This window comes from Gigantopelta aegis, chromosome 9 (assembly GCF_016097555.1).
Source record: "Gigantopelta aegis isolate Gae_Host chromosome 9, Gae_host_genome, whole genome shotgun sequence".
In the NCBI taxonomy this organism is placed as follows: domain Eukaryota; kingdom Metazoa; phylum Mollusca; class Gastropoda; order Neomphalida; family Peltospiridae; genus Gigantopelta; species Gigantopelta aegis.
In genome coordinates, this window is record NC_054707.1 from 22,731,540 (window position 1) to 22,792,487 (window position 60,948).

General features: G+C 38.4%; 1 protein-coding gene across 8 annotated transcripts; it reads left to right on the top strand.

Annotated features, from left to right (window-relative positions):
- The first annotated feature begins 28,858 nt into the window (after positions 1-28,858).
- LOC121381121 lies at positions 28,859-60,410 on the top strand. Of its 8 annotated transcripts, none has more exons than XM_041510244.1 (3): positions 28,859-28,913; positions 57,308-57,585; positions 59,351-60,410. In XM_041510244.1, the coding sequence occupies exons 1-3, from the start codon at positions 28,898-28,900 to the stop codon at positions 59,954-59,956; spliced, it is 900 nt and encodes a 299-aa protein (XP_041366178.1). In that variant the 5' UTR covers positions 28,859-28,897; the 3' UTR covers positions 59,957-60,410. The 8 variants fall into 8 exon arrangements, with proteins under 8 accessions (XP_041366178.1, XP_041366179.1, XP_041366182.1 ...); XM_041510245.1 differs by having other exon boundaries at positions 59,354-60,410; XM_041510248.1 differs by lacking the exon at positions 28,859-28,913 and adding an exon at positions 39,184-40,242.
- Positions 60,411-60,948: the final 538 nt, after the last annotated feature.

Here is a 60,948-nt window from a genome sequence, read left to right on the forward strand (position 1 = left end):
TCGCCAAGAAGAAAGCAGACTTGAAGATTGTCAAACTGCAGACGTTAATGGCGGAGATACGGGTAAGTATCCCTCTGGGATTTACTTTAATCCAGCTGTGACGAACAAAACCGTTTAATTTCCATTGTTTGGTCAGACAGATAACCATCAAAATGCAACTTGTCTGGCACATTGACTATGTTTGAAATAACGCATTGATCATGAGGTTTGGGGGGTGGGGGGGGGGGGGGGGGGGGGGGGGGGGGGCGGTAATCACTTTTAAATTTGCACTATTATCTATTTGGAAGTAAAGGTGTTCCATTTGTTTTGCATTTATTGTTTTATTTCTTATTTAAAAAATGTACAAAAGTGGGGGCGAAACGTAGCCCAGTGGTAAAGCGCTCGCTTGATGCGCGGTCGGTTTGGGATCGATCCCCGTCGGTGGGCCCATTGGGCTATTTCTCGTTTCAGCCAATGCACCACGACTGGTACATCAAAGGCCGTGGTATGTGCTATCCTGTCTATGGGATGATGCATATAAACGATCCCTTGCTGCTAATCGAAAAGAGTAGCCCATGAAGGGACGACAGCGGGTTTCCTCCCTCAATATCTGTGTGGTTCTTAACCATATGTCCGACGCCATATAACCGTAAATAAAATGTGTTGAGTGCGTCGTTAAACAAAACATTCTCAGTCACAACCTTCGTGTACTAACCAACTACTGATACTATACAAGTGTTGTTGTTGTTGTTTATGATGTTGTTAATGTTGTTGTTGTTTATGATGTTGTTAATGTTGTTGTTGTTCTTGAGGTTGTTAATGTTGTTGTTGTTTATGATGTTGTTAATGTTGTTGTTGTTCTTGAGGTTATTGTTGTTCTTGAGGTTGTTAATGTTCTTGTTGTTCTTGAGGTTGTTAATGTTATTGTTGTTCTTGAGGTTGTTAATGTTGTTGTTGTTCTTGAGGTTAATGTTCTTGTTGTTCTTGAGGTTGTTAATGTTATTGTTGTTCTTGAGGTTGTTAATGTTGTTGTTGTTCTTGAGGTTGTTAATGTTGTTGTTGTTCTTGAGGTTGTTAATGTTGTTGTTTATGATGTTGTTAATGTTGTTGTTGTTCTTGAGGTTGTTAATGTTGTTGTTGTTCTTGAGGTTGTTAATGTTGTTGTTGTTTATGATGTTGTTAATGTTGTTGTTGTTCTTGATGTTGTTAATGTTGTTGTTCTTGAGGTTGTTAATGTTGTTGTTTATGATGTTGTTAATGTTGTTGTTGTTCTTGAGGTTGTTAATGTTGTTGTTGTTCTTGAGGTTGTTAATGTTGTTGTTGTTTATGATGTTGTTAATGTTGTTGTTGTTCTTGATGTTGTTAATGTTGTTGTTGTTCTTGAGGTTGTTAATGTTGTTGTTGTTCTTGAGGTTGTTAATGTTGTTGTTGTTGTTTATGATGTTGTTAATGTTGTTGTTGTTGTTCTTGATGTTGTTAATGTTGTTGTTGTTGTTCTTGAGGTTGTTAATGTTGTTGTTGTTCTTGAGGTTGTTAATGTTGTTGTTGTTGTTTATGATGTTGTTAATGTTGTTGTTGTTCTTGAGATTGTTAATGTTGTTGTTGTTCTTGAGGTTGTTAATGTTGTTGTTGTTCTTGAGGTTGTTAATGTTGTTGTTGTTTATGAGGTTGTTAATGTTGTTGTTGTTCTTGAGGTTGTTAATGTTGTTGTTGTTCTTGAGGTTGTTAATGTTGTTGTTGAGGTTGTTAATGTTGTTGTTGTTCTTGATGTTGTTAATGTTGTTGTTGTTCTTGATGTTGTTAATGTTGTTGTTGTTCTTGAGGTTGTTAATGTTGTTGTTGATGTTGAGGTTGTTAATATTGTTGTTCTTGTTCTTGAGGTTGTTAATGTTGTTGTTGTTCTTGAGGTTGTTAATGTTGTTGTTGAGGTTGTTAATATTGTTGTTGTTCTTGATGTTGTTAATGTTTTTGTTCTTGAGGTTGTTAATGTTGTTGTTGTTCTTGAGATTGTTAATGTTGTTGTTGTTTATGATGTTGTTAATGTTGTTGTTGTTCTTGAGGTTGTTAATGTTGTTGTTGTTTATGATGTTGTTAATGTTGTTGTTGTTTTTGAGGTTGTTAATGTTGTTGTTGTTTATGAGGTTGTTAATGTTGTTGTTGTTCTTGAGGTTGTTAATGTTGTTGTTGTTCTTGAGGTTGTTAATGTTGTTGTTTATGATGTTGTTAATGTTGTTGTTGTTTATGATGTTGTTAATGTTGTTGTTGTTCTTGAGGTTGTTAATGTTGTTGTTGTTCTTGAGGTTGTTAATGTTGTTGTTGTTTATGATGTTGTTAATGTTATTGTTGTTCTTGAGGTTGTTAATGTTGTTGTTCTTGAGGTTGTTAATGTTGTTGTTGTTCTTGATGTTGTTAATGTTGTTGTTGTTCTTGAGGTTGTTAATGTTGTTGTTGTTCTTGATGTTGTTAATGTTGTTGTTGTTCTTGAGGTTGTTAATGTTGTTGAGGTTGAGGTTGTTAATATTGTTGTTCTTGTTCTTGAGGTTGTTAATGTTGTTGTTGTTCTTGAGGTTGTTAATGTTGTTGTTGAGGTTGTTAATGTTGTTGTTGTTGAGGTTGTTAATGTTGTTGTTGAGGTTGTTAATGTTGTTGTTCTTGATGTTGTTAATGTTGTTGTTGTTCTTGAGGTTGTTAATGTTGTTGTTGTTCTTGAGGTTGTTAATATTGTTGTTCTTGTTCTTGAGGTTGTTGTTGTTCTTGAGGTTGTTAATGTTGTTGTTGTTGAGGTTGTTAATGTTGTTGTTGTTGTTGTTCTTGATGTTGTTAATGTTGTTGTTATTCTTGAGGTTGTTAATGTTGTTCTTGTTCTTGAGGTTGTTAATGTTGTTGTTCTTCTTGCTGCTGTTTCATGTTCTTCCTATGATTTCAGAAAGATGTCCAACTGCTGGTAACTCTGTGTCGAACCCGCGACATTCCAGAGCCTGATATTTCTGCGTGTGTTTGTGAGTATGCAGTAAGAAAGAAAGGAATATTTGTTTAACAACCCCCTAGTATGTATAGCTAGCAGATATTGGGGGTGGCGGTCCAATACATTATTTTAAAAAAAACACTGCCACCAACCATAGTGTTACCTTTATATGTATAAACGACCCAGGTTTAAAGTTTGTTTTATTTAACGACACCACTAGAGCACATTGATTCATTAATCATCGGCTTTTGGACGTCAAACATTGGTAATTCTGACATGTAGTCATTAGAGGAAACACGCTACATGTTTTCATAATGCAGCAAGGGATCTTTTATATGCACTTTCCCACAGACAGGGTAGTACATACCACAGCCAGTTGTGGTGCACTGGTTAGAACGAGAAAAAAATATTCAGTTGAATGGATCTACCGAGGTGGCTTAAGATTACGACCGATGAATGCCTTCACAAGGTCATGATGTAAAGTAAAGTAACCTCTGTTAGACGATTATGCCATGTCTGTCTGTGGTTATCGTGACTGGCGTGTTTACAACAGTCTTATTTTACGCAACACGAGACGGGACGCAACTCAGTGGTAAAATGTTAGCCTGATTCGGAGTCTGTCTGGGATCGATTTGCAGTCTGTCTGGGATCGATTCCAGTCGGTGGGCCCATTGGGCTATTAAATTTCTCGTTCCAGCCAGTGCACCACGACTGCTATATCAAAGGCCGTGGTATGTACTATTCTGTATGTGGTATGGTGCATATAAAATATCCCTTGCTACTAATGAAAATATTCAGCAGGTTTCCTCTCCAAGACTATATTTCAAAATTACTAAATTACTAGTGGTGTCGTTAAACGAAAAAACTTTAACTCTTCTTTTCACAACAAACCGTAAACCGTGTTGTTGTGTCGCCTGTCTATCGAGTGTCGAGTTGCAAGCGGCCGTCAGCTCCAAATGGGTTCCACCTTAAAGGACGGCGTCCCGTTAACGATGATGCCACGTTGATAGAGTGTCGTTTCACACCATTTGCAGGATCTAATTAACTGAAATTGGATGGATTCACCGCTGCACCTTGGGGCTAAAGACTGTTCAATACAAATGATAGCTAACCATGTCATGTCATGTCATGTCATAGGGTTTTACGTGCACATTCAGAGCAAGCTGTTAAAAAACATATTAGTTAATAGTTAACCGCGCTCGACGTGTTTTTTTATATCAGAAGCTGCCAATTCCGACTGATACTTTCAGTCTTGTAACGGATGACAACGTTGACAAATTTGATGTTTGCATAAGTTAAATATCGCAAACATTGCTTGGGAAATGTAAGGGTTGGGATGTATTCATTAAACTATTCACCATTATATTAGGAGCAGCCGTAGTAATAGTAGAAGTAATAGCGGTTGTGGTGGTTGTGGTGGTGGTGGTGGTGGTGGTAGTGGTAGTAGTAGTAGAGTAGTAGTAGTGGTAGTAGTACAAGTGATAATGGTTGGGATGATGGTTGTGATGATGGTAGTAGTAATAGTTGTAGTAGTTGTAGTAGTAGTAGCAACTAGGATTTCTTCATTACGTCACTGCATTTTAATAAGATTTCACCATTACGTCAAAGCATTTTAATAAAATTTCATCATTACGTATTACTAAGAATTCATCATTGCGTTTAATAACATTTCTTCATTACGTCACTGCATTTTAATAGGACTTCATCATTACGTATGACTAGGACTTCATCATTACGTATTACTGTGTATTACATTATGTTTATATTATGTAATCACTGTTATATTGTTTTTGCATCTCCTGCACTATATGCAGCCGTCGTCTTTATTTATATTTTGTATTTATATACTGATGAGCTGTAAAGCTCAAAGTTAATAAAGAATTGAAAAGAATTGAATTGAATTAGTGTATTAACAGGACTTCATCATTACGTATTAACAGTACTTCATCTTTACGTATTAACAGTACTTCATCATTACGTATTAACAGTACCTCATCTTTACGTATTAACAGGACTTCATCATTACGTATTACTAGGACCTCATCATTACGTTTCAGATGGGAAGGGTCGACATGGCGTCACCGTGGCTGCGATGTCTTCGTTTGCATCCCTGATGATGATCAGCGCCCTGGGCAAGGACCCATACTACGAGGACGAGATATACGGACAGCTCCTCCAGGAGGCGCTCAAGGACGATGACGTCAACGAGAGCGAGGTCAAGGAGGAAACCAGCAACGAGGAACTGGACGAGCCCGAGAGCTCCGGCTTTAAGAAGAAAGAATCGAAGAAGCGGAAGTCGAAAAAGACTCGCTGCAAGCGATCGCATACAGTACCACGACGCAGCAACAGCCTGGAGCAGACTAACGACATTGATAAAATATTCTATGTTAATGACGGATACCTGAATCCCCTGGCCAATTCTATCGAGCCAGGAGGCGAGCCTAGACGAGCCAGTAGAGGAGCTTTGCGAAGCAAGGGTGGTAGCTCTGCCAATCGTAACTGTGTGGTGCGTTTCAACTCTTTATCTTTGCCTTCTGACGAGCCCGTGATATGTAAAAGATTAGTGACCAAGTTGTGATTTAGCAAAGTTATTAACCATTTTAGTTAAAGAAAATTATTCTTGGCATGTGATGCATCATCTCTGTTAAAGTTTATTTTCAACTGATGGATATCTATAGTTCTATCAATCCTCCATGAACATTGTTTATTTCTTTTTATAATTTCAGTTTGTTTTGATGTAAGAAAAAAAGTAAAAGGGTTTTGGAAATAACATAAAAGCACTATTTTTGTGTGCAGTTTAGAAAATAATCACCACAGATATAAATAACTTGCGGTACATACTATAGTAACAAAAAACGATGTTCCTTGGGAGGGGAGTACTATAGTGTGGTCAAATTTGTTTCAATGATGCCTCTCTTCGGAATCCATCGATATTAAGATGTTGCTTTAATATCCAGCCAAATGAAATAAGTGATTTAACTTGTATGTATATATACTAGTCTTTAAATATTTCAGAACAAAATATAATATTAATACATTTGGCTGTTGATTAGCGGTATATAGGAAAGATAAAAAAATAATTTTTACAGTTGAGGCAAGTTTTACTGAAATTCTTATAAGAAACCTGTCTCTCTCCAGGGTTCACATCAGGGTTGCCTTTAATTTAATCGTATTTTTGATTCCTTGTTCCAATGCATTACGTCACTGCATTTTAATATATATATATATATATATATATATATATATATATATATATATATATATATATATATAGATAGATAGATATATATAGATATATATAGATATAGTTTATTGCAATAGGCCTACTGGCCTTAAGCATTCATAACATACATACATATAAAATAAAATAAAATATGATTTCATAATTACGTATTACTAGGATTTCATCATTACGTATTACTAGAACTTCATCATTACGTATTAACAGGACTTCATAATTTGTATTGCCTGTTCCAATACATTACGTCACTGCATTTTAATAAGTTTGCATCATTACGTATTACTAGAACTTCATCATTACGTACCGGCCTCGGTGGAGTAGTGGTTAGGCCATCTGTCTACAGGCTGGTAGCTACTGGGTTCGGATCCCAGACGAGGCATGGGATTTTTAATCCAGATACCGACTCCAAACCCTGAGTGAGTGCTTCGCAAGGCTCAATGGGTAGGTGTAAACCACTTGCACCGACCAGTGATCCATAACTGGTTCAACAAAGGCCATGGTTTGTGCTATCCTGCCCGTGGGAAGCGCAAATAAAAGATCCCTTGCTGCCTGTCGTAAAAGAGTAGCTTATGTGGCGACAGCGGGTTTCCTCTAAAAAAACAGTGTCAGAATGACCATATGTTTGACGTCCAATAGCCGATGATAAGATAAAAAAAATCAATGTGCTCTAGTGGCGTTGTTAAATAAAACAAACTTTACTTCTGTTTTTTCATCATTACGTATTAACTGGACTTCATCATTTTTGATTGCCTATTCCAATATAGTATATCGAAATGTATATAAAAGAAATTTAAAAAATCATTACCTTTGCCGTCCTAGTGTTGTTTTAACGGTTATCACTGTAGTTCTCGCTTAATCTACTATACAATGTGTGAGGTATTTGAGCTAAGGTAACTCAAGGAAAAGTAGGAGGAATACTTTTGTTTGTTTTAGTAGCAATTTTCTTTTATTTCAGTAGATTTTCACATGCTAATACAGTATTGTAGGTTATAGTTATTTTAAATAGCATGATACACGAAGTACACTGAAGCTACATCCATAATGTACTCTAGACTGTTACTAATGGCAAGCTGATGCGATAAATACATATATTGCCCGCTACAATATTAAATAAGTCATTAAATTCAGCTGTGTGATATGTACATAAGTTTAACTTTGAATTAATATTATTTAAAAAGCAATGTATTAAGGGGCATACCCTAGTTTCAACCCGTGAACATTAACACTAAGTTTAGTTAATCTACAAACCTGTAACACATTTGGATAAACCTACAAGTGGGTGAAACATGAGTCTGTGAATTTGAAATGTGAAATACTCTCTAAATATAGACTAAAACTCGACTCCATAACTGTTACTTCTAAGACGCACGTGCGTTTTTAAAAATATGATAAATGCATTTTGTGATATTAGAAACACCAGGATGACCACAAACACTTCGAATCTACGGAAATTGATAATCCAAACAATAAAATGTAAGTAAAGTATGATTTATGTTATCAAAAACGGTTATATTAGTAAAATAATATGCATTAGTGTTTAAAAACTAGGGTATGTCTCTTTATAGATAGTAAAAGACTGTTATAATTTTTGTATTTATCACTGTTATGTTAAAGCAGTACATAACCGTTGGCTACGACTGGTATCCACAAAGAGACATTTCCCCCGGACCAAACCGCTGGTCAATGCCAGGGGTAGAAGCCGGAGGAGACATGCCTAAACTTTGGAAGGGCATAGGCATCTAAATCAAGTTTCAAGTTACACAGAACAATAATACACGTGTTTATACATCCACGGATCTGTAACAATGTCAGTCGTAAGTCCATTAACACATATTCCGTGTGTTAGTAACTATAGATCGACTGGCAATTAAAATATAATATATACATTATAATTTATACCGAACACCGGCCTCGGTGGCGCAGTGGTTAAGCCATCGGACTACAGGCTGGTAGGTACAGGCTTCGCAGCCCGGTACCGGCTCCAAACCAGAGCGAGTTCTTTAGGGCTCAGTGGGTAGGTGTAAGACCACTGCACCCTCTTCTCTATCACTAACCACTAACCAACTAACAACTAACCTACTGTCCTGGACAGACAGCCCAAATAGCTGAATTGTGTGCCCAGGGCAGCGTGTTTGAACCTTAATTGGATATAAGCACGAAAATATGTTGAAATGAATGAAAGATCACATTTTTAGTAATTATAGATCGACTAGCAATTAAAATATAATATACTAGTATACATTATACCCAACAGATCACATTTAATGCTTGCAATAATTATTGTTTTCGTACATGTTTTGTAGTCATTGTGCACATACTAAAATATTGTTTGTCAGATTTAGATTTGTTTTAACTTGTAGTCTTATTTATTATTTTTTCAAACTTTAGTTTATTGTTTGTTTTATTTTATTTTGTAGACCTTTGAAGTTACCACTCAAGTCACTTATCTGTGATGCGACAATGCAGGAAAGACTGAGGAGTCTTGTGCGATGTTGTTTTCTTTCTTTTTTACGACAAAATACTTGTGTATTGCTTGTGACTAGCGTTCTCGTGCTGTGTTAGTCCATTTTAAATTTATAAACAGTGAGTATGGACCGTTTTACGTTTTCATCAGGTTGGGAAGTCAATACTTTTAAATAGTTTCAAATTGTGGGGAAATGTTAGAAGAAAAAAAAGAAACTTTATTTGTTTTCATCGTCAGAGTGTCATGAGAATGGAATGGTAGTCCTCAATGTTGTCAGGACTCAAAGACATCCAAATGGCGACAACGTAACTCAAGAAAGACAATTTTGGTCACGATCACCATGTCATCTTTGTCAACTGAAGCAGTGATATGTGTACTAGTTTTATCATTAGTCGATTGTCAGCCTAGTGACAGTATTTACAATCTTGGGAATGGTGACGAAGGATTGTATCTCACGTTTGTGTGTGTGGTGTATCTGATTTTACAGGAATCACCGTGTATGATTTATCATTCCATTCAGCGCTGAAACCACAAACTGCGACAGTGAAATGAAAGGAGTATGTGTTTAGCGACACGGCAGAACATTCCAAACTACGGTTCTTTGGTATCATAATATGATTCTTTCGACACATGAACAGGCACGGCGGTGTGGGGGAGCATTTGGGGGGGGGGCTCTAGCCCATCCAATAATTCTGAATCAAAGATATTATTGGTAGTAAATCTTAAAGCCGAGATGAAGTTTATTTTTAGAATGCAGGAAATTGCATTTCAGGACATCTAGTTTTCAAACTTTTACGGGGGAGCATACCCCCTGAATCCCCTAGAAACCTTGCTTTGCGCCCTCAATCTCAGTCAGGATATTTCTACCACAAGGGCAGGGACCGTTATCAAGGATCAATAAGTATTTATAAATATTTCAAAAGCTTCCGGTTCCAATGCCAAGCCTGCCATTGTGTCAAAGCTCTGACAGTCTTTTCGACTCTAAATATGTGACTGGAAAGATCAATATTATTATAGAGCCGGTTCAAAGCTTATCTAATTACACACTGAACTCCTTGGAAGTACAATGGAAACAAACATGTCCGTATGACCACCATTGTTAAACGGTCACCTACCTGTCTTAAGAGACCACTTTATTATTTTCTCAAATCCTCTATCGCAGCAACAACTGACCAGTATTAAAGGGACATTCCTGAGTTTGCTGCAATTTTTAAGATGTTATCGACTAACAGAGACTTTTTAACGATTGTAATTACACATCAAATACATTTTTGTGCATAAAATATTAATGGCTGTATATTAAGCGTGTTTCTGATCGTTCTAATATGTGTACAAGGTTAAATTTAATTTTATTTCCTAAAATATTATTTTTTCGTACGTTTGAAGACAAAATCCAGTTTGGGCTTCTTACAAATATTAAGACGACCAGAAACACATTGAATATACAGACACTGATATTCTAAACAAGAAAATATATTTATTATGTAAGTTTAATCGTAGAAGTATTTTATTAGTCGGAAACATCTTACAATGCAGAAAACTCAGGAATATCCCTTTAAGCATTCAACTGTCTCAAATCTACTTCGCCATCAGAGTAATTTGAGAAATATTTCTGTAAAATACTTGCAATTTCTTGCTTAAGATATTATTCTATGCAGTTCCGAGTGCGCCCTCTGACGTCCCTCACGAACGCTGTGGAATGAGTCTTTGGCGCGCGCGCGCTACAAAGTTGCAGTCCTCTTACAGACGAAGTTGGAACCATATATTGTGGTTAAACTCGGCTCCACTTTTTTTCTTCTTCACAAGGGCATATTATAGTTACTAGGCCTACTGACTGCAATTAAATACCATTTTATATGCTTATCACTATGTAATATATGCCTATGGTAGTATGGAAGGGGTGGTAGTGTACGTGGTTCGTGTATTGTTGTCACTATATAAGCCAATGGTAGATGTTTTTCTATGAATCGGTTTAGAGTTAATCGCATTGATGGACATGTATAACACTAACATAAATAAACAGGTGGGGGGGGGGGGGGTTAAATCGCTAAACTGGGGAATGATTCGCCAGTACTTAACAAGAATAAATATTCAATAAGAATTAACAGCTTAAAAAACATTGTGCGTTAGACGTTTATTGTTAGATTGTATTATACCGTCCAGTGAGACGAAAGCTGATTAAGTGTGTTTGACTACAGTGTAGCCACAAGTAGAGTTTGGTATTCTGTGTTCTTCTTTCTGGTAATTATTGTATTATTATTACGGAACTTGGGATTCCCAACTTGTACATATTCTGGCACATAAACCGAATTACATGACATGTGCAGTCCGTTTTCGTCAAAAGGGAACCGATAAATTGGCTTATAACTCTATAATAAATAAGGGGGCGGGAAGTAACCCAGTGGTAAAGCTTTCGCTTGGTGCGCGGTCGGTCTAGGATCGATCCCCGTCGGTGGACCCATTGGGCTATTTCTCGTTCCAGCCAGCGCTCCACAACTGGTGTATCAAAGGCCGTGATATGTACTATCCTGTCTGTGAGATGGTGCATATAAAAGGTCCCTTGTTGCTAATCGAAAAGAGTAGCCCATGAAATGGCGACAGCGGGTTTCCTCTCTCAATACTTGTGTGGTCTGACGCCATATAGCCGTAAATAAAATGTGTTGAGTGCGTCGTTAAATAAAACATTTTCTTCCTTCCTATAATAAATAAAGTTAAAATGCATCAAAAATATATAAATGTATTACGTTTTAAACGAATACAAATATCTTTTCTCTTTTTTGTGGAAAATCAATTTATTGCAAGTAAAACAGTTTCTTTACAAATTGCCATTAAATTGCACAGGTTAAATCTTATTTTTGATACAGGTAAAGCACGTGCATTTCTACCTTTAGGGTCTTTGTACTGCATTACCGATTACCTGCCTCTTCTGGCATTTCGGTCTCACCCCTGTATTAAAAATTAGATTTAATCTATATAATTTTATGTTAATTTGTTAAGAAACTGTTTAATTTACACATACTATTTTTGTTACATTTTTTTATTTGATTTGGTATGAGTTTAAAACTCAGTAATATGTTTTAATATAAGTTTTAACATTCGTTATACAGTTATATGTCAATTCATCGATTCCCGTTTTGCCGCAAACGGATTTTTTTGATTTTTTTTAAATAGCTAATTTGGTTGTGATACAAGGTGAAACTTGTCTCTATGACAGACCCGTAGCAAGCCCAAAACTACTGGTAAGGCCTACTTTGATTCCACTACGTGTAGAGGGTGTTTGATGATGCTCTCACTCATATTGTTCAATCATTACTTTTGCTGCATTCTGTAGCATTTTGAAACAAAAATATATCAATTTGGATGAATGTTATTACAAGCAGGATTATTAACCACAACCATGCAGTATGTCTGGTTTTGGTTTTGGTTTTTGGTTTTTGGTTTTTAAATAATAATAAAAATCAGGCAAAATATTGGTCAGGCAGAAGCGACAGGTAACACCACCCTCCTCCACCCCCACCCCTCTCCAACCAATAACAGAACAGAACAGAACAGAACTTTATTACACCCAGGCCGTTAGGTAACGGAATATGGGGAAACATGAACAAATATATAATATAATATGTGACAAGACAGGACGCCGAGCGTGCTATACTTATGTTATATAATAACAAGTATGTAATTGGTTCCCTCCCATTCTACATACACCCATTTTGCCTACAACTCAGTATGCCTACACTCAGTTTGCCTACAGTATGAAAAAATGACACCCCCAGTTAATAATTGGACAGTCCCTAATATCTTGTGTCTGAAACCAATATAAAAACATTGTATTACATAAACAATTAAGATTATAATGAACATAAGTAATGTAATTGGGGCTTAGTAGCGCAAAGGTGATTTCATGCTCTTTATGGTGAGTATTAGTCCAATGATCCAATTTTAATAGTTTAATTGTTTTTGTTGTGTAATGTTATTTTTATACATAGGGACCACACATGGAATGTTCCACTTTTAACTGGGGATGTCATCTTTTCATATTGAGTGTAGGCAAAGTGAGTTGTAGGCAACCTGAGTGTAGGCAAAGTGGGTTGTAGGCAAAATGGGAGGACACCATGTAATTACAGTATTAGTACTTGGGGTTTCTGTTTGGTGGGTACCTGTGGCGGAAGCCTGGCCGGTCTTACCCCTTCCCACGGCCTCGCATGGATATGATTTACACTGATCACAGCCATTGCTTTTCAAGTTTAGACCAACGCTGGATGATCATGATAAATATCTGCAGATTTTGAAATCATTCTTTAAATATTTATTCTAATTCACTCTGCATATAACGCGAGCAAAATTTAATTGGCTAATCAAATTCGTTTGCGACAGTAAAACTAACATGTACTGACACATTACACAAACATACAAATGTCACATGGACATGCACTTACCATGTATATACCAACCAAAGTCCACGTTTATATCCAACTTGTAAAATACGTTTTTCACAATTTGAAGAATTGTAACCTGTACACAGAGCACAGATATTGATGACGTAAAACGCATTTCCGGTATCTACATTACACCTTCTCGTACACGTTGGGAACTTCAACAATTATATTATTTCATAGTTTTATACTTAGACATTTAGTGCTTGAATATTTCAATAACTGGCTCTAGATAAATAGTAAAGTTAAATATTGTATATGTTTCTTGAAAGAATATGGTGTGAATGTAGTAAATATCTTTACCAGATGATGATATTATTTTTTATTAATATATTAATATGATAGAGCTACGACACTGGAGTGGTGTCAGTTAAAAACAGCATTGTTTTATTATATAGAAATTTGTATATAACGATATATTGAATTATTTATAACAAAAATCGATTATTACACGTTTTGGTTGTGGTGGGGTTTTATTCAGTATACAATAAAACCTTCTTTCTTTCTTTCTTTTTTTTTTTTTTTTTTTTTTGCTTTTTATCAATTGAATCTGTCGTTTTATCGTCTCCATCGAAAACCAGTGTTCTTCAACCCCAGTAAGCGGCTTGTATACCCGCCAAGCTGAGAATTTGCGCCGCCAAGCTGAAGATTTTCGCAGACGGGTCCGCCAAGCTGATAAAAAAATGCCGCCACGTCGAAAATCAGTCCGCTATGACGAAAAAAACTTTCGTCAGTTCTATTCACCTATCGCTATATTTAGCCTGTACTTGGACTTGGAGTATATAATAATAATATTCTAATTCAACACATTTGTAAGAACGAATCTGATTGGATCCCTGCTGAAAATTTCAGGTGGTAAAATCACCGATATACCGGTCGCAAAATGTCCACGTGTCGAACAAAATTAAAACCGGGCCTCCCCAATATCCAGCAGTGATGTGATGTGATGTCATAGGGTTTTACGTGCACATTCAGAACAAGCTGTTGTAGAGCACGCCTGTCGTGGGCACAAGAGCCGGCCTTGGCCGGCTCCTCCGTCCATGACAGGAAACAGCAGTGATAAAGCGGCACATCTCAGCGGTGCAACGTAGATTGCCTCTCAACAGCTTGGCTACTCTAATCCAATCAGGAAGCGGTAATTTTTGACCGACAGCCGCCCGTCACTTCATCATTGGCATCATATTATGATTTTAGTAAATCTTAGTCCTTGCGAGTAATTGACATGGGTCCGGGCAAATTTCATGCAGGGGAATTGTCTATTGCTGGCTGTTGGCATATTCAAAACCATAAATCGAGAATAATATTTTATGCAATGAAAGACGGCAAAATACTATCCCCAGATGCCAGAAAATCGCATCTATATCAGCTTTTATTTTTAAACATTTCCGGGTGAGATTAGCTCACTGGCCGCACACATTTAGGCCTATGATCATATAGGCCCTACTACTTCAGGGTGGCCGGTGCCGGTGCGGCAGATCATGAGATAGATTATGGTTAACTTTATTTAAATCAACTATTAAATGCCAGAAAAAAAGCACCTTTTGTGACTTAAGATTTACAAAATTTTCCGGTGCGAGAGAGGACGAACCCCTCACGAGCTCACACCCCCCCAACCCCCCCACCCCCCCCCCCCCCCACCCTCGTGGACTTCGGCCACTCGTCTGTGTAAGGCCTCACATGTCCGCCAACCTGGTAGCATAAAAGTTGGAGAACACTGGAAAACTATTATAATTCAACGCATTAGTATCATAGATACATTCTGAATTGAATGTTCTGTTTTTCATTTAACTTGTATTGGTGTGTAGGGGAGAGAGTATTCAGTATATATACATACCACAGTGATAGGTGGATATTCGCACAAGCGTGATTGCTGTATGGTAATGCGACGACTGTAATTATGCATTAAAATTCATTTAATAAATAAATCAAACGAGAATAAAGCTTGTGTTTTGTCCATAATTAGTGCGGGTAACCAGCTTATAACAGAAAGCTCAACATATGAAGGAAGGAAATGTTTTATTTAACGACGCACTCAACACATTTTATTTACGGTTATATGGCGTCAGACATATGGTTAAGGACCATACAGATATTGAGAGAGGAATCCCGCTGTCGCCACTTCATGGGCTACTCTTTTCGATTAACAGCAAGGGATCTTTTATATGCACCATCCCACAGACAGGGTAGTACATACCACGGCCTTTGATATACTAGTCGTGGTGTACTGGTTGGAACGAGAAATAGCCCAATGGGCCCACCGACGGGGATCGATCCCAGACCGACCGCGCATCAAGCGAGCGCTTTACCACTGGGCTACGTCCCGCCCCTCAATATCTGAACAAAATGTGGTTGCTACATGTGTACAAGCGGGTTACATGTCCAGATGCTAACAAAAGTTATTAAAGTTTATTTTGTTTAACGACACCACTAGAGCACATTGATTTATTAATCATCGGCTATTGGATGTCAAACACTTGGTAATTTGACACATAGTCTTACAGAGGAAACCCGCTACATTTTGTCATTAGTAGCAAGGGATCTTTTATATGCACCATCCCAGAGACAGGATAGCACATACCAGTTATGGTGCACTGGCTGGAACAAAAGATAGCCCAATGGGCCCACTGACGGGCATCAAGTGAACGCTTAACCACTGGGCTATGTCCCGCCCCAGATGCTAATATGCCACCTTATATGCATATAGGTTATCATGTGTAGAGTAAAACAGTTGGCTGGGGATTTTTTTTTTTTTTTTTTTTCTCTTTTTTTTTTTTGGTGGGGGGGGGGGGGCGGGGGGTGTTATGGGGTGGTAATTTCGTTGGGGATCTTTTTTTTTTTTTTTTTTTTAGGGGAATGGGGGTGGGGATACTCTATGGCATTCACGGCATTCCAGTAAAATATCTCAAACCCACCCCCTCCCCACCCCTGTCTCTCTCTCTCTCTCTCTCTCTCTCTCTCTCTCTCTCTCTCTCTCTCTCTCTCTCTCTCTCTCTCTCTCTCTCTCTCTCTCTCTCTCTCTCTCTCTCTCTCTTAAGTTTTTGAATCAAGGGCAATAACTGTGATATTCCGAAACAATATTATCTGTCACGTCTTTCTCCCTTGGTGCTACAAAATAATCTTGACCTGGTTTTATATCGGGAATAATGCATATTACATTCAACTACATAAAATGCTACTCTCAAATGAAATTGTTTATTACTCCTACCAGAAAAACCACCCAACCAAACACACACACACACACCCAGCACCCCTCAACCCCCCTCCCCCCAAGCTTAATCAGAAACTAGCTTATAGTATTTACTTCAAATATGAATTAAAGTCCAACAAAATGAAGACCCAAATGCATACATTTCATTTCAAGTTGTTTTCGTACTTATATCCAAGTAAGGATCAAGCACGCTGTCCTGGGCACACAACTCAGCTATCTGGTCTGACTGACCAGGACAGTGGAGAGTAGGATGTAGTGGCGTTGCACCTACCCAATGAGTCGTTAAACCTCGCTCTGGGTGAGAGCCGGTACCAGGCTGCGAACCCTTGTACCTACCAGCATTATGTCCGATGGCTTAACCACGACACCGCCAAGGCCGGTAATGCATACAAACAAATCAGGGCCACGTTCCATAAAGCGATCTTAGCGCTAATATCACCTTATGTTTGACACCCAATAGCCGATGTATTTTTCGTGCTGGGGTGTCGTTAAACATTCACTCATTCACTCACTCACTCACTCACTCACTCACTCACTCACTCACTCACTCACTCATTCATTCATTCATTCATTCATTCATTCATTCATTCATCCATCCATTCATTCATTCATTCATTCATTACCTTAAATGCATATGGTAGTTACGCACTTAAAAGAGCGTTCTTATTATGCGATTAGTCACACCAACTTAAACTTGGCCCTACAAAAATCGTAACGTATAAGACTAAAGTCGTTCCAAGTTCTCACAGTACGATTCGGTCTCATGCGACAAGTCGGTGTGACTAGTCGCATAATGAGAACGTTCATTACGGTGATCTTATAGCTTCTTTTTCTTCTCGTCGTGGCAGGCCATCGGTCTACAGGCTGGTAGGTACTGGGTTCGGATCCCAGTCGAGGCATGGGATTTTTAATCTAGATACCGACTCCAAATCCTGAGTGAGTGCTCCGCAAGGCTCAATGGGTAGGTGTAAACCACTTGCACCGACCAGTGATTCATAACTGGTTCAACAAAGGCCATGGTTTGTGCTATCCTGCCTGTGGGAAGCGCAAATAAAGATCCCTTGCTGCCTGTCGTAAAAAGAGTAGCCTATGTGGCGACAGCGGGTTTTCTCTAAAAACAGTGTCAGAATGACCATATGTTTGACGTCCAGTAGCCGATGATAAGATAAAAAATCAATGTGCTCTAGTGGCGTTGTTAAATAAAACAAACTTTTTACTTTTTCTTCTTTAACTTATTGTCGTGCTTGTATTCAATTAAGGTTCAAACACGCACACACCTCGTCCATCTGAGATGTTTGCCCAGGACAGTGGGTTAGTTGTTAGTGGTTAGTGAGAGAGAGAGAAGAGGGTATAGTGGTCTTACACCTACCCACTGAGTCGTTAAAACTCGCTCTGGGTGGTAGCCGGTACCGGGCTGCGAACCGAGGCCGGTGATCTTAGAGCTAAGATCGTTTCGTGGAATGGGGACTAGGTAAGTAACTCCGGTCAGGACTACGATTCCTACGGTGATATGTCTCCTCTTCCCAGGAACCGAGGTAGGACCTTGTTTTAACGGCACGCACATGCATGAGTGTTAAGCTAACAAGAAGATATATCTTTGGTGTAGCAGTGGGTTTTTTTTATAAACAATAATGAAATTAACGGTAATTGCATAACTTGTGTTATGATGTATGCTAATATATTATTTTAAAACATTTTTGTTAAACACAACATACAAATTGTATCCTACAATCACTTTACATATTGGTAAGATATGACGACAAGATAATTTTTTATATTTTCGGTCATTGGCTAAAAATATTGTTGGGGTTTTTTTTTTTACGAAACTACTTTTACTCTAGTTGTGATCAACAAAGCAATGTTGAACTTTGACCCTACAATGTAAACTTTGCTGCAATTTTTAAGATGTTATCGGCTAACAGAGATTTTTTTTTTAACGATTGTAATTACATATCAAATATATTTTTGTGCATAAAATATTAGTGGCTGTATATTAAACGTGTTTCTGATCGTTCTAATATTTGTACTAGGTTGAATTTCATTTTATTTGCTAAAATATTATTTTTTCGTACGTACGAAATTATTTGAAGACAAAATCCAGTTTGGGCTTCTTACAAATATTAAGACGACCAGAAACACACTGAATATACAGACACTGATATTCTAAACAAGAAAATATATTTAATATGTAAGTTTAATCGTAGAAATATTTTATTAGTCAGGAATGTCCCTTTAAAATGCAATAATAATAAATAACTAATAATTACAAGATATTTAGTATTACAAAATATATTATTTGAATAAAAACTATTTTGTTTTGGTGTATAGATATTCTAAGCGACAATGTTATAGAAGGCAATCAATACGCGTGGACCTACTACTCTGTAAAAAGGTAAAGTCGTGAAATAAAACGTTTCATTTTAGTTAATTGTTTTATCATGTATGATTGCAGGATAAATGAAATAACTGGTTAGTGTTGAAATGTCGGCTTTATCCTGATCAGGTCGGCGGATCCTCGCGGCTCTTGTACAAAACCGGATAAAGCCGATATCTTAAGACAGTAACCAATTATGATATAGCATATAATAGCTAGCATATCCAGTGCACTCAAAGTATTAGATATTTTTCAGATCACAAACTTTTAGAATATGATAAGCTTGCAAATTAGATGTAAATTAATCGAGGTCACGACACTACGTTTATTGACATTTAAGCAAACGTACTACGGTGACACAAGGGGGGTTACGGACATACACGTGTGTAGCTAGATAAATAGATGGGTACATAGACAGACACACAGACAAACAGACAGACAGAAACATATGCACCCGAACCCAAACCCAAACACACACACACACACACACACACACACACACACACTCACACATACATACACTATTATGAATTTGACGAAATAATACTACTAATAAAATGATTTACAAATTCAGCAGACACGTATGTGTTTAACCTTTACCATAGTTTCTTATCTTTGACCCCTCTTGTCCACCGACCACATGTCGTTTTATCACGGTAACAATATTACAGACGGGAGTAGAACGTCCAGGTGGGTTCTGGCCGACATCGATCACACCTGAACCTGTGAGTGTCCGTTTGGTTTCACCTGGATTATACAAACAGGTAAGTACAAAGTATTCAACGTTGTAATGGGAATATTAACTAGCAGACTTGTTATCAACAATATGCCTGAGAGCTCATCATCAGCCATTGGCTAATACACACAACATTTCGGTTGGTCAATCCCAAAACTGTTTATTATACTTTTTGCTTATTGTGTTCTGCTATTAGTCAAGGGGTATTTGGCATCCAGTGGACTATAATTCATTAGAAGATCTTATACTTTGCGAATTTTGGTAGTATTTATGATTTGTTTTTAAGTCATATATCAGTACAGTAACCTGTTTAACCCTGTTCCCCACTTTGGGAGAGACAATCTTAAATTTATTATTTGTTTGTTTTGTTTAACGACACCACTAGAGCACAATGATTTATTAATCATCGGCTATTGAATGTTAAACATTTGGTCATCTTGACAGTCATAGAAATGAAACCCGCTACATTGTTCCATTAGTAGCAAGGGATCTTTTATATGCGCCATCCCACAGACAGGATAGCACATACCACGCCCTTTGATATACCAGTCGTGGTGCACTGGCTGGAACGAGAAATAGCCCAAATGGGCCCACCGGCGGGGATCGATCCCAAACCGACCGCGCATCAAGCGAGCGCTTTACCACTAGGCTACGTCTCGCCTCAGACAGTCTTAAAGTCACAGACACATACCTACATGTCTGTGTGTGTGTGTGTGTGTGTGTGTGTGTGTGTCTGTGTGTGTGTGTGTGTGTGTGTCTGTGTGTGTGTGTGTGTGTGTGTGTCTGTGTGTGTGTGTGTGTGTGTCTGTGTGTGTCTGTGTGTGTGTCTGTGTGTGTGTGTGTGTGTGTGTGTGTGTGCCCAGGACAGCATGCTTGAACCTTAATTATATATAAATTGGAAATGAAATGAAATTACTATCACGTTTTGAACCTACAATCACATGGAATATGACATTTAAAAAATCAATGTAATAAAGAAAGAAATGTTTTCTTTAACGACGCACTCAACTCATTTTATTTACGGTTATATGGCGTCAGACATATGGTTAAAGACCACACATATTTTGAGAGGAAACCCGCTGTCGCCACTACATGGGCTACTCTTTCCGATTAGCAGCAAGGGATCTTTTATTTGCGCTTCCCAAAGGCATGATAGCACAAACCATGGTCTTTGTTGAACCAGTTATGGATCACCGGTCGGTGCAAGTGGTTTACACCTACCCATTGAGCCTTGCGGAGCACTCACTCAGGGTTTGGAGTCGGTATCTGGATTAAAAATCCCATGCCTCGACTGGGATCCGAACCTAGTACCTACCAGCCTGCAGACCGATGGCCTAACCACGACGCCACCGAGGCCGGTTCAATTTAATAAAGGCTGACCATTAAAACGTTTGAGTTCAGCCCCCCACCCCTCACCCCGAGAATCTCACCTTTTTTACTTTTCTTTTTTTTACTCCAGAAAATAGCATAATTTGTATAGTGTTTCATTTGTTTATAAAAAGTAGTGCCCCCCCCCCCACCCGGCCCCCACCCCCACCCCCCTTAGGATTTTGATCAGGGTACGGCCCTGTTTTTCTGTTAGGTACCCGTGTCCAAGTTACAGCGCATTACACACGAATGTGTTACTAACGTAATAACAAAAGCAAATAACATCCAAAGACTTGGGTATTTAAATATTACATATTATCATCAAGCAAAACTTAGAAAAAGCATATTATCAATTTTTTATTATTTTTCCGAAACTGGACTGTGTTAATTAAGGTACTACAGCTGGTTGGGGCCCATTTTGTAATAAAAGAAACGACCCATTCTGTAATAAACATAGGTACCCATTCTGCAATAAGGAAACGACTCATTTTGTAATAATAAAAAAAAAAGTGCCCATTTTGTAATAACAATTACCCATTCCGTAATAAAAACTTTATAACGTTGGAATATGACCTAGGTATTAAATATATATTTTCAAATTTAAATAGTTTTAAACATTCGGTGACAGAGGGTCTACCTGTGGTGCGAGACGTCTACGGTCGATCCCACTAAGTAGATCTTACGTAGACCAATTGATATTCCCTGTTCCATCCAGTGATCCACTACTGACATGTCACAAACTAGGTATGTACTGTGGTTATTGGCCAATGCGGATGTGGCAATATCTTCAGTAGTCCAGGGCGACCAACCTAATAGAAATATTTTTCAGGAATTTTCTGGTACATGTATAATATAAAAATATAAAAATAATTTAAACAGCGCCATATCTGACATATTTAAACAATAACAACAACCAAAGAGATTGTCACGGGGATCCTTTAATACCCGTAACTGAATAAAACACGATTATCCAAATATCTCTCCTAACTGTATATCTATTAGATCTCTCTGTATCGGGCAGGCTACTTACTACCCGAGTGGCCCGGCTCTAGGAGTGATCAGAGATAAGATCTGATATAAATATATATATATGTAGCACGTTTAGTTCACTAGAAAACACAACAAAACACAATACACTTAGGAAATCTGTATTAACTCTAACGCTGACAAATGTACTTGTCGCAGTAGTTAATTAACAACAACAATATAATAACAACCCAGAGCTAATCACTTAATTAGTTAATCACTAGGTGTCTAGTTTACACAATAGTCTAATCACTTCACCGTGATACAACACACACACGTGTGATAATTGAGAAACGCTGCCAGGGGAACTTAATTAATCAAGGAATTATAACTCTATTCCTAACTGGTTAATTTTTAATTAACCCTTAAATACTCATTCAGTAACCTTGTAATACAGAATTAATACTGGTACATATCACAATAAAGACAATAACCTACAGTTTACCTAGGTCCTCTAGGATGACTGGCTAAGCTTTATCTTATCAAATACTCGTATAAATATATTAGAACAGTGAAGCCTACACTTTACTTCGTCAGATTACCGGAGACACTGTCTAAAGAATATTGGTATAATACAGTATTAAAATATTTAAGGTCACATCAATCACATCAAGGTTATACAACAGAGCAGAAATATGTATTTACCAAGTCCGGTCTGAACTAATATAAGTCGTTCAGTTGGACAAACTTGGGACCAATGTTATTTTTAAATAGGTACATTGCCACATTTGCACTATTTCATCAGTAGAGTTGAACTAATTTGTGGTTAACTGAATCGGGGACGAAACGTCTGGTACCCACATTAAGATTGGCTATCGTTCTGCATTACGCTTACTTTACTATTAGAGTAGCCCTTTTCGCGGCAAAATCTAACAATGGTTTGTAAAAATTAAAAAAAAATTATAGTTTAACTTACTTGAATAAAACAAGATCGGTAGGTATATTAATTAATTAATATTAATGTCATGAATGTCACAGATTACTGGTAGCCAAATAGTATTTAGTGAAATGTTGCACGTGAAAGCATACGAAAAGAACTTAAGAAAAGAATTGTGCAAATTTGTGGATCCGTTTGAGGTTTTTACACACCGTGGCGAAGTTGCATGCATCGCCATAGAACCGATGTCTGTCCCGTAGTAATTACTATTTGATATTTGAAATATCTCTAAAATGAATACATAAACTACATAACAAGTAAGACAAATTTCATACATAGCTTCTGTTTACTCGATTGTCAAAAACATTTTCATTGGTCGGCTGTTGACAAATACAGCCAATAGACAAACGAATAACACGAAACAGTCGATAATATCAAGTCCAGGTGGCAATGGAGAATGCAGAATGATAAACTCAGTTTAATAAACTCGGGATTTAAAAATATAGAAAATTTAAAATATATTCAGAAATGGTAGCTTCCAAAAAAAATAATGATAGCGAATTTGAAAAAAATTCCGGATATTTGGCATTAATTCCGGAATTCCGGATATGGGTTAAAAACTCCGGATTTTTTAGTCAGATGCTTCCATAATTTCACACAAAGACTACTAGTCTTTGTATGAAATTATGGAAGTATCTGACTAAAAATATGTGACATTTATAATTCGGCAATTATCGTAATTACAACGTCTTTATTTCAAAAAAAAATTTTATATTAATGTATGTTAATCTACTTTCCACTTTCCATTGAAACACCTTGGCAATATAAAAAATTTAAAGTTGTGTGATATTCTGTGTGTTATGTGACACTATTGAATCTCTCATTAGCTATTCAATGTCAGACGTTAAGATAGTTTAGACGGTTTACAACAATCAATCATTGAATCTCTCTCTGTGTATGTCTTTCTGTCTGTCTGTCTGTGTGTGTGTGTCTCTCTCTCTCTCTCTCTCTCTCTCTCTCTCTCTCTCTCTCTCTCTCTCTCTCTCTCTCTCTCTCTCTCTCTCTCTCTCTATCTATCTATCTTTATCTATATATTATATATACCTCTCTCTATCTATATATCTTTATATATATCTTATATATATATATATATATATATATATATATATATATATATATATATATATATATATATATATATATATATATATACGTGTGTGTACATATACATACATACAGACAGACAGACAGACATACACAGACAGACACAGACATACAGACATACACACATACAGACATACATAGACAGACGGACGGACAGACAGACAGACATATATAATTTGCATGAGCGGGAGTGTTATACGGAATTTATGAAACGAAGGATATAAAACAATTCCCAAACGAATTTCATACATTTCGACTGGCACTTCTGTGAATGTTATAATTTATTTATTATCCACAAACTATGATTTTGAACAACCGTTAAATAGGATTGTAATCGCTTCACAATCGACCTTAATAACATCCAGTGATGTCAAATACAGTGACGTGGATTGATGTCAATTTCCGAAACCGCGACTATTTGAACCTGTTATATTTCGACTTGTGACGGCAGTAGTGTGCAATAACAGTTTTCAAGGTATTGTTATGGCCTAGGCAATAAAGATTACGTAGGAAAACTACATGTATGTAACCGTTTATTGTAGACCATATACGTAATATATATATACATGTATACATACATACATATATATATACATATATATATATATATATATATATATATATATATATATATATATATATACACACACACACACACACACACATACACACACACACGCTATGTTGGTGGTGATGTTTTATATTTTATATATATACATATATACACATACATACATACATACATGCATACATACATTCATATATATATATACACACACACAGTAGAATCTCGTTGTGTGGAACTCGGAAAGGTCGAATACACTGCAACGCTCGCACCTAAAAAGAAGTCCGAGTTACACTTGCACGTTACTGACCATTACTCCAAAATAGCCTTTGTTTTAATATTCTGAGATGTCGCTGAACACATATTCTTTCCTTTTATTAATTTCTACTTATTTTCGTGCTTATATCTATTTAAAGTTTAAGCACGCTGTCACACACCTCGGCTATCTGGGATATTTGTCTAATGGATTAATGATTAGTTGTTAGTGACAGAGAAGTCGGAGTAGTGGTCTTACACCTACCCACTGAGTCGTTAAAACTCACTCTGGGTGCGAGCCGATACCGAGCTACGAACCCAGAACCTACCAGACTTAACCACAACATCGTCGAATGCGTTTTCCGTTAATAACTTTAATTCTGGTTTATTATTGTAAAATACAGCCATCAAAAAAGCCTGATAAAATAAAGGAAGTTCCGTTTATCTCTCACGCCCAAGCACTGAATCTGCGATAACGTTTGTAACTTAATCTATGTTAAGGGTGTTCGACCACGAGTGACAGCCACAATAACAACGTGTTTGTCCTGCCCAACAACACAGGCTTCTGCAGCAACCAGAGTACTCACATAATTTTTAATTTGTTTTATTTTATTTTTTTCCGTCTCATCGGACAGGCAATTATTTTGTTTTACACTCGTACAATAGTTTGAGTAGAGTATATATCAACAACAAAATATTTTTCAAACCGATTCTACCTGCTGAATTGGTTATTTTTAACAAAACACTGGTGTCAAACACTATTTATGGATGTAATCATTATCTGCTATTAAAGTTACATTCTCTGGTTACCATATTATAACACCATGTACAAATATGAAATACAAGCTCAAATGCACTTTTAAAAAAGTCGTGTGTGTTCGCTATGAACGGATATCATCAAACGTATACGCTTGATTCGTCGCCTGTGCCGCCATAGCTCGGCAAAGCACAAACGACAGCCTGTTGTCAGTTTTAGTTAACATGTGCGTTTGCCGATTTTAAATTGTAGGGTTCGTCTCAAAAAATTAAAAGAGAAATCTTGCGCTGTACAAAGAACGTTCGGCTGAGGATACGGTACTAGTCTTTAGGTAAAACCGGTTTGATCTTGACAACGTATTATCGACAGTCGTACCTTCCTATTTCAGAATTGATATTTTATAAAGTGTTAGTAGAACTTTCAAAGTTTAGTTTGTATACTAGTAACACATTAATCATGTATATATTTTTTAAATAAAATATACTAAAGTAGACAATGAAAGTTTTCACTTCTTAATTTTACGTGTTAAAATCGACAAATTCAAATAAATATTATTTCGTTTGGAAAGGGTAAAGTTAGGGTGGGGGGGGGGGTTGTTTAACGACATCAAAGATAAAGCATATTGATTTAATAATCATCCGACCCCATACAACCGTAAATAAAATGTGATGAGTGCGTCGTTAAATAAACATATCCTATCCTTCCTTCCATCTGCCCCTGCGTGTGCTGTAACCTCACCGTGGTGCAGGGGTGTAACATTCTCTTTGAGAATGGCCAATACAGCACAAAATTGAAGTTTTGAGTAGAATTCAGTATCCGTAAAATACTGTGATATTTGTATTTTTGCAGTTCTTTACACTGTTTTTGTTTAAGTCTTAAATTTTTATATTGATGTTGATCATCACTTTATTTATTTGCATTACCATAGTTTGACACCCAATAGCCGATGTATTTTTCGTGCTGGGGTGTCGTTAAACATTCATTCATTCATTCATTCATTCATTCATTCCATCTGCTGTTGGATGTCTAACATTTGGTAATTTTGACATATGCAGGGGGAGGGTATTGGAGGTCGAAACCCTTACTTGCCCAAGCTTAGAAAAAATTGAAATGTATTTTTTGGGGGAGCATGGCCCCATATAAACTTCGCTCAACACAGTCTATAACCCCAACCCCGCTGAAATCCCTGCACACGCGCCTTGGAAACCCGCTACATTTTTTTTTAGCAAGGGATCGTTTATATGTACCATCCCACAGACAGGATATCACATACCATGGTCTTTTATATACCCGCCGATGGGGATCGATTCTAGACTGACCGCGCATTTCCAAAAAACACCTTTTTAGGTCTAAGTAATGAATAAAAATAAGATATAGTCTTGAAAAATGTTACGTAAATCGAACACAGTACCCTCTTCCTCTACCCCTAGAGCGTTACGTAATTAGTAACACCCCCTTACATGTAACGCGTATGCCAACAGCTGGCCACTGTCAAAATTTCAAGGCAAATTCCTCACCCACCGACCACTGGAAAGGCGTTGTGCCATACTTCTAAGGATATAAATATGTTTTGGAGATATGAGACGACCCCTCAATCAAGACAGTTAAATTTGTTCAAAAATTGCGAAATTCCACGTGATCTCTTGTTGGGGAATTCTATACTTGTGATAAGCCAATGAAAACCGAGATCGGTACGAGCCCGTCAAAAGTGTCCCACTTTCAAAATACTGGCTTTGTTTTTGACCTGGATAAGCCAGCGTAGTGAAACCAATGCGGAGTAATTGGATTTTCTGTTCTATATGCTTAAATAATAAACATATTCCGGATACAGTCGCTTTAAAATATTACACTGATGAATGTGTAACTTAAGATGTATTATCATGATTATTATAACGAAGCTACTTCTCGTATCACTTCATGTCCTTTTTTAAATTCTAAAACGTTTTACATTGCTCTTTTAGTAGATATCGTAAGTCGACCTTTTTGTTTCTTTTTTAAAACATTTTGGTATAATTATAATGTGAACGTAAAGGATTCCAACTTGTTTCCTGAATATAAATAACAACAACAAGTCCTTAGTTGGTTAGATGATGTTATTTCAACTCGCAACAAGTCCAGGAAATATAGTGAAAGACCCATCTCAAATGGCAAACGTTTTAATTTCAATTGTATTCAACTCAGCATCTAATACATAACCGGCCTCGGCGGCGCAGTGGTTAAGCCATCGGACATAAGGCTGGTAGGTACAGGGTTCGGAGCCTGGTACCGACTCCCTCCCAGAGCGAGTTTTAACGACTCATTGGGTAGGTGTAAGGCCACTACACCCTCTTTTCTCTCACTAACCACTAACAATTAACAACCAACCCACTGTCCTGGACAGACAGACCAGATAGCTGAAGTGTGTGCCCAGGATACCGTGTTTGAACCTTAATTGGATATAAGCACGAAAATAATTTGAAATGAATGAATGAATGAATCTAATACAAAATAGGCGGCGGGATTTAGGTCAGTCGGTTGAGTGCTCGTTTGAGGTTCTTGCGTCGCAGGATCGAACCACCTCGGTGGATCCATTCAACTGTTTGGATATTTTTTCTCGTTCCAACCAGTGCACCATAACTGGCCAAAGGCCGTAGTATGTGCTTTCCTGTCTGTGGGAAAAGTGCATTTAAAAGATCCCTTGCTGCGTTAGGAAACATGTAGCGGGTTTCCTCTGATGACTACGTGTCAGAATTACCACATCCAATAGCCGATGATTAATTAATCAATGTGCTAAAATGTATTAAAGCGTATTATTATAGATGACCTAGTGTGTTTAAGCTAATTCAACTACTAACTACTGAAAACATTAAATAGCTCAATAACCTTGGGAAATATTTAATTCGGGAAAATAATTTAAGAAATAGAGGATATTAAACGAGTTACCAGTTATTATCAAATTTATGTCCCGAGTGAAATAATTTTCTGTTTTCACGAGCTTTAGCGAGTGACAAATGAAAATTATTTCACGAGGGACATAAATTTGATAATAACTGGAACCGAGTTTGTTATTCTATTTATTACTTCAGCTATTTTTTTCCTTCTTCTAAAAACCTTTATTTTCCACGCACATGCACGAAGGCCAACCTGTATAGAAATGATGTAAACCACTAAATACGCACTGTTCTGACAATTACTATAACGTTGTAATTTAATCACATTCATAGATAATTAAAAAAACACACAAGTTCTCTTTATTCTGCTTCAAACTCTATAATGAATTGCATTAAAATGACATTTTGTTATTAATTTAACACCAAAAACAGAGACCCGTAAACGCAAACTCTTTAAACTACATGACGTCATTTTGGGTTTGTCAAATCGTAATGACGTCATATTTAGTACCGACAAAGTCATTGGTTTGTAAGCGTCAAATTGTCTAATAGTATTGTTTGTTAAACCAATGCAGAATATTTCTCACTGAGAAAATATTGAAAATATTTTCCGTTATGAGTGACCGCTGGGGTAATAATTTGATTTAATCTAGTTTTATATTGTATAGTTATATTTGTATTGTGTGTTTAACCGAGACGTAGGCGAAAGTTTCCGTTACCATACCGTAACTATTGTCCGAACCAAATTGTTAACAACTACGAAAAATTACTCTCCTACCTTTAATTGCCGTTAGATTTCCTCCAAAGTTTGTCCAGACACAAATCTTGAAAAAACCATTACAATGACACAGATTCCACATACCAGATGATAACCATGTCACCTGTATCGACTTCGCTGAGAGCGCATAGGGAAAAAAGCATGTAATTTTGTATCAACTGCCATTTTGACTTTTTATGGAATATTCTTCAAGAGGGGTGAAAGGATAGGACTTAATCTAACAACGTCATAACATGTTATGATATAAAAGCAAACGTGATGACGTCTTATTATTATTTTTTATTATTATTATTATTTTAATGATACCACTAGAGATCATCGATTTCATAGTAATTGTGTCACATACTTTGGAGGCTTTGACCCCTCTTGAAGAGTATTCCATAAACAAGCAACATGGCAGACGGCAGAAAACTGCATGTATTTTTCCCTATGCAATCTCAGCAAAGACAATATTGGCGACATCGTTGCAGTCTCGTGTGTGGAATCTGTATATTTGTAGTGGGTTTTTTGCGATTTGTGTCTGGACAAACTTTGGAGGAAATCTAACGGCAATTAAACGTAGGAGTGTAATTTTTTGTAGTTGTTAACAATTTGGTTCGGACAATAATTGTATATATACTTGCAATTATTTTGTACGTTGATGAGTTGTAAAATTTAAAGGGACACTAAGGCATGTTTTGTTCTATTATAGCCGTTTTGGATAACTGAAATCATACTTTACTTAGATTTTATGGTTTAGATTATCAATTTCCGTACATTCGAAGTGTTTTGGTCATCCTGGTGTTTTTAATATCACAAAATGCATTTCTCATATTTTTAAAAACGCACGTGCGTTTGAGAAATAACAGTTATGGAGTCGAGTTTTAATCTATTTTTAGAGGGTATTTGACCATTTCAAAGTCACGGACTCATGTTTCACTCAATTGTAACTTTATCCAAATGTGTTACAGGTTTGTAGATTAATTAAACTTAGTGTTAATTTCCACAGGTTGAAACTAGGGTCTGTCTCTTTAAGGCAATAAATAAACTTGTAACTGGCTCACTGTGGCAACGTCAGATTAAGAATTAACTGTTATTATGTCTCGTTGTCGTCTCCAGTCATCAACCTTAATTGGGCCTCTCTGTGGCGTCAGGTAGTTACCGAACCAGGGACGCTAATTAATCCGACTTAAAATTAAAGACATACGTTACGTAACTCCTTTAATCTTAATATTGAACCAGTTAAAACACGCGTTATTGGAACAACGTCTACAAGACAAGACAAGACAAGGGTCACGCTGTCTGAACTGAACTGAACTGAACTGAATTTTATTTACACTCTGGCCGTAATTCAACTACATATGAGGTACATTGTAAAAATATAATTAAATAAATAAATAATGACAAGATGGCACATTCGTCATAATAATGTACATCAGATAAAACAAGTGTGATATAAAAATATCACAATCATGTTTGGTCCCACAGCAATTTAATTAAAATCAGCTCCACTATTACATGTGGATCTAACACCAGCCAGTTGGAGCTCATGTCCACCAATCAAAACCTTACTTGCAGAATCCTGCCAGTGATTTAAAAATAATTTGAAAACATTCCGAATTATCCTGAGGGTATACGTAATGTTTCGTGTGAATTACGAATGCCTTAAAACATGTTTTATTTTATAAAATAAATAATTTGTAATGTAAAACTGAACACTAATTGTTTTTTTGTTGTTGTTTTTTTAGAAATAAATAACTAATTTTTAATGTAAAATTGAACACTGATAACCCACCCTGTACGTATTGGTATGGTTCGCTGTACTGCGGCCACTAAAATAGACTCGCCCGATATTTTTAGAATTTGTATGCTCCCAAATATCGTTATAAAAGGCGAAGTGTGATTGGTCAATATTTAAATTATTATTTACAGACGAAATGTTACCTGGACATTGGGGACTACGCAGTGTTGTTAGTTTTAAATCACTGGCAGGATTCTGTAAGTGAGGTTTTGATTGGTGCACATGAGCTCCAACTGGCTGGTGTTAGATCCACATGTAATAGTGGAGCTAATTTTAATTAGATTGGTCCCACAGGTTCGGGCCGGAAGAATTTGTAGTTTACCGGATTGAATGTCCAGCAGGAATGGCATCCAGTTTTGACCCCAATACGGTAAAAGAAAATACAGCTTCTTGCATTGTCAGGTGTCGACATTGTGGCATGTTCTTCAAACTAATTACAATGTAGAGCGAACAAAATGACAAACATCGTTAGTAATCAACCTGTAGTGAATCCTATAAAGCACATTTCGGTAGTTTGTATACATGCATGAAACATTTCCCGTGAACAAGATGGGTTGCATTTTACTGAAACAACGTTTCGAAATTATCTGTGATCAAAGCTTTCTAATTTAATACGACACTAGTAAACAATTAACAAAAGTTTTACTGACCCTTAATTAATTGTGTTGTGTATATATATAAAACAACCATGTGCTGGTATATTACGCACGCTTACCTATATCTCGTCAATAAATAATGAAAATACAAATACCCGGAGATCGAAGTCGGTGTAGTGAACTTACACCTTCCCAATGATTTAATGGTTAGTTGTTATTGAGAGAAGTCGGTGTAGTGACCATACACCTTCCCAATGATTTAATGGTTAGTTGTTAGTGAGAGAAGTCGGACGTAGTGGCCTTACACCTTCCCAATGATTTAATGGTTAGTTGTTAGTGAGGGAAGTCGGTGTGGTGACCATATACCTTCCTAATGATTTAATGGTTAGTTGTTAGTGACAGAAGTCGGTGTAGTAGCCATACACCTTCCCAATGATTTAATGGTTAGTTGTTAGTGAGAGAAGTCGGTGTAGTAGCCATACACCTTCCCAATGATTTAATGGTTAGTGAGAGAGAAGTCGGTGTAGTGACCATACACCTTCCCAATGATTTAATGGTTAGTGGTTAGTGAGAGAAGTCGGTGTAGTAGCCATACACCTTCTTAATGATTTAATGGTTAGTTGTTAGTGAGAGAGAAGTCGGTGAAGTGACCTTACACCTGCCCAATGATTTAATGGTTAGTTGTTAGTGAGAGAAGTCGGCGTAGTGACCTTACACCTGCCCAATGATTTAATGGTTAGTTGTTAGTGAGAGAAGTCGGCGTAGCGACCTTACACCTTCCCAATGATTTAATGGTTAGTTGTTAGTGAGATAAGTCGATGTAGTGACCTTACACCTTCCCAATGATTTCATGGTTAGTTGTTAGTGAGATAAGTCGATGTAGTGACCTTACACGTTCCCAATGATTTCATGGTTAGTTGTTAGTGAGAGAAGTCGGTGTAGTGACCATATACCTTCCCAATGATTTAATGGTTAGTTGTTAGTGAGAGAGAAGTCGGCGTAGTGACCATACACCTTCCCAATGATTTAATGGTTAGTGGTTAGTGAGAGAGAAGTCGGTGTAGTGACAATACACCTTCCCAATTATTTAATGGTTAGTGGTTAGTGAGAGAAGTCGGTGTAGTAGCCATACACCTTCTCAATGATTTAATGGTTAGTTGTTAGTGAGAGAGATGTCGGTGTAGTGACCTTACACCTTCCCAATGATTTAATGGTTAGTTGTTAGTGAGAGAGATGTCGGTGTAGTGACCTTACACCTTCCCAATGATTTAATGGTTAGTGGTTAGTGAGAGAGAAGTCGGTGTAGTGACCATACACCTTCCCAATTATTTAATGGTTAGTGGTTAGTGAGAGAAGTCGGTGTAGTGACCATACACCTTCCCAATGATTTAATGGTTAGTGGTTAGTGAGAAAAGTCGGTGTAGTAGCCATACACCTTCTCAATGATTTAATGGTTAGTGGTTAGTGAGAGAGAAGTCGGTGTAGTGACCATACACCTTCCCAATTATTTAATGGTTAGTGGTTAGTGAGAGAAGTCGGTGTAGTGACCATACACCTTCCCAATGATTTAATGGTTAGTTGTTAGTGAGAGAGAAGTCGGCGTAGTGAACTTACACCTTCCCAATGATTTAATGGTTAGTGGTTAGTGAGAGAGAAGTCGGTGTAGTGACCATACACCTTCCCAATGATTTAATGGTTAGTGAGAGAAGTCGGTGTAGTAGCCATACACCTTCTTAATGATTTAATGGTTAGTTGTTAGTGAGAGAGAAGTCGGTGAAGTGACCTTACACCTTCCCAATGATTTCATGGTTAGTTGTTAGTGAGAGAAGTCGGCGTAGCGACCTTACACCTTCCCAATGATTTAATGGTTAGTTGTTAGTGAGATAAGTCGATGTAGTGACCTTACACCTTCCCAATGACTTCATGGTTAGTTGTTAGTGAGACAAGTCGATGTAGTGACCTTACACGTTCCCAATGATTTCATGGTTAGTTGTTAGTGAGAGAAGTCGGTGTAGTGACCATATACCTTCCCAATGATTTAATGGTTAGTTGTTAGTGAGAGAGAAGTCGGCGTAGTGACCATACACCTTCCCAATGATTTAATGGTTAGTGGTTAGTGAGAGAGAAGTCGGTGTAGTGACAATACACCTTCCCAATTATTTAATGGTTAGTGGTTAGTGAGAGAAGTCGGTGTAGTAGCCATACACCTTCTCAATGATTTAATGGTTAGTTGTTAGTGAGAGAGATGTCGGTGTAGTGACCTTACACCTTCCCAATGATTTAATGGTTAGTTGTTAGTGAGAGAGATGTCGGTGTAGTGACCTTACACCTTCCCAATGATTTAATGGTTAGTGGTTAGTGAGAGAGAAGTCGGTGTAGTGACCATACACCTTCCCAATTATTTAATGGTTAGTGGTTAGTGAGAGAAGTCGGTGTAGTGACCATACACCTTCCCAATGATTTAATGGTTAGTTGTTAGTGAGAGAGAAGTCGGTGTAGTGACCTTACACCTTCCCAATTATTTAATGGTTAGTGGTTAGTGAGAGAAGTCGGTGTAGTGACCATACACCTTCCCAATGATTTTATGTTTAGTTGTTAGTGAGAGAGAAGTCGGTGTAGTGATCTTACACCTTCCCAATGATTTAATGGTTAGTTGTTAGTGAGAGAAGTCGGCGTAGTGAACTTACACCTGCCCAATGATTTAATGGTTAGTTGTTAGTGAGAGAGAAGTCGGCGTAGTGAACTTACACCTTCCCAATGATTTAATGGTTAGTTGTTAGTGAGAGAAGTCGGCGTAGTGAACTTACACCTGCCCAATGATTTAATGGTTAGTTGTTAGTGAGAGAAGTCGGCGTAGTGAACTTACACCTGCCCAATGATTTAATGGTTAGTTGTTAGTGAGAGAAGTCGGCGTAGTGAACTTACACCTGCCCAATGATTTAATGGTTAGTTGTTAGTGAGAGAGAAGTCTGTGTAGTGATCTTACACATTCCCAATGATTTAATGGTTAGTTGTTAGTGAGAGAAGTCGGCGTAGTGAACTTACACCTGCCCAATGATTTAATGGTTAGTTGTTAGTGAGAGAGAAGTCTGTGTAGTGATCTTACACCTTCCCAATGATTTAATGGTTAGTTGTTAGTGAGAGAGGTCGGCGTAGTGAACTTACACCTGCCCAATGATTTAATGGTTAGTTGTTAGTGAGAGAAGTCGGCGTAGTGAACTTACACCTGCCCAATGATTTAATGGTTAGTTGTTAGTGAGAGAGAAGTCGGTGTAGTGATCTTACACCTTCCCAATGATTTAATGGTTAGTTGTTAGTGAGAGAAGTCGGCGTAGTGAACTTACACCTGCCCAATGATTTAATGGTTAGTTGTTAGTGAGAGAGAAGTCTGTGTAGTGATCTTACACCTTCCCAATGATTTAATGGTTAGTGGTTAGTGAGAGAAGTCGGTGTAGTAGCCATACACCTTCTCAATGATTTAATGGTTAGTTGTTAGTGAGAGAGATGTCGGTGTAGTGACCTTACACCTTCCCAATGATTTAATGGTTAGTTGTTAGTGAGAGAAGTCGGTGTAGTAGCCATACACCTTCTCAATGATTTAATGGTTAGTTGTTAGTGAGAGAGATGTCGGTGTAGTGACCTTACACCTTCCCAATGATTTAATGGTTAGTTGTTAGTGAGAGAAGTCGGTGTAGTAGCCATACACCTTCTCAATGATTTAATGGTTAGTTGTTAGTGAGAGAGATGTCGGTGTAGTGACCTTACACCTTCCCAATGATTTAATGGTTAGTTGTTAGTGAGAGAAGTCGGTGTAGTGACCATACACCTTCCCAATTATTTAATGGTTAGTGGTTAGTGAGAGAAGTCGGTGTAGTGACCATACACCTTCCCAATGATTTAATGGTTAGTTGTTAGTGAGAGAGAAGTCGGTGTAGTGACCTTACACCTTCCCAATTATTTAATGGTTAGTGGTTAGTGAGAGAAGTCGGTGTAGTGACCATACACCTTCCCAATGATTTAATGGTTAGTTGTTAGTGAGAGAAGTCGGTGTAGTGACCATACACCTTCCCAATTATTTAATGGTTAGTGGTTAGTGAGAGAAGTCGGTGTAGTGACCATACACCTTCCCAATGATTTAATGGTTAGTTGTTAGTGAGAGAGAAGTCGGTGTAGTGACCATACACCTTCCCAATGATTTAATGGTTAGTTGTTAGTGAGAGAGAAGTCGGTGTAGTGACCATACACCTTCCCAATTATTTAATGGTTAGTTGTTAGTGAGAGAAGTCGGTGAAGTGATCTTACACCTTCCCAATGATTTCATGGTTAGTTGTTAGTGAGAGAGGTCGGTGTAGCGTCCGATTAAGCTACAGCTTTAACGTGTCATGGCCACTGGTAATTAATGTTTGGATCATTTAATATCTTACATTTTCAGTGCAATCAAAGTATGTGATATTTTTAAGATCACATACTTTAAGAATTTGATAACTTTGCAAATTAGATGTAAATTAATCGAGGTCACGGCACTAGGTTTATTGACATTTAAGCAAACGTACTTTTGTGACACTCCATAATTGACGTATGCATTCAGTCATCGAATAAAAACATTTCAATAGCAATTTGACACTGAAAGCTGTCCAGCGTTCAGAAAACAAAAAAACGTTAAGCCCTAGTTTGTTTTGATGTAATGACATCCAAAATGATGTCATTCGAGTTTGACGTCATTTCCATTCACCGCGCCACATATTCTTACGTCATTTGAATATCTAGTAATGGCGGACTGGAATTAAAGTTGCGTGCACAGTTCGCCATTATACATTAGACGAACAGAGAAGTTTGAAAGTAAACACAAGTAAGTGCAGTATGATCGCTCTGCATAAGCGCATTCCTCGTGGAACCACTTTCTCGTTCCAGCCAGTGCACCACGACTGGTATATCAAAGGATGTGGTATGTGCTATCCTGTCTGTGGGATGTTGCATATGAAAGATCCGTTGCTACTGATGGAAAAAAAATGTAGCGAGTTTCCTCTCTAAGACTATAATGTCAAAATAACCAAATGTTTGACATCCAATAGCTGATATCCAGCCAGTGCACCACGACTAGGTATACCAAAGGGCGTGGTATGTAGTACCCTGTCTGTGTGATGGTGCATATAAAAGATCCCTTGCTGCTAATCGAAAAGAGTAGCCCATGAAGTGGCGACAGCGAGTTTCCTCACTCAATATCTATGTGGTCCTTAATCATACGTCCTACGCCATATAACCGTAAATAAAATGTGTTGAGTGCGTTGTTAAATAAACCATTTCCTTTCCTTCCAATAGCCGATAATTAATAAATGAATGTGCTCTAGTGGTGTCGTTAAACAAAACAAACTTTTTTTCCTGCTGGAACCACCTTCCAGTAATGAACCTGAATGCACAAAACGTTCTAATTGCATTGTTCGCAGCATGACAGATAATCTCGTTCCAATAGTGTGACGTCACAGATGTGGATTAAGCCGAGATAATCATATATACCGTACATGTTATTTCCGAATACGAATGCGTGAGACTTTTTGGCGCTTGCAATATATTACCTCTTATTTATCTCCCTCTCTGTCAGGCTGTCTGATCCCGCCCCCAGCCATTCCAGCCCCCCCCCCCCCCCCCCCACCCCCCCCCCCCCCACCCCCCACCCCCCCCCCCCCAACCCCACCCACCACCACGATGGTAAAGGAACATCTAGTGGAACAAACATCTCGAGTAACGTATTCTGCATTTGTAAACGGATGTATAGCGTAATATGACATTTATATATTACTTATGCTATATGACTAAGTAGGTTAATTGTACGCCAGTGATAACTATGGAACACGGAGTTTCAGAGCGTGAGGCCGTTACTAAGCAACACACAGGCTACATATTATTTTGTATAGGCTATTCGTTTCTTATTGGACAAGGAAAGGAAAGGAATGTTTGTTGAACGACACTTCGGCACAATTAAAAACTACAGATATATGGTGTCTAACGTGTAGCTATTTGGACACTTGATCACGAAAGAGAAAATGTAACCATTACAGGCTAGTCCCACCGAAAACCAGACAGCGGTCTTTTAAGTCTGTGCGCATTTTCCTATAGACCTGGGCCCGATTTCACAAAACATCGTAAGCCTAGTTTTGCACGTAAACGTAAATCTACGACTAAACCACAATTCTTATTATTATTATTATAGTACAACAAATATAGTTAGAAATACATATATTTCATTTTCTTTTGTCTTTAAAATGCTCCATCTTCCATAATGATGCAATTTTCTGCGTGAAATAGACGTTAAACACGTGTAAACGCACGACCGGTATAACTGCTAGTAGCAGACGTAAACTTACGATTTTTAGTGAAATAGGCCCCAGATGTACTAGTTGTGGTGCACTGGGTTTCGTTTGTTGCTTTTTTGTTCTTTCTTTCTTTTTTCTTTTTCCTTCTTCTTTTTCGTTTTTTTTTTGTTTTTGTTTTGTTTGAGGTTTGTTTGGGTTTTGGTGTTGTGTTGTGGGGGTTTTGTGGGGGTTTTATTTGTTTTTAAGTGCCCTTTTTAACGATTGTTTTTCATTTTTAATTTCATCACCCACAATATACAGCACTGTCTTGACAATACGTCTTTGAGCATCTTCATTTCAAAGGAGCATCCGAATCAACTACAGATTTCGTCTACTTCTGGAGGTCGACTCATTGCCATTGGCCTTCGACAACGTCATAGCCCAGTGGTAAAGCGGTGGGCCCATTGGGCTATTTCTCGTTCCAGCCAGTGCACCACGACTGGTATATCAAAGACCGTGGTATGTGCTATCCTGTCTCAGGGATGGTGCATATAAAAGATCCCTTGCTACTAGCGGGCTTCCTCTCTAAGACTGTCAAAATGACCAAATGGTTGACATCCAATAGCCGATGATTAATACATCAATGTGCTCTAGTGGTGTCGTTAAACAAAACAAACTTTAACAAACGTTTTAACTGTTTACAATTTTATGACACTCCCCTCCCCTTACAAAATCCTGGATCCGACCCTGGTAGTCCTACACCTCTACGCCGAGGCATTAAACCTTAATATGAGCGGGGGCCATTATCGGAATGTGAACCCAGTACTTAAAAGTCGATGCATCAGCCCATTGTTATTAAGAACGGGTTCCCCTGTCTTTTCAGGGGGGGGGGGGGGGGAGGTGCGTAGCCCAGTGGTAAAGCGTTCGGTGGACCTATTGGGTTATTTCTCGTTCCAGCCAGTGCTCCACAATTGGCGTAACAAAGGTCGTGGAATGTACTATCCTGTCTGTGGGTTTGTGCATATAAAATATCCCTTGCTGCTAATCGAAAAGAGTAGTCAGTGTGTGTCAGAAGGGCGTGCTTCAACCTTAATTGGATATAAGTACGAAAATACCTACAAATGAATTAAAATGGCATTTAAATGTCCGCAAATGTGTTTTGAAAAAAAGGGCACTTTATCCGTAACATTTAATACCATTAACTTTTTTTTTTTTTTTTTATGTCTTATCAATATTTTTATTTTATTTTATTATGATCATAATTTTATATATATAGATAGATAGATAGATAGATAGATAGATAGATAGATAGATATACATACATATACATATACATATACATATACATATACATATACATATGTACATATATATACACATACATATATGCATATCTATATGTGTATATATAACGCAAATTATAAATAGTGCATGATTACGGAATGTGTCGAAATCCACCGTCTGACATCTGACAAGAAATCCTGTCCTCATTTTCAAACGTCCTGTCTCAAAGAGCCATATCCTGTCTACAGAGAACTGCGCTGGGCCTCGGTTGTCAGTCTGGGGCAAACCTACAAGCAAGGGATGTTTTCATATGCAGTTTCTCCAGAACAAGGCAGTATATACCACGGGTTTTGACACATTAGACATGGGGTGGAACACCCATGTAAGGTGGATTATTGTGTAATTAAGAACACTTGACTGTTCAATACATATATGCCGCAAAGGCATCTGGAATAGCATCTTGCCGGGGAGGGGTCGCAATGTATTTCATCTGAAATGACTTTATAAGGTACTTTGATTTTAGTGTGTAGTAAAAAGAAAAGTACAAATATTTTAAATAATCCAGTTGCATACGTAGTAGCAGGCACTTAACCTACTTCAAACACTGGAAAAAAAGCAAAATACCCTCACCCCCACCCCCCCAAAGAATCCAACATATTAGAAGGACCTTCCCTGAAACTAAGTTCTAGTTTTGGCCTGAAAAAAAATGCTCTGTTCCCTATTCGTGGTGGGGTTGCTGCCCTCGGACCCCTCCCCCACGACTCTCACCGCCCCCAGATCTCACCCTCACTGCCACAACTACTCTTTATCTTTTGGGTGACTGCTTGAGCAGATTTAACTATTTATACTTTGTACATCACCTAATGATATAACTGCAGCAGCCTCGATAATGCTAATCCTGTGCGCGTTCAGGAGGTTGAATGCTCGCGTACAGTTTAAGTGGTTTATATCCTATCACACTGATTAACTTTTGTTAATGGTAGGCGCAAACAACGGTTCGCAAGCGACTGCAAGCGATTGGCCTCAAGAACAAATTGCGTAATAACTTGTGCTTTGGCTACTGAACCTCGTACGTCGATGTCGGGCTTTGTTGGGGAACAGTCAAACAAAACAGGTCTGAATTTAGGTTCCACTGGTTCCTGACCTTTCGACACGACACACAGATGTATCTATAGCTATAATGAATGTGACGATGTAATAAGGAAAAGCATTACAAATTGCAGCATAAAAAGGTAAAGGTTTTTGTGTTTTTAGTGGGTTTATTATTATTATTATTATTTTTTTTTTTTAATATAACAAAAGTTTATTATGTCATATTATAAGAATATACACATGTATATTCTTATATATAAAATATTTCTGTGGGCTAAATATCTATTGTGGTCCATATTTTACACTTCTCAGGCTGCCATTGTTCACTGGCGTAGCCAGGATTCTGTATTGTGGGAGCTACCTATATTGGGGGTGGGGGGCAACTACACTGCCTTCGAGTCGTGTTATGGGGTGACGGGAAAATATAAAAGGTGGGGCGGGGAAAAGAGGTGTTATTGGGGGCATGGCCCTTACCACCCCCACCCCCCACTCTCTCACTTCCGGCTACGCCGGTGCTATTTTTAAACAATAATATTATAATATGCTACATGTATGTATTCGACATATATTATCCTAATTAATGTTAGTTGACTACATGTATTCGGTACAGTGTGTTTTCGGTGCCGTGTGTTCCCAGCCACAATGTTTTGATGTGTCTCTGGCTGCAATCTAGACCGGCCTCGGTGGCGTCGTGGTTAGGCGATCGGTCTACAGGCTAGTAGGTACTGGGTTCGGATCCCAGTCGAGGCATGGGATTTTTAATCCAAATACCGACTCCAAACCCTGAGTGAGTGCTCCGCAAGGCTCAATGGATAGGTGTAAACCACTTGCACCGACCAGTGATCCATAACTGGTTCAACAAAGGCCATGGCTTGTGCTATCCTGCCTGTGGGAAGTGCAAATAAAAGATCCCTTGCTGCCTGTCGTAAAAGAGTAGCCTATGTGGCGACAGCGGGTTTCCTCTAAAAAAAAACAGTGTCAGAATGACCATATGTTTGACGTCCAATAGCCGATGATAAGATAAAAAATCAATGTGCTCTAGTGGCGTCGTTAAATAAAACAAACTTTACTGACTGCAATCTGTCTATGGCATATGACAATAGTCGCATACAGCAATCAGTATAATTATTATAACAATGTGATGGATGTATAATGTTTTGCTGAATTTGATGAGTAACTACACTTTTTTTCAGCAAGTTGAGTTGAAATAAATTATTTTATTGGTGACATAATGCGTGATATTACTTGACATACATATATAGAAATAACCTCTCTCTCTCTCTCTCTCTCTCTCTCTCTCTCTCTCTCTCTCTCTCTCTCTCTCTCTCTCTCTCTCTCTCTCTCTCTCTCTCTCTCTCTCTCTCTCTCTCTCTCTCTCTCTCTCTCTCGTCTGTTATAAGAGTACGAGTCAGGGGACAAGAGTGTCAACTGCACCCCCAGGACTGGTGCAAATATTCGCATTTGTGCATCACCCTACTCACAATATTAGTAATCCGTGTAAACATGCGTAGATGTACAGGAAAGGTTGCAAACTGAATTGTTCCTAACTAGCCCTCAATACATAGACACATACAGTTTGGTGTTGATTCTTTGTATCGCTTATATAAATATAGGTACAGGAACTTTCATGAAAACTTTTGAGAGTCTTTTCAATTTCGATTGGGTTCATATAATGAATACTTGCCAAACAAAGTAAAAAGTAAAGTTTGTTTTATTTAACGACGCCACTAGAGCACATTGATTTTTTTCTTATCATGGGCTATTGGACGTCAAACATATGGTCATTCTACACAGATTTTAGAGGAAATCCGCTGTCGCCACATAGGCTACTCTTTTACGACAGGCAAAAAGGAATCTTTTATTTGCGCTTCCCACAGGCAGGATAGCACAAACCATGGCCTTTGTTGAACCAGTTATGAATCACTGGTCGGTGCAAGTGATTTACACCTATCCATTGAGCCTTGCGGAGCACTCACTCGGGGTTTGGAGTCGGTATCTGGATTAAACATCCCATGCCTAGACTGGGATCCGAACCAATACCTACCAGCCTGTAGACCGATGGCCTAACCACTACGCTACCGAGGCCGGTCACTTGCCAAACTGTCTTCAGTTTGGTATGACCCCATACTGGCGCAATAATGAAAATCATCAATTTAAATAACCAGTATGTAAACTTTCAGGGTGTCTCTATAGAAAATGGGCCTAAGAGTAGTTAAAACAGTCGCAGAAATCAAATAGACACCTCATCACGAACAAAACAAAAACATCCACTATCAATTGAGTACAACAAAGTGAAAAAAAAGCACAACTTAAAACAAACAGTAGCCATGACGAACACAGCACCGAGGGTGGGAAGATGGTGGTATAGTGATATATTGAATACATGTATTTATTACACACCAGTGTAAGATATTGCTCATGTCACAACAATCACTCAGTATCTAACTAGTGTAATATTGGCGTGACGTTGTCCACTCGCTGACCCAATTCGTAGAAAAATAACGTGTAGTAGGATTCGACATCTGCTTACTTCTGCGTTGCGGCTTGTTTGCAGTTGGTTTGTAATAAATAAAATACTAAACGAGCTTGCCTGTCGTACTATTTTTATGAAACTCGTGAACAGTGTTGGTATCTGAATCGCTTTCGCTCGTCAGATACCAAAACTGTTCACTCATTTCATAAAAATGGTATGACAGGCAAGCTCATTTAGTATTCTATATATCAGTCATGTATTTATGTCACATGCAGAATATTACATACCATAGCCTTTGACATACTAGTACAAGGGTTGTAATATTGCATAGTTAGAACTGGATCTAAATCCTAGGAAACCATTAGCTTTAAACTTTAAAGTTAGTGCAGTTCCTGTCATCATGTCTACTCATTGAATTGGCTGATTTTACTAATTTTATTTTTTCATCAGCATTAGAGGGTTTATTCTGCTCATTCTGTTCTTTATTATTATAATAATCAAATAGATAACACAAACAAAAATTCCATTAATAATGTTAAGTGTAGAGTAGTATGGCGCCATGATCTACGTTCCGTGATCACGTGACATTGGTATGAGACAATGGCCTTGGTGCAGGTGTGCAACCTTGGTAGGAGACAATGGCATTGGTGTAAGTGTGTGACCTTGGTAGGAGACAATGGCCTTGTTGCAGGTGTGCAACCTTGGTAGGAGACAATGGTCTTGGTGTAAGTGTGTGACCTTGGTAGGAGACAAAGGCCTTGGATGTCCCGATGTCCTTGGACTGACCATGGGATGCCTCCCTCAGCGAATAAAAAGAGTGCTTTTTGGCTTCATTGTATAACGTCTATTGTGTTGTTTTTGTGTTCACAGTGGACATACACGTGGGTATTTTTTCACAGTGCAGTTGACTTGACACAAAAAATAAGCAATTGCCATAAAAAAAAAAAAAAAAAATTCTCGTGCAGAAAATGGTACAGATGTTTGCAGACGGTACGGCCACCTTGTGTGTGTGTGTGTGTGTGTGTGTGTGTGTGTGTGTTATACTGTGCCAAGCATGGTGATCATATGCAAATTATGAAAAAACATACTCCGGTATGGTTTGTATTTCTTTGACAAAGTCGACTTTTTCTTTGTGTTCTCTAAGTGCCGTTGAGCCATTCATTCATTTGTTCAATAATAGAGGAGTACATACAAAGGATCAACGACCAATAGCTTTCTATGCAATCTGTAAACCTTTATTGATAACCATATTACAACTGTCGGATCACATCCAAAAGCATTTTATTAAAACCACACAGTGTTTATGAAAACACTTAGCTACCAGGGCCCCGTTCCACGAAAGAGTTGTAGCTAAGATTAATTGTAGTGACTTAAGGTGAGTTTTACAACTGGCACTGTAAACTTTACAGCCGTTCCACAAAGCAACCTTACGGTAGTCTTAAGTGCCCCTTTAATGATTGATATATCCTTTGCCAAGAAGTGCGAATTAGTAATAAATTGGTTACCGACTTTTCGGAACATCTTGGATGTATTCATTGGTATCGGACATCCATGAAGTACATTTGTCAGTTTGTATGCTAAGTGAAAATTGCCGAATGCATAAGACAGAGCCTTGGGGTACGCCCGCGGGGACATGTTTATCCCGTATTTTCGTGTGAAGGTCGTATGGCCTAGAATGTTTTTCATCGAACGCCAAGTTTCATAAAAGGAATTTGATATATATTAGATCTATTTTTACAGAATAAGTTAGTACCTTTCTTAGAAAATTATCAAACATCATCTAACTGGCATTTGACATCTACGTTAGTGGCTTACAACTGCCTCGTACCTATTGTAAATTTTCACAGTAATTTACGGCAATCGTAGACAAAAATTAAGGTCGCGATGGTAGGTATTTACGGCGATAGTAGTGCTAAGATAGCTTCGTGGAATGGGCCCAGGTGAACAGAGGTAACACAACAGCAAAAGAAATACCGACGCGTGGCCGTCTTAAGCAGCAGAAGAAATCCTTTATGGTATGCACACTGACCATCAAAGTTTGTTTTGTTTAGCGACATCACTAGAGCACATTCATTTATTAATCATCGGCAAATGGATGTCAAATATAATTTTGACAGTTTTAGAGAGGAAACCCCTGCAGGCTTTGTGTCCGAAAACTATGTAATATTTAATAAAAACAAATAATTTAGAAATGTGCTCTGACGAATGTTAAACAGCAGTTCTCTTACCAACATATTGTTTTGGCAAAAACTCGTCTAAAACCATCTTTAACCTCTATTATAAATGTCCTTATCTAGGTACGGTACCATGTTCGGTCGGTCGGTCTATATGTCAGAAAGCGAGAGTACGTGTCTTTAAATAACTTCCATTGCAATGTCTTCATGTTTCTTTCGATGGCATCTTGGGACATGTTTTTATTTTCTTCGTAGCGTTTTCTCTTGCTTTCGAAATAGTCACTTTTGATGTCCAATTCACGTTCCACCATGACGTACGCCTTCGTTTTCCAGATCGGACGATGGCTCTTCATTTCCCTCCTCGCACGTTTTAAATCGCAGATGTCGCTGCAAGTCGCTTCCGTCTTTAAAGACCAGACTACACGTATCGCAAGACTGCATCCTCTTGACTTTTTTCAGATAGGGTTCTACCTCATCATCTTCGTCGTCACTTTCATAGGCGGGTGTGCCTGGTAGTTTTCTCTTGAATGCGTACCTTTGCATGATTTGGATGTAGAGCTCTTTCTTCGAAGGTGTTTGCACGTCTTCTGAGACATTCGGCGTTATGCTCGTGCTTTTATACCATTCGGACGGTTCCGTCTCTAAACCATTAGGTCGAAGGCGCCAATGTTCGGGCGTAGTCGGTTTCAAGTCCACCAAGAGATGTCCGTAGGGCCTGTGGGTAGCTTCCTCAAACCGTTGCATCAAATGACGAGTATTTCCAGGATACATCTGCTGTGCTAAGGTCGGGACATGTTGCTTGTCGATGGGGCTGTTGACCAGTGCTAGATAATGGCAGTTTCTTCTCTGTGTCAGGTCCTTGCTGTTATAGAGATTCTGGTTGATGGCAATCACCGAGAGGTTTCTGTGGTGACCAGGTCGGTGATACGAGGGTCCAACACGATGAGATTTGGGATCCAAATAACGATCCTTTTCCACATTCTCAGTTATACCGTGAACAAATTTCACCCGAACGGTTTCCCCAATGATGTCGTAGCGGGGTTGCATCGTTTGTAGAGCCAAATGATGCGTTGGGGAGGCGGGTGGATTTGACTGTCCCTCAACAACGTGTACACCAAATATGTCTTTCCACACGACCTGGGTTCCGACACGATCATGGTAAAGGGATGGTTTAGGAAAGCAGGCGCTATAGGAGCCGGAGCAGGATCTATATGAGCCATAGCAGCGCTATAGGAGCCATAGGAGCCGGAACAGGAGCCATAGGAGCCAGGAGTTGAGTTGAATGGAAGGTCTTTCAGTGACGTAGCATGTTTGATGGTTTTGAAAAAGTCTTTGGACATACAGGACACGATCTTCTGATTCATAATGTTGGCTGTTGAAGTGCTCGACGTGAACTGGCGATATTGAAACTGTCACGCCCCCTTTTATTGTCTTTTTAGAAATGCTTCTGCTGCTTCGGGTCTTTCCCACTCGTACCAATGTGTTGTTCTTGTTGTTTCCTGCTGTGTGGGGGGAGTCCATGACTATAATGGGTGCCGGGTGCTTGTTCTGTTCCTCTTTTTCTTGTTTCCACGTGGGATCGTAGAGTTCTGAACATCGATCCACACTGTACATGATCTGACTCTTCCCACCACGTTGAACTAGAAAGTGAGGTTGAAGTTTGCCTTGTGATTGCAGTTTGTAGAAACGGGTCCACTTGCCGACGTCCGGAACATACAATTTGTACTGGTCTGACATGTTGCTGCTTTGAAGGTTCTACCTCAAATGACGAGTTTTCAAAATTATTTTATTTATATACCTTCTTCCTGTGACTTTCTCGTGTTATTTTAACTTTTGAATTTGTGTCTGTCTGTCACACAGAAATGCCAAACATAAATGAACTTGCCCTCTCATCTGATGTTAAAAATTCTCACCCAGTAGCCCACAGAGCCAGCCCAGGGACACACTAAGGGGGACACATATTTACGCTTGAGAAACACATTTTAGACTGGAGGGACACATGCAGGGACACACTTACACACTACCCTACTTTAGCTATGGACCTCATCGACATATATCAAGTAAAGTAAATCCATCGAGGTACCGTTCCCACCGAGACATGATTCCCAACTGACCTATAGGTCACAAAGTCATTCTATTTATGAATAACAGATTCAAAAGATACAACACAAAATTTATTGCTAAACAACAGATTCAAAAATTAGTAGGGTCAAAATATGAAATAAATGGGCAAACCCCCCAAAAAATGTCCTATGACAAAATGACATAACCTTCAGCTTCCCGTGGTCAACGGAGAGGCGCCTTTGGACTTCAGGATCATCTGGATACGTTTTCGCTCTGCCAGACTCACCAGACGCAAACTTTCCTTTCCTCTGTCAGTTTACCAGCGGATTTAATGGATCACTCTCCCAGTGATCCAACCGCTGGATCTCAAACTTCAGGGGAAACCGAGACTGGAGGGCACGACAGCTGAGTTGGCGGGTGGTGGTGGTGGTGGGGGGGGGGGGGGTAGGTGATATGCCACCGGAAGTAGGTTAGGGCCATAGGGCGTAGGCGGTTTTGGCCGTAGAGGGAGCTAGGAATGTCCGGGGGACTGCCTCCTCCCCCCTCGGGGCCCTCCCCTGTTCCGGCCACACTGAAGTTCCCGATACGATGGGTGCCCCTTATAACACTCTGTTCCCCCACTAATTAAACTTCCTGCGGCCTTGGCCCAACCTCCTGGGAAATTAACCTCCATCAAAATTTTAGGGCTAACCTAGAGAACTCTGTATGGCTTAACTTTTAATTTAGAAACGCCCGGTCAAAAAACGGCGATCAAAATTTTATTAAAAATTTACTTTATTGTATTTATTAACTTTTATTAGAAATGGCGCATCAAAAATATAGTTGTAAAGTCCCCATACCCCCATTGGCTTAATTTCAAAATTGACCTAAATAATTTCTACCCCGAATTGGGCCCCTGGCCTCCAGAGGTCAAACCCGAGGTGGACATGCTCGAAACCTTAGTGGTATATGAGTATGTTAAAAACATTACGATACGATCAAACCAGTATATCAATGAATTCATAATTCTATAGTATTGCCCAATGTACCCAAGTGACGTCATGACGTCATCAATGATATTATGACGGAGCTTTTCATTATTTCAAGTTTTGTGGCAAATTAAAGATTGCTATTAAATTGTGTGTAGGAAACTCCAGTCATGCCAGTAAAACAGTAAGCAGGTGAGTGCATTAGCATCTGTTCCCCAGGTGAGGCAGTCCATAAGTGTAGTGCTGTCATCTACAAATATCTCTTCTCCAGAATAAGACAAAAGATTCCAATCAGATTCACATTTCTCCAGATTTTACCTAAGGTCGACGACAGTCACTTTTCGCACCCTTGTTTTGGCTTCGTACACAGTAAATAAAACATATCCAACGGTAATTTTTTTATATGATATATTTGAGTGAGTATCCCAAAGCCACAGACCTGAAATTGGTGTCCACTCATGAGTATGTTCCCCAGAGCTTGCGTCACATGCTTCAGAATCTTCTTGTCAGAAAGGACACCCGGAGGAAAGAAGCAAATATAGGCCACTCAATCATTCAGGCAGTTCGTCCAAGGACAGTTATAGCCCCGCTACAGCTAGGACTTGCAGCACAAATGGACCACCACTTTCGATCTAGATTCCTTATAGACAGTCTTTCTGCAATGGGTTATCGCGCATCATATTCCGAAGTACATCGATTTGAAGAAAACGCTGCGTCTTCAGTTGCTCCAGATATTTTAGGTAGTCAAACAGCCATAAGCGAGATGATGCTGTTATTCGCCGCAGATAATGTGGACCACAACATTGTGACTCTTGATGGGAAGGGAATGGGAATGATTGCCGCTGCAACTCCTGGCAGTCAAGTCAGCTACACAATTTTTAGGCAGAAATTGTGTGAACTAAACGTCATGAATGAGACTAAAATTCCCATCAAAGAATACTGCTTCTCAAAGCACATCCGCTGCAGCATCAAATTCCAACCGCTACCATTGCTGAATAACAATGACCATAAAATTGATCTGCTTTGGAAGATGTCCTTCAGATTGCATGTACAATGCCCAAATTGGCAAGGAATGGTGCCCACGCTGACCAGGGGGCGTGGCCACCCAGGACAATCATCTGGGCCCGTATTTATCAAGGAACTTAAGTCATAAAAAAAACTTAAGTCAGCTAAAAATACTTAAGTTTTTATGATTTTGACTTAAGTTCTATAAACAAACTTAAGTCATATTTATCAACCTATTTAGACTTAAGTTTGGTCAGTTTTTGACTTAACGTTTTAGCCACCTGCCTACCAGACTTAAGTTTTTTCTAACTGACTTAAAAAGTAAGTCAGAAAAACGAAAATGATGCCAGACGTTTGGTATTGTCTAAACTGAAAAAAATCATTACATTCTATTTTTGGAAAAGTGAGTATACAACTTAAATTTCACGGTAAAATGTGACAAACTGTTGTTGTTTATGCATAGACTATTTCCTGTTTATATGAAATAGCGTAGAGGTGACTGTCATATGTTCAATATTGTTTTACCAAAATAAATTGGGGTAAAGTTTACATAATAAAACTTACTACTTACAGTTAAACAGTTTTTAAAATACTAATACCACAAACTTGCCCATTTAACTCATACAAAATCCCAGTCAAATCCATATAAGTTTTGATCCGTTTGAGTGAAACAAAAACGGCACGCACGCCTTATGACAAGGTATAACTCGCGACACGACAACTGGGCATACATTTCTATAGTCCGTCCCAGCCTCCATGAACAATGGATTTTGTAAATAATTTCAGTTTGATTTGACGTTAGAAGAAAAGTAAAAGTGTTTTGGAAATAACACAACAACAAAAAACCTATTTGCATGTGCAATTAAATAATTTGCTTAGAAATAATTAAATAACTTGTATAAAAACAAAGTTAGGTAAACATTAGTAACTATATGAGGTCTCAAATAGTACCACAAACCTCAAATAGTTGGATAATGTACAGCAACCCTCAAACAATTTACAACTATTTGAGGGTAACTATGTGAGGCTTACCACGTGACAGTAAAATAGTTCAATAATAAGACAATTGTGCACAAAGTATTTTTCTTTAATTGAGCATTAGAATTTCATAGAAAAAGTAGTGCCGTCGCCGAGTTTTTAAACAAAGGTCACGTTGTTTAGCTTTCTCTTCGACATCATGGGAAATCAGAGGTGTTGCCGAGGCCTTGCCCTTAGTGTCCAGTATCCTTGGTGATTTTCTCTGAATGATGTTGTCAACAGTTGACGCCATGTTTGCTGATGTTCTCTATTAGGACAAATCTCTCACGGGTATCTCCGTCACCGCGGTGTAATAAAATACATTAGTTAATTGTTTTCTAAAACTCCACTAGTAGCTCAAAGTAAGCATTATTTACAGTTATTATCCGTCCTACATCTCAAGTCTAAGCTAAGCCACTTCAATACTGTACATAATTACACTATCATTTTCATTTATTTTGTAATCACCGTCGAAAACCTTCACATGCGGCTGACAAGGGCGTGTAACCCTCTCAAAAATCAGTCGTGTAAATTGTTTTTTTTAATTACTTAAATTGTATACAAAATAGAAAGTACACACTGTTTAAACTCTGTGTTATGACAGTTTAAATTGCGTGTCCACTTACAAGTGCGTATACCGGCGAGAATATATACACAGCTAAAATCCCACAATACACAATGAAATATCATTTAAGACTTTGTCCATTTGTCCGGTTCGAATGCGGTCCGGCGTAGGGCTACATTTTTTTTTTCTGACCGGGTCATGTAGTGGTAAATACGGAAACATTTCCAAAACATACAAGTTACTGGTACTGATAACTGTAAAACCGTACGGGTAACCGCATAAATGGACACACAAAATGTGTCCGCGTCAACACCGAATATTTCGATATCGTCTTTATTTATATAATAACACAGCGTCATAATGTAGAACAATCTGAAATTCACGTAAAATAATTTCTGAATTTCCCTCCGTAATCTGTAAGGCGTAGCACAGGAAAATCACGTTCTAAACAAATAATTTTGAGTAGATTCCCTGTGTGTCTACATATTGTATCATTCTGCGCACAGCTTACAGGTAGGGAAATTCAGCAATTTCGAGTCACGATAGTAGGAGGGGTTTTTTTTCATGGCAGTGACAAGGAGGATGGGGAGATTGAGAGAAGAAGGTATGGTAAATGTAGATTTGTAAACACATATTTATTTTTTCATTTATGATCTACCTATGTTAAAACATTGAAAAAAACCCAGTGAAATATTATAGATACATGCCTTAAATATATAAACAGAACAAACAATAATAAACAAACAAACAACAAAAAAAGAAGAAAAACAATAACAAACAACAATTTGAAAATTTATGAAAACTAAACCTGTCTATTATTAACTGTATACATGTTTTCATTCAGCACATTAAAGCAATGATTTAATTGTGAAACAGACTATACTCAGTCTACAGTTGAAAATACATCATGTAATCAGCTGTAGTTTAGCAGCCATGATGACTGTTGTGTTCGGTGACACTCGGAGGGAAATTCGAAATACGCTTCGGTGTTTACGTTAATAGTAAAATAAAACATTGATTTCATTTATGGATTCATACATTACAATAAGGTATGTATTGCAGCTTTTATATGAAAATATGTAAGCTCTTTGTTGATAAGACAGCTAGTCTATGAGCTCGTTCATAAACCAAAAACATGTTGGCTTGCAAAAGTGTGCCTTTACTACATTAATTAAATATTTTATTCAGTTAAAGTGTTACCTATCAACTTTATACCTGTCTTTATAAGCAAGATGTGTTGTTTTAATACTTTTTAAAAAATTAATTAAATTAACATTAGGTTATTTGTTTACCTTGAAAAATATTGCTGTTATTACAAGAAAAAATATAATTAATGAAAACATTTCTAAATTTAATAAAAGTAAATAAATAAAATGTGTTGGTAAATAGTAAAAATTAGTTTTTATGCGCATTACCTTATCTTATTTTTATTTATTTAATTAATCCACGCCCACCCCCCAATATAATGTATTGCAACCTCTTTTTAAAAAAAAAAAGAGTTCCACCGGATGTTTATAAACAGGAAATACATCCTTAACGACCACTGACTTAAGTTTTTCTCTCTGACTTACGTAAGTTTTTCTTAAGTTGTTTGATGAATACCAACTTAAGTTTTCACTTAGATAAGTCAATTTCAAAAACTTAAGTTCAAACTTAAGTCAAAACTTAAGTTATTTGATAAATACGGGCCTAAATACCTCCTACTATCGTGACTCGAAATTGCTGAATTTCCCTACCTGTAAGCTGTGCGCAGAATGATACAATATGTAGACACACAGGGAATCTACTCAAAATTATTTGTTTAGAACGTGATTTTCCTGTGCTACGCCTTACAGATTACGGAGGGAAATTCAGAAATTATTTTACGTGAATTTCAGATTGTTCTACATTATGACGCTGTGTTATTATATAAATAAAGACGATATCGAAATATTCGGTGTTGACGCGGACACATTTTGTGTGTCCATTTATGCGGTTACCCGTACGGTTTTACAGTTATCAGTACCAGTAACTTGTATGTTTTGGAAATGTTTCCGTATTTACCACTACATGACCCGGTCAGAAAAAAAAAATGTAGCCCTACGCCGGACCGCATTCGAACCGGACAAATGGACAAAGTCTTAAATGATATTTCATTGTGTATTGTGGGATTTTAGCTGTGTATATATTCTCGCCGGTATACGCACTTGTAAGTGGACACGCAATTTAACTGTCATAACACAGAGTTTAAACAGTGTGTACTTTCTATTTTGTATACAATTTAAGTAATTAAAAAAACAATTTACACGACTGATTTTTGAGAGGGTTACACGCCCTTGTCAGCCGCATGTGAAGGTTTTCGACGGTGATTACAAAATAAATGAAATGATAGTGTAATTATGTACAGTATTGAAGTGGCTTAGCTTAGACTTGAGATGTAGGACGGATAATAACTGTAAATAATGCTTACTTTGAGCTACTAGTGGAGTTTTAGAAAACAATTAACTAATGTATTTTATTACACCGCGGTGACGGAGATACCCGTGAGAGATTTGTCCTAATAGAGAACATCAGCAAACATGGCGTCAACTGTTGACAACATCATTCAGAGAAAATCACCAAGGATACTGGACACTAAGGGCAAGGCCTCGGCAACACCTCTGATTTCCCATGATGTCGAAGAGAAAGCTAAACAACGTGACCTTTGTTTAAAACTCGGCGACGGCACTACTTTTTCTATGAAATTCTAATGCTCAATTAAAGAAAAATACTTTGTGCACAATTGTCTTATTATTGAACTATTTTACTGTCACGTGGTAAGCCTCAAATAGTTACCCTCAAATAGTTGTAAATTGTTTGAGGGTTGCTGTACATTATCCAACTATTTGAGGTTTGTGGTACTATTTGAGACCTCATATAGTTACTAATGTTTACCTAACTTTGTTTTTATACAAGTTATTTAATTATTTCTAAGCAAATTATTTAATTGCACATGCAAATAGGTTTTTGTTGTTGTTATTTCCAAAACACTTTTACTTTTCTTCTAACGTCAAATCAAACTGAAATTATTTACAAAATCCATTGTTCATGGAGGCTGGGACGGACTATAGAAATGTATGCCCAGTTGTCGTGTCGCGAGTTATACCTTGTCATAAGGCGTGCGTGCCGTTTTGTTTCACTCAAACGGATCAAACTTATATGGATTTGACTGGGATTTTGTATGAGTTAAATGGGCAAGTTTGTGGTATTAGTATTTTAAACTGTTTAACTGTAAGTAGTAAGTTTTATTATGTAAACTTTACCCCAATTTATTTTGGTAAAACAATATTGAACATATGACAGTCACCTCTACGCTATTTCATATAAACAGGAAATAGTCTATGCATAAACAACAACAGTTTGTCACATTTTACCGTGAAATTTAAGTTGTATACTCACTTTTCCAAAAATAGAATGTAATGATTTTTTTCAGTTTAGACAATACCAAACGTCTGGCATCATTTTCGTTTTTCTGACTTACTTTTTAAGTCAGTTAGAAAAAACTTAAGTCTGGTAGGCAGGTGGCTAAAACGTTAAGTCAAAAACTGACCAAACTTAAGTCTAAATAGGTTGATAAATATGACTTAAGTTTGTTTATAGAACTTAAGTCAAAATCATAAAAACTTAAGTATTTTTAGCTGACTTAAGTTTTTTTTATGACTTAAGTTCCTTGATAAATACGGGCCCAGCTGGACGTTTAAGGTAATAAGCTTTATTAATAATTTTCACCTTTAAAGTGGTCTAGTACTGCTTATTTCAAAAGATATGTGAAGATATTAGGATTTTTGGTCAAATGGCGGCCATTTTGTTTGACGTCATATTTAGACCCTTTGCGGTTCTCATATTTTGGCCTACTTTTGATATGCTGTTCTCTGGACATAATATTGCCAAAAAAACACCATAAAACGTTTTCTAGTAATATTTTTGGGGTTAGTCTGTATAATGATCCTACTAAATGTAGTACATAAAATATATGACAAAGCATACAGTTATTACAAAAACATACAGGTGTCTCACATGTGTTTGAAACATCTAATGTCTGAACACAACCATTCCTACTCAAGACAGCGAAGGATGCAGTTGTATTCCACGAACGTCGAGGTTTCTCTCCCACCCACCCCCACCCTAGGGGCTGTGTCGCGCGAGCTTGGCTTTTTGGCCAAGTATCGCGTTGAACACAATGGGAGTTCGGCCACTGTTACTCTTTATTGCGGTAACAATAGACCAAAGAGAGCGAGCTCTAGGAGGAGAAGGCGGCTCGGGGGGACCAAACTCGGCGGCTTAACCGCCAGGGGCGGTCCCTCCTGCTTCAAGAAAGAAGACGAGACCGGCAGGGGCGGTTTGAGGGGGTTCAAAACCGGAGTCAGTCCCTTCTGCTTCGCCCCCCCCCCCCCCCCCCCCAACACACTACTCGGGAGCAGCAGACGATAAAAGCGGCAAAGGGGGCAGCAAAACTGTCAGCTCAATTGGCAGTGGCGGCCCCTCCCCCTGCAGCACCAACGCCGATGGAGTCAACGTATGTAAAAGTGACGTCGCCTCCAGCCAGCCCACCGGCGTCTCCACGTGTTGTTGCGTCAGCTAGTGCAGAGCGTGACGCCAAGAAGAGGAAAGTGTCGGTTCAGGACCCGTCCGACACCCAACCCACGACTTGGCAGATCGCCTGCGACAAGCTTCCTGGAAGGTACCGCGAGTGCGCCAAGGGAGAGTTTACTGCTACCTTCCAACTGCCAGGCCCTTATGTCACCAAGAGGTGGAGACCAACACCATCTGGTCAAGGGCGGTACCAATTCCAGTACGTCGGGAGGAGTCGCACCTTCTACTTGACTTCCGAGCGGAACGGGGTGTATCGGCAAGGACTGCTGAAATCACCCCATCATCTCGCCATGAGTTCCGCTCAACCTCTCCTAGGACAGGTATCCTCCTTTTTGGGGCTTAGTCGGACTTTAAGCTTTTTGGCCATGTTTCAAAATTTTATGTTTATTTTTTTTGTAAACAGTCCGACGCACTTTACTTTGGCAGCCTGTCTAAATTGCTCAAATCACCTCAAAAACCTTTTGGCCGAGCATTCTAATTTTAACTTTGGGTTTAATTCTCTTTTTTTCAGTCCAGACATGAGCAGGTTCGTTTGGCCTTAGGTCCCTGACCTAACTACTAAATTCGTATTCTAAATCCGCCCACCTCAAACTTAAACAACCCCTATCCCACCCCAAACCATCGGTAGGCGCGTAGACCACAGCAGAAGCACATGACGGCATCGTGGTTTCCAGTGTAATAGAAAACGGTCCTTGGCAACTTCCTTTGGTTTTTGCCTCATCTGGATGGGCCACCGAGCATACATCAGCATCCGGGCATAGAAATGTCTCATTTCTGGGCAATGACAGAACAAGTAACATCTCAAATATCAGTCATCCTCATAGGCAATATCTGTGGCGTACTCGCGAGCGGCATCTGCCCATTCGTCGTCAGCATTGTAGGAAACATCATAGTGAGGATCTGTTTCACCACCAGCATCCATCTGATCTGTGGGTTCATCCACGAGTTCGCCATCTTCAATTCTATCCCCAATTTCGCATGTAGCATCCGTTTGATCCATATAATGAGTACTCTTCTTCTCATCTTGTTTGATAGTCACTCTTTTACATTTGATTGTATGTGTTTCTGCTATTGCTGCTGTTACTAACACTGCTCGAATATCCCGATTCCATTTTCTTCGTTCCAGACAAGACACAAAAATTTTACAATCATAAAATATGTCTGATATCTAGGAAAGTCTGTTACCACTGATGACACTCGTTCGGGTTGCAGAAGTTACACTGAAGAAATCCCATCTGGTTTTGATGGTCGTCTTGCATGGCGCAGGGCACAATCGAGTTCAGCTCTGGTACAAAGTCACACATGACTGTGAAACAGCCTTTCAGTTTCTCCATTTGTCAAACTCTATGTATTTGGCCTTACACCTACCCATTCATTTGTATTTTTCAACGGGGATAATTGTTCTTCACCACCACCCCTAGGTACTGCCCTTGATCCAACCGCCCCTCTAGTCCCACCTTTGAACATAATACTAAAATACATGTCATAATAATATATTTTACTCACGTTGGTAACGTAGATTATATGCTACAATTGTCTCAAAGCCCAATGTATCAGATATGCTACATTATTAAAAGTATATTAAAATTTTGAAATTTCAAAAACCCCTGAGTTTTTACGACATACCTTTAACCCTTTTACTTCGACCCATCTACCTTTCACCGCAACCCATCTACCTTTAACCCTTTCACCGCAACCAATCTACCTTTAACCCTTCCACCACAACCCGTCTACCTTTAACCCTTTCGCCGCGACACGTCTTCCTTTAACCCTTCCACTGCGACCCATCTATCTTTAACCCTTAACCGCGACCTGTCTACCTTTAACCCTTTCACCGAGACCCATCTACCTCTAACCCTTTCACCGCGACCCGTCTACCTTTAACCCTTTAACCGCGACCCGTCTACCTTTAACCCTTCCACTACAACCCATCTACCTTTAACCCTTTCACCGTGACCCATCTACCTTTAACCCTTTCGCTGCGACACATCTTCCTTTAACCCTTTCACTGCGACCCATTAACTTTAACCGCGACCCATCTACCTTTAAACCTTTCACCACGACTCATCTACCTTTAACCAAGACCCGTTTACCTTTCACCGTTACCCATCTACCTTTAAATTAACCCTTTCACTGCGACCCTTCTACATTTAACCCTTTCACCGTGTCATCATTAAGCTATATAATCCTGTTTTTCTTACAACAAATAGTAGTAGTTAACCTAATAATTACCCTACCCTCACACCCACATCCACAAACGCAGCTTAAAGTTCAAACTGTTATATATAAAACATAATGGATATTTTTCTTTCTTTCTTCTATTTATAGAATACGCAAGACAACACGGCGCTATGCATTGCAAAAACGCGTTCATACTCCTCACGGGCATTTGTGCTGTTTTGACTTTGGGGATGATCGCCATCCGATACAGGACGGACATGTTACCTCTGCCAGTTTTCGGTTCCTCATCATGTGACGACGCCATCTTGAGTTTCAAACGACAGAGAAACAGTCTCTCGGCGCAACTCAATCGGATGAAACAACAGTTTGGCATGAAGAGTTGCGAGCTGCTAGCACTGCAGTTAAAGGGCGACAAGAGTGGCAAGGCAAGTACTGATGATGATGATGATGATTGTGATTGTGATGATGATGATTGTGATGATGATTGTGATGATGATGATGATTTTGATTATGATGATGACTAATATTTTCTTTAATTATTATTATTATTACTATTATCATTATCATTATTATTGTGGTGATGATAATGATGATTAAGGATTGTGCGGTGATGATGATGATGATGATTATTATTATTATCATCATTATTATTGTTGTTGTTTTGTTTTGTCTGAATAACTGAACATGCATCGAAGGTTACATACTATTGAGTAAAATGATAGCAAACATCAATAATTAGTTAACATTAGTATTACTGAAACTTTCTATTAAATGTAATTTGTTTGTAAGCTGTACAACGTCAAACTATATTAAAACTATTTTTTAACCTGATTCGACAACATAAGTTGTTGTTTTTTGTTGAATTTTTTGTTGAATTTTTTTTTTTTGGGGGGGGTGTTGTTCTTTGTTGGGTTGGGGGGGGGTTTCTGGGGTAGGGGGAGGGGTAGGTTTTTTATTTACCTCCAGAAAATAAGAGTAATTTTATACCATTAAGGTGGGTTTGACCAGAAGCCGATTTAGGGGGCCCAGAGAAGTCAACCCATTTATGTTCGGTCTAGTAATGATTTATATATTACACAATTTACTTACAAATGAATTAAATATATAATAGTAGTTCATTTGCTTACAAATTGTTTCACAGGCTATCCTAATAAACCTGACTTAATGTTATCCAAAATTTTATTGTGCAGGTGATTACATTCATAATCCATAGGTATTAAACATCAGAACTCCTTACTGGCTAACCGGCATCGGTGTTGTCGTGGTTAGGCCATCGGTCAACAGGCTGGTAGGTACTGGGGTCGGGTCCCAGTCGAGGCATGGGATTTTTAATCCAGATACCGACTCCAAATCTTGAGTGAGTGCTCCGCAAGTCTCAATGGGTAGGTGTAAACCACTTGCACCGACCAGTGATCCATAACTGGTTCAACAAAGGCCATGGTTTGTGCTATCCTGCCTGTGGGAAGCGCAAATAAAAGATCCCTTGCTGCTAATCGGAACGAGTAGCCCATGAAGTGGCGACAGTGGGTTTCCTCTCAAAATCTGTGTGGTCCTTAACCATATGTCCGACGTCATATAACCGTAACTAAAATGTGTTGAGTGCGTCATTAAATAAACCATTTCTTTCCTTCTTCCTTATTGGCTAGGTGCTTAAAGGATAATCCTCAGTTAAGATAGTCGGGGCTGGATTTAGCTCAGTCGGTTGAGTGCTCGCTTGAGGTGCTTGCGTCGCAGGATCGAACCACCTTGGTGGATCCATTCAACTGATTGGGGGTTTTTCTCGTTCCAATCAGTGCACCATAACTGGTCAAAGGCCGTGGTATGTGCTTTCCTGTCTGTGGGATGTTGCATATAAAAGATACCTTGCTACTAATGGAAAAATGTAGCGGGGTTCCTCTCCAAGACTATATATCACAATTACTAAATGTTTGACATCCAATAGCCGATGATTGATAAATCAGTGTGCTCTAGTGGTGTCGTTAAACAAAACAAACTGGGGTTTTTCTCTTTTTTTCATATACAGTTGTAAAAACGTAATTAGCCTATCTGTATTTATCTACAACTGTAATAGCCGGAGTACTCCGACTGTAAGAGAGCTAGACGGACATTTGGACAGTTATTAGCCTACATATACACTATATATCAATTATTATGTAAGTTATATGTGTTCTGTTTTGGGTTTCTTTCTAGCAGCGTTACGGTATTGTGTCAACTAATGGAGGCTGGTGTAAAGATGAAAGCAGATCATCAAGTAAGAGTCACATTTTCGACAAAGGTTTTGCCGATGCACTGGCCAACTTTTTCAAGGGCAAAAAGGTCGCAAGCTTTGGCGATGGACCAGGTGACTACAAGAAGTATATAGACAAATCACAGCTGGTAACGCTATACGACGCTTACGACGGTGCTCCATACTGTGAAGAAACCACGAGCGGGCTTGTGAACTTCCTTGACCTGACGGCGCCGCAGTACGGACTTCCGGTGTACGACTGGGTAATGAGCGTAGAGGTGGCGGAACACATCCCAGCGAAATACGAAAGTGTGTATCTGGATAACATATTTCGACACGCCCAAGAAGGGATTGTTCTGAGCTGGGCAGTGCCAGGTCAGGGAGGTCTTAGCCATGTCAATTTGAAATCATTCAAAGACGTCAGAAAGTTGTTGTTGGACAATGGATACGAACTAGACCCTAAGCCTGGCGAAGTGTTACGAAACGCAGCCGTTCAAGCATGGTTAAAACAAAACGTTTATGTATATAGAAGAATATCTAAAGTTCCTCTCCCAGTTGACAATGCTTAGAAGTCCAAAGAATTTGCGCAGATATTACCCAAACACCCCAAACATGAACATCCTACAAAAATAGCCATCTGCCTTATGATATGTAAAATAGTTGTGTAATATTCTGGGGGCAAATGAATACAACAGAAAGCACACCACCAACACGATTACATATGAAAGGGCCAACGGTTTATAAACCCCACATCCACACCCACCATAAAGAAGGCTAAAGTGATTATTAGTATTATAAAATGTTTTGTGGGGTTTTTTTTTAAACTGTTCTGGACTCCCACAAACATTGAAATGGCCCAAAAAATAAACAACCAAAAACAAATCAATCAAGCCAACAAATCACATATGGCAAGCCAAATTTAAAGTCCCAGATCCTAGTTAGAACCCTTGAAAATGCTCACTAAGTTTGGCTAATTATTTACAAACCTGTAACACATTTTAATAAAGTTAAAATAGAGTGAAACTATAGTTTGTGTCGTTAAAACGGGGAAATACCCTTAAAATGTGCATTAGATCTCGTCTCCATAACAGTTACTTCTCAGAGGTAGGTACCTTTTTAAAAAAAAAAAAAAATGCATTTCGTGGTATTAAAAACCACCAGGATGCCTAGAAATATTTCGGTAGTACGGAAATAGGTAATCTATTTTTATTTATTTTTTAATCTAAATGTCTGATTTCACTTACAAAAAAACTAACTAGCTTTAATATTGAAAAACACGCCGTAGTGTTTAAAAACTAGGGTCTGTCACTTTAATATTCCAAGTGTAAACGCTGTAAGTGCCATTATTTGTGAAACACCATGAATGCGTTATCAGAAAGTACAAGACCTCTTGTGCATGAAACAAAAACAAGAAATTTAAAAAAAAAAAACCCAAAAAAACACACACACTGCTGCCATAATTATTATAGGAAACTACTTTTATATATATATATATATAATTACACAGCAAGAGGTCGCTTCATGTGTACTTTCTCTACAGACAATTCTTGGTTTTTTGCCG

Bases quoted from the DNA above. Each gene is read 5' to 3' on its own strand.
- LOC121381121 (XM_041510244.1), top strand. The intron at 57,586-59,350 runs GCAAGTACTGAT...GTTTCTTTCTAG, and splicing joins AGGGCGACAAGAGTGGCAAG to CAGCGTTACGGTATTGTGTC.